Below are 72,089 nucleotides of genomic sequence, written 5' to 3' on the forward strand. Positions count from 1 at the left end.
AATGTTCTTCACTGGATACTGGTGTGTAAATCCTGCCACCTGCTGGAAAGAATGGTCAAAATGAGGACAGCGTGGTTTGGTCTAAGTCAGAGCCCAAGAGAAATCTAGGTATAGATGGTTTAAGAAAAGACAGAATTGGGATATGATAAATCATACAGGATTCTAAATAACTACACAAAATCAGACCAAAAGAGAATACTCTTAGGAGATAAACAATTAGGCAGAATGTCTACATGCCTCTTCATATTTATATAAAATTATATGTATATATTCATATATATCTAAATGAACTCAATGATACAGAAAAAGTGATCTGTCTTTCTTCTTTTAATTTTTGATGATTCTGTTTTATTCATCTAAGGTGAATTGAAGTGTATATGCTCAGGAGTGTTGAGGGAAAACTGAATTGAATAGAATTAGAGGTAATAATTGTGAACAGCGGCAGCAGTGGTGCTCACTGGACATGCATGGAAGTGAACTACACAAGTTTATATATTTCATAGGTGGAGACATGAGGGCGGGACTGGGAGAGAGTGAGGGAACAAAAGACTTAGTACAAAATTATCTCATTATCCATTATCACTGTACTCATCTGATTCATATAATTATAATCCCTCTGTAATTCACCTTAACAATAAAATAAATATTTTTAAAAGATAAGTAGTACTTATAAATTTTGTGAAAAATGGAGAAAAACATAATGGAAAGACACAATTTGCCATTGTGAGGAGGAAATCAGTTCCCAATGTATTAAAGATTTGACATAAGCAACTTTTCAAAGAAATCTGAGAAATCAGGAAATAGATGAACTCATAAAAATAAATTGCCATTAATTTAAAAAGAAGCCAACGTTGGGAATGATGCCCACTGTGAGTGGTCATCAACTTAAGGAGGAATTCTTCACCTATTTTCATACACTTGAAAAATACATATACAGAAACATATATAGAGTCTATTAAGATGTTATTAAGAATGTTGATTACAAGGTTTTAAAAAAATTCAAGCATAAAGTGAAAAATATGCTAAATATTATCATTACATCTAGATAAATCCATTGTAGGTTGGATATATTATTAGTCAAAAATGCATATAATACAAGCTGGGCGCCAGTGGCTTGTATTACAATGGCCTGAATTGCCTGTAATGTTAGCTACTCAAGAGGCTCAGATCTGAGAATCATGGTTCAAAGCCAGCCCAGGCATGAAAGTCTTTGAGACTCTTATCTCCAATAAACCAATTAGAAAACCGAAGTGGCACTGTGGATAAAGTGGTAGAGGGCTAGCCTTGAGCTGAACAGCTGAGGGAGAGCACCCAGACCGAGATCATGCCCCACAATTGACAAAAAAAAATACATCTATTACAAATACCCTGCAGAACAATTTTAGGTTCCCACACTCCCTTACATGTCTCTGAACACTTCCATTATTCAGCTGATGGGAAAATACATCTAACAAAAGTCTATCTTTATAATAATTGTGTGTTTATGATATACTGTTATGTAGTGTTTGCATTCACTTCTGATTAGGGTATATATATATATATATATATATATATATATATACATGCATGTACATATATATTTATACATGGCTACTGGAAATTGTTGCTTGGTACCTCTGATTAGTATCAAGGAAGAGTATTAGTACTAGGTATCAATCACCCATGGAAAGATAAGCATTGAAAATATGAATCTAGATTGCTACTGAGCACACACTGCTTGTTGTATGGTCTTTACTGTCTATTTCCCCTTCCCTACATTTTTTCCTCCCTTCACATTGCTTCCTAATCATCCTAAATTGTGCAGACCCTAAAACCCCTTGGGAACTCTGACTGTGTACAGAAAGTATGACTGAGTTGTGTGTATGGAGAAAGCCTGATGCTAGTAGAAAACTGCTGGCCTGTGTGTTGGCTTATCATGTTTATATCAGATTCTAAGTGATTATCATTATACAATTATCATATACAAAAACAGAATGAGTGTTTGCTATGTTGTGAGTTTAAACTTTACTATTTCTGATACAGGTATGGGGCAATGTTGAGGACAATTCAGTTTTTTCCCTCCTTTAACTATCTGTCTCTCTCTCTTGCTCGCTCGCTCGCTCACTAGCTATATTTCTCTGTCTCTATTTCTCCATCTATCATTGTATACCTCTTAATACAAAAAAGTATCAGACACAACTCAGAACTCAGTTGATAATATAGGTATATAATGAAAGCTCATTCTTTGGATGTAACACACTCCGAATTTTTGCTCATATATCACCAGATCTGGATGAAATGTGAGAACAAAGATCCTCTCTGCTATTTTCTTTTTTTTTTTTTTTTATTGTGAACATATTGTAGAGAGGGGTTACAATTACGTGGGCAAGATAATGAATACATTTCTTATCAAGCATTGTAGCACCCTCTTTTGTTTGCCCTTTACATCCCTTCCAAGTCTCCTTCTGCTCCCCACACCCCACCCCACCAAAGTTGTAAAGTTTGTTTTCCACATGACAACTTGTACTTCACATTGCTGTAATGGGTCCACCTGTACCCTGATTTAAACGACTTGTTTTCCCCTTCCCCTCCACAAATTATACCAACATCAAATACAGTGAAAGCAGGGGTTATAATGTGGGGGAGGGACATACAAAGCAACAAAGAAATAATCTTATGAATGTGTTAGAAACAAATGCATGAAAGAAGAAAAACATTTAAATACATATCTTAGGGTTCATTTTCCGAACATCACTTTATCTGACCTTTTCTGCTTGACTCATACATATACTAGATATTGCAAATAAGGGAAACCATGGGACCTATGTTTCTTTGGGCTTGGCTTACTTCACTTAATATAATTTTTTCCAAGTCTTTCCATTTCCTAACAAATGGGGCAATGTCACTCTTTCTGAGGGAGGCATAGAATTCCACTGTGTTTATATACCACATTTTCTTGATCCATTCATCTATTAAATGGCATCTGGGTTGGTATTTTCAAGCCTAGTTTTCATTTAGGATTTTTTCTTTCTTTCATTTTTAAATTTTATTTTACTGTAAAGATGCTGTATATGAGTAAGGTAAATAGTACATTTTTTTTTGAAGATTCTTATTCCTTCCTTTGTTTTATTTCCTATTATTACTTCCCTCTCTTACCTCCCCTACTTCTCTCTCCCCCTGTCTTTCATTTTAAACAATGCCAAGAGACTTTTGCTATTTGTGAGGGTCTAGAAAATTGAATGGTTTGTATCCTATGAATTCAAAATTTGTCCCTCTAGTAAGGTTTGCTGCTTGTATACTTGGCCTTGTTCTTCCATTGTTTCCTTGCCATTTGTGAGTTGTCAGCCTTTCAAGGCTCTTTCCTGAAACAAAATCTGATGTTCTCTTTGAAACACTTGACCAAAAAATATCACAGTTATTGTGCTTTGGGTACTACTTTGTAAGACTCTGAGAAGCTGAGAAAAGTAGGTGTATTTGGAAATTTCTGTTGTAGTTTACATGAGAATGGGAAGTGCTCATTCTATTTTGGAGCTCCCTAGGGAAACTGACTTCTTGTTGTGGTCCTGAATATTGTAGGTGACTGTTTTTCCAGAAGCACTATGAGATTATCAATGATGGCTTTTGCTTTTTGAGTACATGAATTTTTTTGTCTTTGTTGAGGTAAATGATTTCGGTTTTGTCTGCTTAAATTAAACATCTGTTTTGTTAAGCTTGTTCTTGGTTGGAGTTGTTTTCTTTTTTTGGGGGGGGGAGGTCTGGTTATGGGGCCTGAACTCTGGGCTTGGGCGCTGTCCCTCAGCGCTTCAACTCAAGGCTAGCGCTCTACCACTTCAGCCACAGCGCCACTTCCTGCTTTTTTCTTTTTTGCTTATGTGGTGCTGAGGAATCGAATCCAGGACCTCAGGCATGCAAAGCAAGTGCTCTACCACTGAGCTACCTTCCCAGCTCCTCGAGTTTTTTTTCTTTAACGAATCTTTTTCTTTTTTTGCTGCTAAGATAATTTGTCATTAACAATAATTAAGTGAATTGTTTTAGCCAATCCCAGATGAAAAACAGAAATAAAAGTAAGTAGCTGAGATTATATTTTGAGATTAAGAAAACAAACAAAAAAGTAAAAATTTTAAAAACAAGTTATTGCTCTATAAAAATTTGTTTTAGGCCTTATTAGGCTTGCAAACATCTCTATACACTCTGCTTATCCTCTCCATTCACCATAAATGCGTATGCTTTTTCCTTGTTGTTTAGGTTTTATGGTGTTTATTTGTTTGTTCCCATGTGTACTAGTAAGGAAATGACCCAGGCCAAAGCTTTGGTATAGGTATCTACATGTGTGCATTTGCATATCTTGTGTTTCAATGGGTCAGGCTAAAAAGAATCCAGCCAGAATCTTGTTGCAGGGAGAATGAAATTTCTATACTATTTTTACCTAGATTATCAGGCAATGCTGGTTTCACGGTATTCAATATATTTGTGCTCACTTCTATCAGACGTTTTGTATCTCACTGTCATCTTGAAGGAAGAGAGGAGACCTCTGCCTATACACCAACATGAACACCATATCAGGAATGAGTGCCCTCAGAATTTCCTCAGTGCTCATGAGAGGAGAGTTGCATGCATACCTCATCCCCTCATCTTATGGAGAATAACCTGAAGGTATTTTCCACATTTCCATGGGACGTTAAGGTTCAGTCATCTTCAGCAACAGGAAGTGTTTAGCTTGTTGTATGGTCTTTTCTGTCCATTTCCCCTTCCCTACATTTCTTTCTCCCTTCACATTCTTCCTAATCATCCTAAATTGTGCAGACCCTAGAACCCCTTGGGAACTCTGTGTACAGAAAGTGTGACTGAGTTGTGTGCATGGAGAGAGCCTTCCTGATGCTAGTAGAAAACTGCTGGCCTGTGTGTTGGCTTATGCTGTTTATATGGGAACCTAAGTGCTTATCATTATACAGCTATCCTATACAAAAACAGATTGAGTGTTTGGTATGTAGTGATTTTAAACTTTACATTTCTTATACAGGTATGGGCAATGTTGAGGCCAATTCAGTTTTTTCCCTATCTATTTATCTATCTATGTATCTATGTATCTATCTATCTATCTGTCTATCTAAATCTATATCTTTCCATATCATTGTATAGTATACCTCTTAATTCAAAAATGCATCAGACAAAATTCAGAACTCAGTTGATAATATAGGGATATTATGGAAGCTCATTGTTTGGATGTGAAACACTCAGGATTTTTGATCATGTATCACCATATCTGCATAAAATATGAGAACAAAGATCCTCTCTGCTATTTTCAAGCTTAGTTTTCTGTTAGGATTTTTCCTTTCTTTCTTTAAAATTTTATTTTACTGTAAAGATGCTGTATATGAGTAAGCTAATGAGTATATTTTTTTGAAGATTGTTACCCCTTCCTTTGTTTTTTTTCTCTTACTATCACTTCCCTCTCTCACCTCCCCTACTTCTCTCTCCCACTGTCTTTCTTTTTCTATTGTGAAAATGCCATACAGAGGAGTTATATTTACATGGGCAATGTAATGAGTACATTTCTTATCAAGCATTGTTGCCTCCTCCTTTGTTTCCCCTTCTCATCCTTACCCATTCTCCCCTGTGCCACCCCTCTTGCAGGCCAACATTGTAAAGTTCTTTGTTGACATAACGACTTGTACATCTCATTGTTGCAATGGGTCCACCTGTATCCCTATTTGAATGATTTGTTTTTTCCCTTCCCCTCCACAAATTATACCAACATCAAATACCGTGAAAGCTAAACCATGTGGAAGGGAAATAAAAAGCAACAAAGAAATCATCTTATAAATATGTTAGAAACAATCACAAGAAAGAAAAAAATATTTGAATATTTATCCTGGGGTTCATTTCACCTAACATCAACTTATCTGACCATTTCTGCCTGTCTCCATCATATACAAGTTAATGCAAATAAGGGAAACATTGGGACCTATGTTTCTTTGTGCCTGGCTTACTTCACTTAATATAATTTTTTCTAAGTCTTTCCATTCCTTGTAAACATGGCCAACAGCCTTTGCTATTTTCAAGGGACTAGAAAATGGAATGGTTTTTATCCTATGAATTCAAAATTTGTCCTTCTAGTAAGGCTTGCTGCTTGTATCCTTGGCCTTGTTCTTCCATTGTTTCCTTGCCATTTGTGCCTTGTCAGCCTTTTAAGGCTCTTTCCTGAAACAAAAACTGATGTTGTCTTTGAACCACATGATCAAGAAATATCACACTTATTGTGATTTGGGTACTAGTTTCTAAGACTCTGAGAAGCTGAGAAAAGTAGGTGTTTTGGAAATTTCTGTTGTAGTTTGCATGAGAATGGGAAGTGCTCATTCTATTTTGGAGCTCCCTAGGCAAACCTACTTTTTTGTTGTGGTCCTGAATATTGTAGTTGACCTTTTTCCCAGAAGCACTGTGAGATTATCAATGATGGCTTTTGCTTTTTGAGTTCATGATTTTTGTTTGTGTTTGGTGAGGTAATGTTTTGGTTTTGTCTGCTTAAAATAATCTTCTGTTTTGTTAAGCTTGTACTTAGTTCGTAGGATTATTTTAAGAATCTTTTTCTTCTTTGCTGCTAAGATAATTTGTCACTAACAATAATTTAGTGAATTGTTTTAGCTACCTCTAGATGAAAATCAGAAATAAAAGTAAGTAGCTGAGAATATATTTTGAGATTAAGAAAGCAAACAAAAAGTAAAAATTAAAAAAACAAGTTATTGCTCTATACAAATTTGTTTAGGTCTTATTAGGCTTGCAAATTTTCAAGTTTAACTATATTAACAAGTGACCTTTGCTTCTTTAAGGCTTTCATAAATATTTCAGTTTATATGAATGTGTATATTTTTAGTAAACTTCCATTACCACACTGCTTTATCCTCTTCCATATCTCACGTGCAGCGGCCTTCCATTGACAAAGAAATAACTTTAGTTCTTCCCCATATTTGTCAGGTGGTTTAAATTTTATAGGTAATTTAAAAGCATCTGTTTAAATTGAAGTTATAAATAAGATAATTTATTAATAATACTTTAATGGAAAATCTTTACCAATAAATGGAAATACTAAGGTAGTTGTATGGTATTATCTCAAGTACTCTTGGTTTTATAAAATCTATGAAAAGACAGTTATGTTTCTAGAGTCCATTCTGTTACCTTTCTCTTTCTCTTTCCTTTTTCCCTCTTCCTTCCTTGTTCCTTTCCTTCCTTTTTATTGTTAAAATACTGTACAGAGGGGTTACAATTACATGGGCAGGATAATGAGTACATTTCTTATCAAGCATTGTAGCCTTCTCCGTTGTTTCCCCTTCCCATCCCTTCCATTCTCCCCCCCAGCGCACCACCCAATCCTCCTCCTCTTTCTTTCCTTTCTTACTGTTTTCTTTCTTTCTTTTTTGATTTGATATTACTAGGACTTACAGGCAATCCTTGATCATGTGATTTTCTCTGAAAATATTCTACCTGCAATATTAGAGGGACTCATGAAATAGTAAAAAGAAGCTGAAGGTTTCTGAGAGAAGGTGGTGAACATGAATACAGAAAGTATGATAAAAAGAGGACATGGCCTCTTTCTAGTCTATATTAATTCTGATAGAGAGAATCTAGATTCCAGAATGATATGAACATAGGCAAATCTGAATAACATAATGTAGGAATACTGTCTCACATTTCTAAGGTCTCTGAGCAAGTACAGTGTCCTTTTAATATAAATTCAAAATTCAAATTAATATATGAATATCAGCCTACATATGGAAGTGAGATACACTTTTGTCTATTCAGAGATTTTTGTTTTTGAAATGAGCTTCCAGCTACTAGTGTAAATAATTAATTAAATTAATACAATATGTTTTGACCTCTTGATGTTGTAAACAGATGTTCTATCATTTGAGTCAGATCTTCCACCCTATGTGTTTATGTTATTTTTCAGTTATTGGGACTCACACAATTTCCCAGCCCAGTATCAGGCTACACAACTCCTCTTATGCTTCTCCCATAAATTAGAATCCAGGCATGTGCCATAATGTCTTTTATTCCAGAAATATATCTTGTAAACTTTCTGGGATGTCCTGAAATATTGGTCCTCCTAATTTTGTTCTCAACATAGCTGAGATTGTGATTGCAGATAAGATCAATCACACTGAGAGTATTTCTTTAAATTCAGAAATCTTTTCTTTGCAAGGTCCTTGATCATCTAGTAAAAAGCATAAAGTATTAAATTCCTAAGTGGTTCTTAGATAGGAAGGAAAACACGAAATGATCCATCTGATTTTGTTGTACACACGCATGCACACACACACACACACACACACACACACCAGTTGTTGAATTTTCTTTCTTATTGTTTGACTGCTGTATACAAACAAATATAGAGAGTGTTGGTTGAAGTGCTCAGTGGAAGAGAAACTCCTGAGACAGTGAACCTCAGTGAGCAGCTGTCTGAAGAATATTTTGTTTGAACTAGAGCACTGTGAGAGGAAACTTGTTATTCTCCTGACCATAGCAATTTTCAGGATCTTCAGCCTCCACTTGATTTATGGTGAAGTTGAAATCTTTCTCAGACCCACAGTCACTCAACCAGTTTGGTACCCCACTTTCCCTGTTGGATCCTCTAAAGCTCAGAAGTTTTGGAGGCTGTCCTGGTTTCTGTTGGTAACAATATCTGAAACTCTCCAAAATTCATTGTCAGCATTCTCACTGGCTCTACAGGTGATGATGGCTATTTCTTGAGGAGACAGGGCCAGAGATGCAGGAGTTTGAGTCAGTACAATTTCTCCAGTGGAGTCTGGAATGGTAATCCTATGTCAAGAATAGCCACAGATTTACTAAGACCATCCCAATGTAGGCATATTGCATTAGTGAAAGCTATAACTTGTCAGGGCAGACACTTTAATAACAGAAAATTGAGAAACAAAGATTTGAATCTATCAGTTTGAGAACTCTTCATATCAGAGAGCAGCAATGGGGGTGATGAGTGTGAGTAACCCTTTTTGCCAACCTCACCTGGAGCCCAGAACAGAACAGCCACACCAAGGAAGCCTGTGATCCCATGTCCAACATTGAGATTTGACAGTGCTTTTCAGGTCTCAGAAACTGCCTCTAAAGAAGCTTTGAGCAACCTGCACTCTTATGTAATGACACAATGTGCAAATTAATTCAAAAGGGCTTGCCTTGATGTTTAAAGGAGACATAGATTTTCTTTCACTCAGTGGGAGTTGTGGCTAGACAAGACAAAAATAATCTAGAATATTTTCTAGTGTAGCTCAAATATTTCCAGGAACTTGTGAATTTCTCTGTTGAAATTATATTTCTACTTGAGATGCCTTGTGGGAGACCATGCCATGGTTGCCCTTCCGCAAAAATGTCATTCAGAAATGCTTTGTAATGCCCAAATTGAAGTTGTCAAAACATCTCAAACAGCAGTACATTCCAAAAGGAAGTCAGTAGAGTTTATAGAGGAGTGAAATCACTCAGCTGGAGGTGGGGGTGGGGGCGTTGTCTTCCTGAATTCATCTGCTGGGCAGCATGTCTGCAAATGCCATCCAGAGCTGGAAAGGTTGGAGGTGTGAGTGTGCTACAGTAGTCAATGAACAAGGGATCCTTTCTGGGTTGCCAGGTTATTCACATAGTTAGACCAGCCTGGGTTACACAGTAAGACTGGTAAGTCCCAATCTGCCTGAACTTACTTTACCTTCCTATAGGTAAAGAAGACTTTCCTGTCTGTTTAGTTTTGAAACAAGATCTATTTTGTCCCTTGTTTTCCAATGATAGTGGAATCATTGCTGTGGTTCCTAATTAGAGTAAGAAAAAATCAGATCTGTTCTTTTACTCAGATCTTTGTCTTTACCAATGGAAGCAGTAGCTGAGGAACCCCAAGTTCTCCTATAGAATGAGAAGATGATACAAACACATTGGATAGTGTTATGTAATCAAGGAGATTTATTTTAGACCAGCGAGTTAATGAAAAGTTATATCTAGAAATATCATTTGGAGGTTAAAGGATACAACAAATTCACCAAGAATCAACTATTTATTATACTTGTGGGCAATAGTATTTGTCTGTTTAATGGGAAATATGTAGCTTACTTAATAAATTCATGGGAAATATTTCATTCAACTACAAAAGTTATGGAGTATTTCATTGTCAGGTGTTGATGACTCTAGAGTGAATGCATTTCTAGCTATTCATGAGGCTGCAATCTGAGGAGTTAGGTTTGAAGCCAGACTCAGAAGGAAAGTGAGATTCTTATCTCCAGTAAACTGCCAAAAGCCAAAGTTGAGCTGTCAATCCCCAGGAAGTATCCTAGCTTTAGCATAAAACATAGGGACAGAACATAGGCACTTAATTATAGCCATTCTAACGGGGGTGAGGTGGAATCTCAGTGATGTCTTGATTTGCATTTCTTTTATGGCAAGAGAAGTTGAGCATTCCTTCATGATTCTAAAAGCCATTCTTATTTCATCTTCAGAGAAGTCTCTTTTTAAATCTTTAGTTCTTTTATTAATTGGGCAGTTGTTTCTTGAGGATTTGTAGTTGGGGGATTAAATTTTTTGAGTTCCAGGTATATTTTAGATATGAGACCTTTGTCCATGGTATGGCTACGGAAGATCTTCTCCCAATCTGTGGGGTTTATATTGATCTTGCTAGCAGTGTCTTTTGCCATGAAGAAGATCTGCAACTTCATGCAATCCCATTTGTCCAACCCCTTTTTGATTTCTTATTTTTCTGGGTCTCTATTCAGAAAATTTCAGACTGTGCCAAGGAGACCGAGTGTTTCTCCTATTCCTTCCTGTAATGTTTTCAGAGTGTCTTCTTTGACTCCGAGGTCTTTAATCCAATTGGAGTTGATTCGGGTACAGGGTGATATATAAGGATCTAGCTTTAGTTTTCTACAAGTGATTAACCAAATTTGCCATCACCATTTACTGAAGAGGATGTCTTTCTTCCATAGTATTTTTTTAGATCTCTTATTGAAGATAAGATGGTTATAGGACTGTAGGTTCAATTCTGGGTTTTCAATCCTATTTCCTTGGTCCTGAGGTCTCTTCTTGTACCAGTAACCAAGCTGGTTTGGTTACTATGGCTTTTTTGGGGGGAGGTCCGGTCATGGGTCTCAAGGCTAGTGCTCTACCACTTGAGCCACAGCACCACTTCCAGCTTTTTTCTCTTTGCTTATGTGGTGCTGAGGAATCAAACCCAAGGCCTCATGCACGCAAGGCAAGCGCTGTACCACTGAGCCACCTTCCCAGTTCTACTATGGCTTTGTAGTAGAGTTTGAAATTTGATATTGATATTCCTCCAACACTGTTCTTTCTGTTAAGGATCATTTTTGGTATTCCGGGTCATGGCTATAATCAAGAACTCTAATGACAACATATGCTGTAGGGGATAGGCCCAGAAGGAAACCCTACTGCATTGTTGTTAGGAGTGTAAGCTTGTTCAACCACTTTGGACAGTAGTATGGAGGTTCCTCAAAAGACTCCTCATAGAGCTCCCCAATGACCCAGCAATCCCATGTTTGGGTATTTACCCAAATGATCACAAACAAAACCATACTAAAGCTACGAGCACAAGTATGTTTAAGCAGCATTATTTACCATAGCTAAAATATGGAACCAACCCAGATGCCCCTCAGTAGATGAATGGATCCAGAAAATGTGGTATATATACACAATGGAATTCTATGCCTTCATCAGAAAGAATGATATTGCCCCATTTGTTAAGAAATGGAAAGATTTGGAAAATATTACATGAAATGAAGTAAGTCCGGCCCAAAGAAACATAGGTCCCATGGTTTCCCTTATTTGCAATAACTAGTATATGTTTGAGACAAGCAGAAAAGGTCAGATAAGTTGATGTTAGGTAAAATGAACCTGAAGATATGTATTCAAATGATTTTGCTTTCATGCAATTGTTTCTAACATATTTATAAGATGATTTCTTTGTTGCTTTGTATGTTCCTCCCCCACGGTATAACCCCTGCTTCACTGTATTTGATGTTGGTATAATTTGTTTAAGGGAAGGGAAAAAACAACTCAATTAAATAGAGATACAGGTGGACCCATTGCAACAATGAGATATACAAATCATTATGTCAAAAAATGAACTTTGGTGAGGGGTAATAGAGAGGAGTGTGGAAAGGGGGGACACAGGAAGGGATAGGAAGGGGAAATAAAGGAGGAGGCAACAATGCTTGATAAGAAATGTACTCATTATCTTGCCCATGTAATTGTAACCCTGCTGTACAGTATTTTCACAATAAAAAAATGCACAACGAAAACAAATAAGATCAGGGATGCCACGGGAAAAATTAGAACAAATATCCAAACATCCAAACAATTATAAATATTATTTGAAGAATCTATACTCACTAAGGAAAGAAAACCTAGCAGAATTGGATGAATATTTAGACAAATACAAATTGCCCAAAGTGAACCAAGAAGAAATAAATCAATTAAACATGCCAACATCTTACAATGAGATAGAGGAAGCAATTGAAAATCTTCCAACAAGGAAAAGCCCAGAACCAAATGGATTTACTATGAAATTCTATAAGACCTTTAAAGAGGAACTAATACCCATACAACTCAGACTCTTCCAAGAAATAGAAACAGAGGGAGCTATCCCAATCTCATCCACAAACCAGGAAAAATCCCAAAATAAAAAGAGAACTACAGACCAATTTCCCTGATGAACACAGATGAGTAAGACCTCATGGACTTTCCTACCTGGGCTGGTTTCAAATGTCAATCCTTGCACCTCAGCTTACTGAGTAACTAGGATTACAAGTGTGAGGCACAGGTGCACAGCCATTTAATTTCTTTAAGTAAAAAGATAATACAAAACATATTGAATATATTGAAATCTATTTTACAGTAGTTTGATGATGATTATTATGATATAGTTGAAGCATATTTTGCAGATATATGTTTACTCTGAGTTCTTAATAATGACTCATAAATATGCCACTATTGAAACATTAGGTATCTTCTATCCCCAGTATTTTTCCTGTTCTGAGACCTCTCATATTTTGCCACATTTGGGCCTTTGACATTACTTCTCAAAGTTCATCAGCATGAAGTGATGTGTTGATCCCAGACATGATTACTTCAACAAAAATCACTGCTACCCAACCATAAATGCCTCTGTCTTTATCCTTTCCCAGTGAGTGGAAACATCATCCCTTAACAGATAACTAATATATCCAGTTGCTTCTCTATGAGAAAAAGAGAGAGACATAGAAAAAGAGAGACAAATATAGACACACACACACACACACACACACACACACACACACACACACATACACAGAGTGAGAGAGGGAGAGTAAGAAAGAGAGTCTTGATCTCTTCTCAAGCCAGTAAAATGACCCATTGCCACAATGAGATATACAAGACATTATGTTGAAAAATGAACTTTTCATCTTTGGCCAAAGGGGAGGGGAGGAGGGCGGAAGGAGGGAAGATGGGAAAGGGAAACAAAGGAGGAGGCAACAATGCTTGATAAGAAATGTACTCATTATCTTACCCATGTAATTGTAATTCCCCTGTACAGTATTTTCACAATTAAAGAAAAAAAAAGAAAAATGAACTTTACAGCTGTGGCCGAGATTGGGGGGAGGAGTAGGGAAAGGGGGAAGATGGGAAGGGATGGGACGGGGAAACAAAGGAAGAGGCAACAATGCTTGATAATAAATATATGCATTACTATACTCATGTAATTGTAATACCTCTGTATGGTATTTTCACAAAAAAACTTAATAATAATTAAAAAGGAAAATGAGTTCTGTTAATTTTAAGACCAATGACTTTCATCCATTGGAATATGGAATCCAAATGAAACACGATTAAGGACAGGTTGCATAGTCTCGGGGTACTCTGTTCTGGTCTCCTCCCTGTGGAGGATGCAAGTACTCTATTCAAGAAAGATTCAGAGCTCTGGGGAATCCATGTGACCTGTGTATTTAGATCCAGTGAATGTGTCTCTAATTACTGTCCAGGTTTGCCTGTGGGTGTTTGTAGAACTTGACTCAGGACACAATTCTTTTCTAATACCTTAACGGTCTTGTACATTCCCAAGAGCTTTCTAGAGAGAGACTCTTTGTAATCCTAGTGATATTTGTAAGCATCTATTGACTGTACAGTTCATAAAAAATATTAGGACTGCAGTAGAAACCCCTCTTTTCAGTTTAGCTGGATCTCAACTTATATCTATTTACAATTGGTGGAGCTCAGAGTGGTGCCTGGTTTATGATCATGGAAGAAAGGGAAATCTTGAACACTTCCTAACCCAAGTTCATCCTGGATGTTAAGTTTCAGTGAATATTTGTGAAAAGATCCAAACTCATTCTTCTATATTACAAGAATACAAAGTCTGAAGTTGAAAGTGCATTGCCAGCCCAATTAAGGTACAAGAATGCTTCCTATCTGAAAAATAAAAATGGATGATGAATGGCTTATGTGTAGGAGTCAAGAAGCTTCAACAAAATAAAGATATTCTCCACTTTGTCATTCAATGTATTATACATTGTGCATCCTGTTATTGTAAAAATCTTTATAGATTTAAATGGATTTTTTTGTCTGCTTCTCTTTTTGAATTTGCATTGAAAGCATATAGATTAAAAGAATAGACTATATTTCATAAGCTTTACATTTATATGTAAAGAATTTATAAAAATTCTAAAACATTTTATAGGTGAATGAGGGCTGTGGAATGAGATTTTTCGTCACAAAACTTTGAACCTTTGATTCTGCTATATTGAGCCATGGGAGAAGGCACCAAATTTGTCCTCTCTGCTTCTGAAGTACTCTGAACCCATTTTCAACACTGCTGCTGTGGTGCTGGTCCAGGTTCCTTCTCCCTCCTGGTCTTTGGCTCTGTGAAGATGCCAATAGAGGACCATTGTGTCAAACCTCATCTTAATCTTCTTTTCTGCGGCCATTATTAATTACAAAGAAATTGGACTGAGAATTGTGTTACGATGTGAGGCCTCTTAATTCCTACCTTTACGTTCATAATTCTGAACACACACTTCAGAGCCAGCATGAGCTTCTTGAAATACTAACTTTCAAAAAGTGTGCTCACTTTTCTGATATTATCTCATTTTACCTTGTCTTTGAGATATTCTTGCTCTTGTATTTTTATATTTGTCCTGAGGAACAGTAGTATACACCTTTTTTAACAAATCAAAATTAAGTTGAAGAGGACAGACTTGCCAAAAGAATTGGAGGTTTCTATTATCCATGTAGTTGATTCCCAAGTCAGGTGGACACCAGCTGGTATATTGACATCAACCAAAACTAGGAGAGCTCTTAAGCTTCTGATCCAGGCTGGCTTGAATGAGGCAGGGGTTAGGACATTTATAACAGTTGAAGGACCATCTATAGAAATGTTTTGTTCTGTAAGCTGGATATTTGTGAACTTAGAAATTGAAATATCACTTAACACAGATGTGCTTCGAGAGGAAAGGAAGACATTGACTTGCTGAAGATCAGGGGCCAATATAAAATGTGTTGTATACTCATTAAGATGGCAATTCAGAAAACCTCAAAATGACCATTTTTATTTGAGCAGCTGTTTTAGTTTCTATGAAGAAACTGATTGAAAATAAGCTATTTTATATTTTAGTGAAGTGGAATGTCCAAAATAATTTATCGGCACTCCTCATATGTAACGATTGGTTTCAACTATTAAATCACAGACTCAGTGACATGGGTATTTTGCTAGGGCTAAGAAGAACAAAATGCTAGATTGCAGAAAATTCTACCTTTAGAATCTGGCTGCCTCTGAGAAGCACTATCAACAGGTAGAAGAACTAGGCAAAGCAGCTTGGGTTGCCCAGCCTCTCACTTCTATTTTCCTGGGAGCTTATTATCATCGCTTATATCACTGGGGGAGGGTAACTGATATGCTGTTGACAGTAATAAGTAGTAAAATCTTCAGGCTGAAGGCTGCTGATGGTGAGAGAATAATCTGTCCCAGATCCACTGCCACTAAACCTGGATGGGACCCCAGAGGCCAGCCTTGACGTGTAATAGATCAGGAGCTTTGGGGAATTCCCTGGTTCCAGCTGATACCAGTTTAATTCCCTGCTTATACCCTGATGACTCTGCAGGAGATGGTGATTGTGTCTCCTGGAAATGCAAAAAGGAAGGATGGAGACTGGGTCCTCTGGATGTCACATCTGGCACCTGGAATTGGAAACATTAAAGCAAATATCCACATTATTACTCATGTTATTACAGGACTTCCCTGAAGCCACGGGCATCACTGACCAGGGTGAGAGAAGTATTATCCTTCCTTACCTAGGAGACAGAGCAGCAGGAGATCCAGGAGATGAATAGCAGTCCTCCTGTCCATGCTGTGTGCTGACTGGGACTGGCTGCTGCACAGGTGTGAGCAGCTTATTATGAAGTCATTGTGGCAGTAGGATGTGATCTGGGCAAATGCAAATCAGCAGGGCTGGACAAAGATGGATATAGCTGCAAGGCTGGTTCATCTCAGGAAATCATCATAGGTCCATGGTGCCCATGTGTCTTAGTTTTAGACTAGAGAATATGATTCATTCAAACAGGACAAGTCACAATCAGTCTGCTGTCCTATGCGTAGATCTACTGGTTCCTGCAGGGGTGAGGACGTGCTTTTCTCAATTCTCTGTAGTGACTTTGAAAGGGATAAGATAATGGCAAAATGAATGTTTTATAGTCCGTATATGGACGAAAAAAATTATGGGAGAATAGAATTTCTGGACATTTTAAACTGGTTTAATATCTTTATGCATTGGAACATCTCACTGCCATAGCAAGAGATATAAGCTGTTTTTATGTCAGTCTATTCCAAAACACACATATAAACATAAAATAAAATGTGGATTGTAACTGGGCCTCGGTGGCTCATACCTGTAATCCTAGCTACTCAAGAGGCTGGGATCTGAGGATTGTGGTTCATAGCTAGTCTGGACAGGAAAATACACGAGAATCCTATCTCCAAATATCCACCAGAAAAATGGAAGTGACACTGTGGCTCAAGTAGTAATGCACTAGTCTTGAGCTAAGGAGCTCAGGGATAGCGCCTAGGCTCAGAGTTTGAGCCCCTCAAGCATCCCTCCCACCCCCAGAAATGTGGAATCTCCTTTAGATGAGGTATAAGGCTGAAGCAAATTTTCCCTTATTAGACTTTACTATGTAAATTATAAAAACTCTTAAAGCAAGGAAAGCAATTATAACAATGGCCTAAGTAAGCCATGTCCTGTGGTTTGATGGCTAAGGGGCTGAAACAAAAGATTGTTGCTACCAGAAAAGACCAAAATTACCTCAGTATTTGTGATATGTCACTATTTCCAGCTAGACATTTTAATCTTGGACTTAAGACCACAGGTTATCAATGTACATGCTATGTTTAATAATCTTACGATGACATACAATAATACAAAAAAAATGTGATTAATTTATCCAAAATCTGCTTCCTCATGTGGAACACTAATAATTAAGAAGCATGTAGTCTCACATGGAAGGTGGTCAGAACCAAATCAGTGAGTAAGAGAAAGGACGTTGAGACAATATCTTTATATATCATGATGTTTCTTTCTCATTGGTCTTCCAGCATTATGATATCTTCTCTGGGTATTCATTATGTTCTTACCCTTGCAAATAAATAGGATGATACCCAGACTCTTCCTTTCTGTCTGGGAATATTAACAATCTCAAAGCTAGATCAGGTCAGAGAAGCTGTCTGTAAAAATTATTGAGGAGAGCAAGGCATACTTAGAGCTCATCCTCCGAACCAGAAAAATTGCATTGGGCCAGAGGCATGTTAGAGCTTTTTCTACCTGTGAAGAGAATGAATTTCTACTGTCTCCAACTTCCACAGGCTGACTCTGGTGTTCCAGAGGTCTGCAGGTGAAGGGCCTGGATAAATCACTGGCTACATATATCAAGAGCCTATTGTTACAAGGTTGCCAGCCCTACCCATAATGATCTACACTGGATATTGGTGTGTAAATGCTGCCACCTGCTGGAAGGTATTGTCAAAATGAGGACAGCATGGTTTGGTCTAAGTCAGAGCCCCAGAGAAATCTACGTGTAGATGGTTTATGAAAAGACAGCATTGGGAAATGATAAATCATACAGGAATCTAAATATCTAAAGAAAATCAGACCAAAAGAGAATAATCTTAGGAGATAAACAATTAGGCAGAATGTCTACATGCCTCTTCATATTTATATAAAATTATATGTATATATTCATATATATCTAAATGAACTCAATGGTACAGAACAAAAGATCTGTCTTTCTTCTCTTAATTTTTGATGATTCTGTTTTATTCATGTATGGTAAATTCAAGTGTACATACTCAGGAGGGTTGAGGGAATACTGAATTGTATAAAATTCGAGGTAAAAATTGTGGATACGCGCAGCAGTGGTGCTCACTGGACATGGATGGAAGTGAACTACACAACTTTAAATATTTCATAGGTGGAGACATGAGGGCGGGACTGGGAGAGAGTGAGGGAACAGAAAAGATAGTACAAAATTATCTCATCATCCATAATCACTGTACTCATCTGATTCATATAATTATAATCCCTCTGTAATTCACCTTAATAATCACAATAAAATAAATAGTTTTAAAAGATGAGCAGTGCTTATAAACCTTGTGAGAAATGGAGAAAAACATAATGGAAAGACAAAATTTGCCATTGTGAGGAAGAAATCAGTTCCCAATGTATTAAAGATTTGACATAAGCAACTTTTCAAAGAAATCTGAGAGATCAGGAAACAGATGAACTCATAAAAATAAATTGCCATGAATTTAAAAAGAATAGCCAACATTGGGAATGATGCCCACTGTGGGTGGTCTTCAACTTAAGGAGAAATTCTTCACCTATTTTCATACACATAAAAAATACATATAGAGAAACATATATAGAGTCTATTAAGATGTTATTAAGGATGTTGATTACAAGGTTTTAAAAAATTCAAGCATAGAGTGAAATGTACGCTAAACATTATCATTACATCTAGATAAATCCATTGTAGGTTGGATATATTATTAGTAAAAAATGCATATAATACAAGCTGGGCACCAGTGGCTTGTATTACAATGGCTTCAATGGCCTATAATGTTAGCTACTCAAGAGGCTCAGATCTGAGGATCATGGTTCAAAGCCAGCCCAGGCATGAAAGTCTGTGAGAATTTTATCTCCAATAAACCAATTAGAAAACCAAAGAGGCACTTTGGATAAAGTGATAGAGAGCTTGCCTTGAGCTGAACAGCTGAGGGAGAGCACCCAGGCCGAGTTCAAGCCCCACCAATGACAAAAAAAAATGCATCTATTACAAATATCCTGCAGAACCATTTTAGGTAGCCACAATCCTTTACATGCCTCTGAATAGTTCCATTATTCTGCTAATGGGAAAATAAATCTAACAAAATCCTATCTTTATAATAATTGTATATTTACGATATACTGTTATGTAGTGTTTGTTTTGTCTTCTGATTAGGGTATATATATATATATATATGTATGTACATATATATTTATACATGGCTACTGGTAATTGTTGTTGGTACCTCTGAGTGGTATCAAGGAAGAGTATTACTACTATATATCAATCACCCATGGAAAGATAAGCATTGAAAATATGAATCTAGATTGGTACTGAGCACACACTGCTTTGGAGACAGTAGAAAGAAAAAAAGAATAACAATTATTGATCCATTGGAATGCAAACCATTGTAAGTTGAAGATTACCTATGTATAAGAAGTGTGGACCTCCAAATTATTTAAAATTGCTGTAAAACTTTTTAAGTTAAAATTTAGTGTTATAGATAATGAAGAAGAAATTAGTGTCTGAAAAAATATACATCAAACAAAATCATTAGTGGCTTATTACATTTTCATCAAATAGAAAGGGATGAAAAGATTTTGGACCACCTTTTAAAAGTCACAAAGATATAAAGTGAATTGATAGAGACAACATGTAGGGGTCAAACCAAATAATTTTGAAATAAGCTACTAGATAGTAAGGTCAGCTTCCCTTGAGTTGAAATGACTAGGAAAACTGGGGAATTTTGCCCACCTTTCTTCTCCTTGTTTATTACCATTGGAGTAATAAGCAAAGATGGGGTAACTGCAGGACAGCTTGTCTTTCCCCTATATTACAGTCATAATGGAATATCAGAAGAAAATGCAATAAAATATAAAAATAAGAACGTGAGAATTTCTGTTTCATTGGGCACAGGGAAAAGACAGTCAGGGGACTAACCCTATCTGTCCAAGGATTTGAAGCCTCAGTTTCCCTGTTATGTAACAGTTTGAAAGATGAGAAACATTTTGAATAGATAGAGAAGGGATCATGTCACACAATAATGTTCATGGTGAAGTTTATTTTCAAATACTCTCTAGATAGATTGTTCTACTCCATCTTCCCTTGACACTACATATTCTTCCATAGCTATGCAGGATCACAGCCACTGATGCAAACAATGATCATGGGAGAAAGCAGGACTGAGCAGAGAGGACACAGCAGCAGCAGCAAAATCTCTGACTCAATTTCTGTGAATTTTGTGATGGAAGCTGAAGTGCTGAGAAGGAAGTTTAGAAAACTGTGGAGAGTAATACTTAGTTATGTGAGTCACAGGGAGGCTGGTGATGGTCAGTGAGAAATCTGTCCCAAATACTCTCTATGGAACCCACCAGGTACCCAGACATCCAAGAAAATGGCCACTAGATGAGCATGATCTATTTCCTTCTGGTCCTAGGCTAAGCCATTCTTCTGGTTGGAACTCTTTAAAAGACTGGCTTGACTTGATGTTCCTGGTGACCACCTTTCCTATACATATAGTCTCAGAGATTAGAGGTAGAATAATCATCAATTCCTTAAAGAAACTTTCCATCAGCAATAGAAAATGGCCACACATTGCATCATTAAAATGTGTATGGGTAAGTGCTTTTCCAAAACATCAACGTTCAGACTAATATGGAAGATTTGCTTTATTCTATATGCCCCAAATCAAGATTTAGTTCTTAAGGATATCACTCATCTAAACCTCCAGTCTAAACCCCCAGAAGCAGGATCAAAAGGAGTGTGTACAGTGGCACTTTCTTCTCCTCACTCATCTGAATCACTCCAGAAACTTCTTTTGGGAAATCCTGTAACCAGAACACTGAGCATCCAGCCATGGTCCTATAGATTTGGGATCTTAGTAAATTTCAGGCGAATGAATGAACACTTGGTAGAAACAGGATGCCTGCTACTGAAGAAAATGAGATTAATAGTGGATAAAGAGTTGGGGTCCAGTGGCTTATTTTTGTAATCCTAGATACCCAGGAAGTTGAGGTCTGAAGAGACTTACCACAAACTCAACAACAACAAAAAAAGAGTATGTAGACATCAGGCCAGTAATCTCTGGCATCCAGGAATGATCAGGCAAAGATACATACAATTGTGAACGTTGCCTCATATTGCTTTTACATTGCTCTAATTTCACACAAATATAATGATGGAATAAGAGCAAAGAGTAATCATGTGTGGTATCAGTAATACCTGTGGGAGATGTGAAGAATGTGTCAGAGGTTGCAATTTTGGGGATTATACTGTAACAGACAGGCCTGGGCTGGCTTTGAGCCATGATCCTCAGATCTCAGTCACTGGAGAGATTAAGAATTAGGATTTTGAGATAGAATAAAGAGCCAAACAATTCTAGGCAAAAAAGGAATGCTGATATAATCTCAATCCCAAGACTCAAGCTGTACCATGAGCTGTACTAAAAAGAATATTGGTATGGCACAAAAATAATCCCAACGATGAACAGAACAGACTAGCAGACCTAGAAATAAAACCATATATTTGATATGGTTTGATTTGGAGTCAAAGTACACCCTGGGAAAATGCTAGCTTCTTCAATAAATGATTTTGAGAAAACTGAGCATCCATATGCAGGAAACTAAAAATCGATCCCTGTTTGTCACCATGTACAAATATCAACTCATAGAAGATCAAAGACCTCATCATTTGACCCTAAACTTTGAAATTACTATAAGAGAGAGTAGGAGAAACACTAGAATTCATTGATATCAGCAGAAAGTTTTAGGATAGAGTTTCAAAGGCATACCAGATAGGAGAGAAACTTGATAAATGGGATTGGATCAAACTAAAAATTTTCTGCACAGCAAAGGACATTGTTACTAAACTAGAAAGATAGCCAACAGACTATGAGAATATCTTTACCAGCAATACATCGACAAAGCCTAATATCCAAACTATCCAATGAACTTAAGAAACTACTCCCTCCCAAAACTAGTAAATCAGTTAGTTAATGGGCAAAGAGCTAAGAAGAGATAACTTAGAAGATGAGGTAAGAATGGCAAAGGAACACATAAGGAAATGCTCTTCATACCTGTCCATAGAGGATATGAAAAATAAAAACAACTCCTAGATTCCATCTCACTCCAGTTAAGATTGGCAAACATCATGAATTCAAATAACAAATGTTGGCAGGGATGTGGAAGAAAAGGAATCTTATTGCACTGTTGGTGGGAGTGTAAACTACACAATCATTCTGGAACAGGCTGGAGGTTCCTCACAAAATGAAACATAGGTCTTCCTTGAAACCCAGTTATACCACTCTGCATCTGCCCTGAACATCACAAGCCAGGATACTATATAGACACTTGCACATCCATGTTCATTGCCACACTATTCAAAATACCCAAGTTGTGGAAAAAGCTGAGATGCCCTACAATAGATAAACAGTTGAAATGTGTTTCCTATTCAAAAAGGAATTGTAACCTGTTGCAACAATGAGAAGTACAAAATGTCATGTCAAAACCAGCTTTACAATGTCGGTGGGGGGGTGGGGTGGGGGGGTATGATTGGGTGGGTGGGAGGGGGGAGGCTGGGAAGGGAGGTGAAGGGTAAACAAAGGAGGAGGCTGCAATGCTTGGTAAGAAATGTATGCATTATCCTTCCCATGTAATTGTAACCCCTCTGTACAGTATGTTCTCAAATAAAATAAAATAAAATTTAAAAAAAAAAAAAAAAAAGGAATTGTACATAATCATTAGAAAAAAAATGATGTCATTTGCCTGGAAATGGATGGACCTAGGCCAAATCCTGTTGTGTGGTATGCCAAGCTCAGAGAGAGAAGTAGTGCATGTTTTGTTTCATGGGAGGAGTCTATATCTAAAATATAAGTCTCTAGGCATTTACACAAAGTGAGACTGAAGGAGGATATTCTTATAAGAGGAACAGAAAGACACAATGACTGTGTACTTATTTTTACTTGAAACATATATTTTTTTATTGTAAATATATTGTACAGAGCGATTACATTTGCATGAGCAAGGTAATGTGCCCATTTCCTATCCAGTATTATAATGAGCTCATTTCCTATCTTGCATTGTTAACGCTTATTATTTCCCCTACTATCCCTTTCCCTCCCCACCTCTCCAACTCTTCCAACCACCCCCTGAGCAAAGTTGCAAAGTTCATTTTCAACATAGTGTATTGTACATCTCATTGTTACAATGGGTCATCCTGTATCCATATTTCTGACCACACAAAATAACATTTATAAAAAGGAACTCAAAAACATGGAAATAAGACATATTTTCTTTATTACTGTGTTTATTTTCTTGTCTTGTTTGTTTGTTAGTTCATATATCTTTGGAGGGTAAGGAGAGTCACAGAAATGTAGGCACAAAAGGTGAACAAATGCAGCAATGGTACTCATGGACACTATGTTGAAAATGAACCACAAAACTTGTGGATGGTCCTTTATGGAGGAAGCTTTTGAGAAACTAGGAACTCATGGAACATTCCTCAATATATTAAAAAGCTATATATAACAAACCTACAGTCAGCATTATACTAAATGGTGAACAGTTAAAATGATATCCTCTAAAGATTATAACAAGGCAGTCTGTTCTCTCCTCTTTCTTCATAATAAAGGATTGGGAGGATTAACAATGTGAAAATGGCAATACTTCCAAGATCTATCTAAAATTCAATGCAATACCCATCAAAATCCCAACATTTTTCAATCAACAAGAAGAAGCAATGCAAAATTTCATGTGGAATAATAGAAAACCTGAATAGCTAAAGCAACTCTTAGCAGGAAGAACACTGCTGGAGGAATATCAATACTTCAAACTCTATTATAAAGCTGTACTTAAAAAAACAGCTTGGTACTGGCACATGAACAGGTTTGTAGAACAATGGAATACAATTGAAGACCCAGAAAGGAACTCCCAGACCCATGGCCACCTAATCTTTGGTAAGGTAACCAAAAACAAAGGATGGAAGAATGACAGTCTCTTCAACAAATGGTGCTGTCAGAACTGGCTCTATATGTGCAGAAACATGAAACTGAATTTAAGTCCTTATATATCACCCTGAACCAGAATTCACTCCAAATGGATCAAAGACCTTGAGATTCAAACCCCAGTACTACCAATTATACCAGCTTCATGGTATATTTGTGTGAGTTTCATGCCACTTCACCTATTGTAATGGTTGGTTACAGTCCTGTTTTTGCAATGTTTCACATGTCTTCCAATCTTCAGCTTACTTTACAAGAACTTCCTCTGACCTTTGATCATACATACTCAAATTTTTCAGCCTATGGTCTCCTCTGCACATTGTCAAAATTTGTCTTAGGAAAGAGCGAATTTCATCCTGCTCTCTTTTAACTCTTACTCCTAATCCTCCTTCCAACACGATTGTATTATTTTTGTTACTTGTGTGGCTTGAACACTTTGCCTGGGCACTGTCCCTATGCTCTTTAGCTGTTCAGCTCAAGACAAGCACTCTACCACTTCCTGTTTTCTGGTTTATTGGAGATAAGAGTCTCCTGGACTTTGCTGCCTGGAATGGCTTTAAACTGTGATCCTCAAATAAGCCTCCAGAGTAGCTTGGATTACAGACCTGAGCCACCTGCTCCCAGCTCTATGATTGTATTTTTTACTGCTGTTGTTGGAAGTGGGTCTTGAATTAAGGGTCTGAGTGTTGTCCCTCAGCTAGTACTCTACCAGTTGTGCATCAGCTCAATTTCTATTGACTTTAATACAGTAGGTTTATCTGTAAAATTCACAATCCTAACAATATTAGAAACAAGATAATATGAGTATATTAAAATACTTCTAAAAGTCAACATCTATTCACAATATTCAAAAGCTACTAGTGTCTAAGTAAGACAGAAATAATGAAAAAATACACCAAAGTGGTTTGAAATATATGTAAAAAATCGATAAGTATCATAATAAGTGGTGAAATATTTTAACATTTTCCCCATCAAATTATTTTAAATGTTGAAATATTTAATATCATATCCTCACATACAAAATTATACAGGATGGTCTCCTCCAAATTCTATAAAGCAAGAGGTAAAAGAAGACATTAAATTTGAAGTGAAGCAGCCAGGAATCTTTTTCGCTAATGAAATTTGTACGAATATATTAAAAATGATTAAAATAAATCACAGGATATGATAACTTAGTAGAGTTTATGCAAACACAGTGAATAGAAAAAATATCTCTTTTAGATGAAAGAAGACAGAGCTACTCATATGTATTTCCATTGTCATAAATTGGAGAACAACATCATTTTAAACTTTCTCTAGGTTGAAACATAGAATCAAACCATGCAAAATTAAAATTCCCTAAAACATATTTAAAGTAGAAAAGGTAAATCTAGAGTTTCTATGCCAATTTAAGACACTCAGGATAGCACTGAAAGTAATAAGCTCAGAAATTTGCCCTTATGTTTTCCAAGTTTATTTTCATTTTTTTCTTACAGCGTCATGTTTAAGTCAGTGTACATGCAGTAGGTACAAACAGAAAAATAGTCAAGTTGACAGCTCAAACAGGAAATACACATCTTCTGGCCCATGGAATTGTAAGTCCTCTGTGCAGCTCCTTAATAATAACAATAAAAATGTCAGGATCCAAGTACTGAAGGCTCATTTCTTCAATCCTAGCAACTCATGTGGTAAGATCTGAGGACTGATGTTGGAAGCCAGCCTGTATAGAAGAGTCTACGAGACAATTATATCCAGCTAAGCATATAAAAATTCAGAAGTGGAGCTGTGGATCAAGTGGTAGAATGCTAACTTTGAACACAAAAAAGCTCAAGGAAGAAGCAGGGTCTTTACTTGAGTTCCAGCCCAAGGACTAGAATGAAAATGAAAACAAACCAAGAAGAAAAGGAGTAAGGAAGTGGATCCACTAGTGTACAACCTGGTCATTTCTAACAAAAGAATGGAGTGGGGATACATCTGTGTAATTATTGTTTTGCTGTGCTGTGCAGATTCTTCTAATCATTTACTTGTGGAAGCCACCAGTATTTCCTGTGGAGGTTTTGCATGATGAATCCTACTGAACATGGACAGTTAGAAGAGACTACATTAGAATTACTGAAAACTGCAGGCATATGCTAGGGCAGAGGCAACGAATGGAGGATCACCTGTCAAGATCAATTTAAAAGCAGTTGAGAACATTAGTACTCACCCCTAGGTTTCTAGATAGGGAAAGGACCTAGATAAGAAGGCCTCCAGTTTCACAAGTAGATGATCTGGGTATGAGGGACACCAGAGAATACTTCAGTTCTGTATTTAGCTTCACTCAATAACATAAGCCAGTTTTTGGAATGGATATTGGCTCATAATTTTGTCTATTAAAAAGAAACACTACTTGCAGGGAGCCGGGACAAACGCCATTACAAGATGGCGCCCACTTCCTTTCAGCTTAGAGGTAAACGACTCCATATTAGGCAAGTGCTTGGCGGGGCTGCGAGTCCCTAGCTTTGCGCATGCGCCATCATTGTAAATCCTGAGCCAATCCCGTGGCACCTGGTGACGGTAGAAGGCGGACAGCCAATCCTGAAGCGACCCGTGTTCCAAACCCTATATAAGCGGCTGCATTTCCTTGCTCGCTCTCTTGCGCTCAAGCTCTCCCTTCAACTAAAAGGCTCTCCAATAAAGTGTGATCTGAGAAGACTCCTGGTGTGGTGGTCGTTCTTCCTCGCTGGCCGAGAAGGCGTTCGCCGCAAGTGGTGCCGAAACCCGGGACCTGCGCAAGAGGTCGAACAGGAGCCAGAACTCAACACACGGAGAGGAGACGTCGGTAAGTATCCCTAGGTATGCTGTTTTTTACTATGGACTATTGGTTGTTTGCATTGCTGCTTCCTTTGTGGTTTGTCTTTCTGGTGGTTTTCTGTGCCTGTCTGCGTTGTGGGGATGACCACAAAGAGGGGGTCTCAAGGAGACCCCTGTACCCTTCATTGAAGGAATTTTCAAACCGGTTCTCAGCCCTGCATGTGGAAGGGCAGGACCAAGAACGCAGTGATCCTGTGAGTGACTCAGAGGAAGAAATGTTAGAGGAGGAGGGAGAGCAGCTCGATCCAGCTGATAATGAAGACTTAGAAGAGGCTGCGGCTGAGTATGAGGCAGACAGATATGGGGGGTGGCGTCCCCAAACGATAAGAGTACCGCAGCAGCCAGAAAGGAGGAAAGGAGCTGGCCCTCACCCGTCGGCCCCCTCCCCCGCCGTACCCGCCGGCGGGGCGGAGTCACTTTATAAAAGGGAGCACCTGGTCGCGGCTGGCGGCCGCCTTTCCAGTTTTTGAAAATACTCTTTGGCAAATTGCTCAGCTTGGCTGTCAATGGAAGTATGAGGAACTATGTGTGACAAGCATTCAATATGATAATTTTACCCGAGCTGCAAATTTGTCTAAACAATTGTCAAGTTATCTTTTAGGTAATTGGACTGGCGAGTTTGATGAGATGCTGGAGCAGCTGTGGATTGCCATTGTGATTGTTAATTCAACGCGAATGGATCCCGGATTTGTGGAGGGGCTCCAGTCCTGGATTTCCTCCGCTGTTTCCTGGTTTAAGGAGTGGGTGGGAGTTGGAATGTTTTTAGCCTGCTGCTTGGGCGGATGCGTGGTCTGCCTATGGTTGGTCTGTCGCCTTCGAGCCCAAACCAGTAGGGACAAAGTTGTTATTTCGCAAGCATTAGCCGCCTTGGAGAGTGGATCCTCACCCCAAATTTGGCTGTTGGCCCTGAGAGGTCATTAAGCCTTATCATTTCGCATAGCCCTAGCACCCCGAGGGATCTGGGGATCCCATTGCACCGGGACGGGTATGTGACTGATAACTTGGAACAGGGTGTAAGGCAAACGCACTGCACTTGGGCAAACGCACTGCACATGGGAATCACTTCCTGGCGTAAGCCCAAGAAGAGCATGTTGGGTTGCAAGTGGGTTGATGCCCAAGATCCCACCTCTGCAAAAAAGGCATCGGACGGGCCTGGTCGTCACTGGGGGAAGCGCGCCCCTCAGGTGAAGACCAGTGCAAGGTCCTCTCATTAATGTTTTAGACAGAGGCCCAACCTCTACTCTTACCTGTTACCAAAACAAAAAGGGGGAACTGCAGGGAGCCGGGACAAACGCCATTACAAGATGGCGCCCACTTCCTTTCAGCTTAGAGGTAAACGACTCCATATTAGGCAAGTGCTTGGCGGGGCTGCGAGTCCCTAGCTTTGCGCATGCGCCATCATTGTAAATCCTGAGCCAATCCCGTGGCACCTGGTGACGGTAGAAGGCGGACAGCCGAAGCGACCCGTGTTCCAAACCCTATATAAGCGGCTGCATTTCCTTGCTCGCTCTCTTGCGCTCAAGCTCTCCCTTCAACTAAAAGGCTCTCCAATAAAGTGTGATCTGAGAAGACTCCTGGTGTGGTGGTCGTTCTTCCTCGCTGGCCGAGAAGGCGTTCGCCGCAACTACTTGCTTGAATTAACTAACATGTCTCAATTTTGCAAAAGAACCCCAAATAACACTCTCAAAGTTTCCTCCCTTGTTATGGTTTGTGTGCTCTATATGATCAGGAGAGGCATTGACAAGTGTGTACTGCTGCAGACAGAGAGGTAGAGTACAGGGAATTCTGCCAAGATGATTCTACTAAAATCTTCAAGTGACCTTCAGAATCTGGATGTATCAGGGAAGCTGTGTCATCAGCTGGAGGCACCACAAAGGGCAGTTGGGACAGCTTAGCCTCTCATCTCTACTTCCCTGGGAACTTAATGTTATGGCTTGTATCACCGTGAGTAGCTACTATGCTGTTGACAGTAATAAGTGGGGAAATCTTCAGGTTGCAGGTTGCTTATGGTGAGAGTAAACTCTGTCCCAGATCCACTGTCCTTGAATCAGGAAGGTACCAGGATGGTAATTACTTTGCAACATACATGAGGAGTTTAGGAGCTTTCCCTGATTTCTGCTGAAACCAGTCAAAAGAAATGCTAATACCCTCACTGGCCCTGTAAGCCTTGGAAATTCTGTCTCCCAGACATGTAGACAGAAAGGATAGAGACTGGTCATTTGGATGTCACATCTGGCTCCTGGCAGTGGAAACAGAAAACAAATACCCTCCTTGATAATCATGTTACAAGAGGCCTTTCTTGCAGTACCAGAGAGCCCCTACTGTACTAGGCTGAGTAAATCCCCAGCATTGTTCTTCCTTACCTGGAAGCAAGAGCAACAGGAGCCCCTGAAGCTGAGCAGGGACCTTCTTTTCCATGCTGGGTGCTGACTGGGAGTGACTCCTGAACAGAGTGTGAGCAGACTATGAAGTACTCAGGGCAGTGGACTGTGCTCTGGGCACATGCAAATCAGCTGGGGCTGGGCAGAGCTGGGCACATCTGCAGGATTGGCTCAACTCAGTGAATCACCACAGGCCTAGCATCCACAGGTTTCCTAGACTAGAAAAGAGGAACATGAATTTGCCTGAAGAGTATGTGGAGATGATTTGATGGTAGAAGACACTTTTATGACTATTTTCAAAATGTATAATTCACAGAAGCAACAGAGGTAATAGAGTATTTGATAAATATATTGAAACATCCTGTTTCTTAGATCTTTTATTCACTCTCAATCATCCTTTCAGGAAAAAAAAATAACTCTTTTTTCATTATGAAGTACTTATGCATTGAAACTTATCTTACTTTCTCTCTTTTACTTTTTTCTTTTCCTTTCCTTTCCTTTCCTCTCCTCTCCTTTCCTTTCCTTTTTATTTTTTTGGTTGTGGGGCTTGGACTCTCGGCCTGGACACTGTCCCTCAGCTCTTCAGCTCAAGGCAAACACTCTACCACTGGAGTCACTGTGCCACTTCCAGTTTCTGGTGATTTATTAGAGATAAGAGTCTCAAGGACTTTCCAGCCCAGGTTGACTTTGAACCACAATCCTCAGATCTCAGCCTCATGAGTAGCTAGAATTGCAAGTTTGAGTCATAGAAGGAAAAGAAATCTTAACCCAATAATTTATTTTCCTTTATTTGTATTGTAATATTGTTTTGCATCTGATTTGCTTTATCAAGAAATTATTTGAGTTGTTGCCATGTAAGATCATGAACAACTTGTGATGTTTCATACAATTTCCAGCTTCTGATAGTTTTCTGCAAAAAGAATTAATGGATTTTGTTACTTTTTTTAAACGTTCATAATCCCAGATTGCTAGAAACAACTTACAATCAAATTTAAGTGATTCTTAAAACTATAACTTAGGTGGATTATTTCTGACAGTTGAGGAAAATTGACCATTGTTGACAGTCAGTTATCTCAATACATCATTATGATCATTATGATTGTGTGTGGAAGCTCAAATCCCTGTTCCTTCCCTTCTTTCCTAAAGAGTTCATCATAGGTCATCCTTTGATTAGATTTGGTGAACTGGGTGACTTGTATAATTCTTCACCTAAGCAGGCTGACATCTGATCAGAAGTGAGGCCTGGAGAATTCCCCTGGAGAGGCAGTTGGGTCAGGTGAGCACAGCAACCGCTCACCCTGGCTTTTTCCACAGGGTGGAGAATCACAGGATCATGTGCTCAAAACCCTAGGACAGCCTCACTGAACCAGAGAATGCCACACTCCTCCTTCCAACTTCTCTGATGACCTAGGAGTTAACAACCTAATGATTAGACTCATTTTCTGTATTAAAACAATTCCTTCCTAGACATACTTGTCTGGCTTCAGTTTTACTGTGTGAAGCAGAAAAGATGACTTTATATGAGAAGAGACATGACCATGTGTATGCATCTGGGAGAGAGGAGGAAAGAAAGGACTAAGATTCAGAGGAGCCTTCACATTACACTGAAAACCTTTAAAAGTGTTCACAGAAGTGCTACATCTGAGAAACTCTATCAGCAGATGAAGGCACCAGGAGCAGCAGCTGGGCAGCCCAGCCTTTCACTTCTGCTTCCCTGGGAGGTTTATGTTATGGCTTATATCACTGTGGGAGGTAAACTATTCTGCTGTTGACAGTAATAAGTGGCAAAATCCTCAGACTGCAAGCTGCTGATTGTGAGAGTGAACTCTGTCCCAGATTGACTCCCACTGAACCTTGATGGAATTCCAGAGGCTAAATTCTTTGCATTATAGATCAGAAGCTTTGGAGCATTCCCTGGTTTCTGCTGATACCAGTGTAAATAATCGCTAATGCCCTGACTGGCCCGGCAAGTGATGGAGACTTTGTCTCCTGGAGATGTAGACAGGAAGGATGGAGACTGGGTCATCTGGACGTCACATCTGAAACCTGCCATTGGAAACATAGACACAAATATCCACACTGTTAGTCATGTGATAGGAGGCCTTCCCTGAAGACCCAGGCAGCACTGAACACACAGGATGGGAGGATTGCTGTCCTTCCTTACCTGGGAGCCAGAGCAGCAGGAGCCCCAGGAGCTGAGCAGGGGTCCTCATGTCCATGCTGTCTGCTGATTGAGACTGTCTGCTGCACAGGGTGTGAGCAGCCTATTATGAAGTCATTGGGGCAGTAGGGTGTATCTGAGCATATGCAAATCAGCAATAGTGGGTAAAACTGGGAATAGCTATAGGATCAGCTCAACTCAGGAAATCCTCATATTTCCATTGTGCCTACATATCTTAATTTAGTCCAGATGTGTTTCACACATACAGCAGAAGCTGTGATGAGTCTACTGTCCTTTGAATAGATCTCTTGGTACATTCAGGGATGATGACCATTTCTCTTGAGTTTATCAATCTTTGTGTCATGGCACTTGAAAGGGAGAAGAGTAAAGAAATATTTTTGTGCTTCATAATTAGAATATGCAGAGAAGTGAAGATATAGAAAGAATAGAATTTGTTGATATTTTAACTCATTTAATATGTCAATGCATTTAACATCTCATTGACATACCAAGAGATATATAATGTGTTAAATTTTCAACCAATTCATACTTCAGACTCTCCTAAATCACACATATACACAAAGTAAAATGTGATTCTTCCCAAGAACAGGTATAAAGGCTGAGTCCAAATCTTCCTTATTGACTTTACTGCATAAAGGAAAATTTTTTCTTTATAGGAAAATTTTCAAAGCAAAGGAAAAAAACTATATCAAGCATTTTAGTAAGAATATCCTGTGGTTAGATGGCTAGAGGGCTGAAACAAAAGTATGTTGCTACTAGAAAAGTTCAACATTTCTTCTGTTTTTGTGATTTGCCATGTCACCAGATACAAGTTTTACCTGGACTTACAGTTCCATATTATCCAAGAACTACAGCACATTCATATATCCATTGCCCTCTGATCACTCCACATCAAATTCAGGGCAAATCACTTACTGTCAAATTCCCTAGTCCTCATGTATCTCTTTCTTGTTACATGTGTCTAATTTTCTGAAACTATCTGGAGAATGGAGAGGCTCATCCATACTTCTTACACCCAGCTGGTCAGGAATGGGCAACTTTAAGGGTGAAGAAAAGATAGATGTTTTAAAGATTTAAAGCATTGTGACACATTTTAAATATCACTTTGTTTCTCAATTGATCCAGGTGTGACAGTGGGAGGCACAGATATCTCGGTGAAATTCTTGAAGTTGTTGGGATAGAAGATAGGCCTTCTGGATGATAATGAAGGCAAATTTGTAATGATTTCAATGAGACTGCTAAATTTGACAATTTTGGAAATGAGGGCTATTACTTTAATTCTAATGACTTTCACTTATTGCAAATTGGAAACAAGTTGAAGACAGGACCAAAACTAATGTCACACTGCCTCAGTGGTACTGTGCTTTTATTCTGGGCCTGGGAAGAGAAAAGCGCCAGATCTGAGAAGGGTTGAGATCTATTTGACCTATGTGACCATTAAATGTATTTTCAACTGCTATTCAGCCTTAATTGCCTTACTTGGTGTTTGTAGGAACTTGTTTTTGAACGTGATGTTTCTCTGAATAACATCTTAATGGCCAAATAAATTGTTAAGGCCTTTCTAGAGAAATCCTTGAAATCTCAATGGGGTTTGCAAATATTCCTGGGCTGTATAATTCATAAACAAATGATAGTTACAGTTCTATCTGGATTTCAACTTAAATCGATTTATAATCTCTGGGCTTCAGTGTAGTGTCTGGCTAGTTGTCAAGGAAGAAGGGGACAACTTATACCCCTTCCCAAACTAAAGTAATCCTTGAATTTAAGATTCAGAGAATATTTGTAAAAACTAAAGCCAAACTCATTCTTCCATATTATGATGAACACAAAGTCAGAGGTTGAAAGTGCATTGCCAGACTAACTAAAGTAAAAACATGCTACCCTGCCTGAAAAACAAAAGCAGATGAGGAATGACTCATGTGACAGAGTAATTATGTAGCAGACAGCAAGTTTTGAGTTTCAATCTCCATAGCACGAAAAATAAAAATTCTGCATGTTGTCAATCCATTTGGCAAACAGGCAATATCCTATCACTGCCACAGTCTGCACATAATTCCAATCTCCAGTTTTCAGTTGGTGTTTATTTGTTTGTTCCCATGTATATTAGTAAAGAGATGACCCAGGTCCCAGCTTTGCTTTAGGTATCTATAGGTGGGAGTTTGTATATCTTGTGTTTTGATGGGATCTGGCTATAAAGAATCCAGCCAGAATCTTGTTGCAGGGAGAATGTAAAGTTCTATACTCTTTTTACCTAGATTATCAGGCAATTTTGGTATCTCGGTATTCAATATATTTGTGCTCACTTCCATCAGACGTTTTGTGTCTCACCGTCATCTTGAAGCAAGAGAGGAGACCTCTGCCTATACACCAAATGAACACCATATCAGGAATGAGCCCCCTCAGAATTTCCTCAGTGCTGATGAGAGGAAAGTTGCATGCGTACCTCATCCCCTCATCTTATGGAGAATAACCTGAAGGTATTTTCCACATTTCCATGGGACATTGAAGTTCAGTCATCTTCAGCAACAGGAAGTGTTTAGCTTGTTGTATGGTCTTTACTGTCCATTTCCCCTTCCCTACGTTTCTTCCTCCCTTCACATTGCTTCCTAAACATCCTAAATTGTGCAGACCCTAGAACCCCTTGGGAACTCTGACTGTGTACACAAAGTATGACTGCGTTGTGTGCATGTAGAAAGCCTGATGTTAGTAGAAAACTGCTGGCTTATGTGTTGGCTTATCCTGTTTATATGGGAACCTAGGTGCTTATCATTATACAGCTATCCTATACAAAAACAGATTGAGAGTTTGGTAAGTAGTGATTTTAACTTTACTATTTCTGATACAGGTATGGGCAGATGTTGAGGTCAATTCAGTCTTTTTCCCCTCCTCTCTCTCTCTCTCTCTCTCTCTCTCTCTCTCTCTCTCTCTCTCTCTCTCTCTCTCTCTCTCTCTCTCTATCTCTATCTCTCTCTCTCTCTCTCTATCTCTATCCATCTATCATTGTATACTTCTTAATACAAAAAAGCATCAGACACAATTCAGAACTCAGTTGATACAATAGGGATATTATGGAAGCTCATTGTTTGGATCTGACACACTCAGGATTTTTGCTCATGTATCACCAGATCTGCATGAAATGTAAGAACAAAGATCCTATCTGCTATTTTCAAGCCTAGTTTTCTGCTAGGATTTTTCCTTTATTTCTTTTTTTAAAATTTTATTTTACTGTAAAGATGCTGTATATGAGTAAGATAATGAGTACATATTTTTGAAGATTGTTATCCATTCCTTTGTTTTTTTTCTCTTACTATCACTTCCCTCTCTCACCTCCACTACTTCTCCCTCTACTGTCTTTCTTTTTTTATTGTGAAAATACCATACAGAGGGGTTACCTTTACATGGGCAAGTAATGAGTACATTTCTTATCAGGCATTGTTGCCTCCTCCTTGTTTCCCTTCCCATCTCATCGCATCTTCCACCCACACTCTGCCTTGCAGGCCAAAGTTGTAAAGTTCGTTTGCCCACATAATGACTTGTACATCTCATTGTTGCAATGGGTCCACCTGTATCCCAATGTAAATGATTTGTTTTTTCCCTTCCCCTCCACAAATTATACCAACATCAATACTCTGAATGCAGGGGCTAAACCATGAGGGAGGGACATACAAAGCAAAGAAATCATCTTATAAATATGTTAGAATCAATCACAAGAAAGAAAAAAATCATTTGAAAACTTATCCTGGTTTTCATTTCACATAACATCAACTTATCTGACCTTTCCTGCTTGTCTCTGTCTTATACAAGTTAATATAAATAAGGACAACCTTGGGACTTACGTTTCTTTGTGCCTGGCTTACTTCATTTAATATATTTTTTTCTAAGACTTTCTATTCTTTTTAAACAGGGCCAACAGCTTTTGTTATGGTTTGTATCCCATGATTCAAAATTTGTCCCTCTAGTAAGGTTTGCTGCTTATATATTTGGTCTTGTTCTTCCATTGTTTCCTTGCCATTTATGACTTGTCAGCTCTTTCCTGAAACAAAACAGATGTTCTCCTTAAACACATGAACAAAAAATATCACACTTTCTCTGTTTTGGGTACTAGTTTCTAAGACTCTGAGAAGCTGAGAAAAGTAGGTGTATTTGGAAATTTCTGTTGTAGTTTGCATGAGAATGGGAAGTGCTCATTCTATTTTGGAGCTCCTTAGGGAAATTGACTTTCTTGTTGTGGTCCTGAATATTGTATGTGACTGTTTTCCCAGAAGCACTGTGAGATTATTATTATTATTATTATTATGATAGCTTTTGTTTTTGAGTTCATGATTTTTGTTTGTTTTTGGTGAGGTAACTTTCTGGCTTTGTCTGCTTAAATTAATAATCTGTTTTGTTAAGCTTCTACTTGGTTGGAATTTGTTTTTGCCGGGTGCTTGTGGCTCACACCTGTAATCCTAGCTACTCAGGAGGCTGAGATCTGAGGATCCCAGTTCAAAGCCAGCCCGGGCAGGAGAGACCATGAGACTCCTATCTCCAATAAATCACCAGAAAACCGGAAGTGGCGCTGTACCTCAAGTGGTAGAGCGCTCCCCTTGAGCTGAAGAGCTGAGGGACAGCACCCAGGCCCAGAGTTCAAGCCCCTCGACCAACAAAAAAAAAAAAAAAAAAGAGGAATTTGATTTTTAAAAATGTTTTCCTTCTTGGTTACTAAGATAATTTGTAATTAACAATAATTAATGAATTGTTTTAGCTAATGCTACATAAAAACAGAAATAAAAGTAAGTAGCTGAAAATATATTTTGAGATTAAGAAAACAAAAAATAAAAATTAAAAAAACAAATTATTGCTCTATACAAATTTGTTTTGGCCTTGCTAGGCTTGCAAATTTTTAAGTTTAACTAAATAAACAAGTGACCTTTGTTTGTTTTAGGCTTTCTTAAATATTTTATATTTTTAGTAATCTTCCATTACCACACTGCTTTTTCCTGTACCATATCTCAAGTGCAGAGGCCTTACATTGACAAAGAAATAACTAGTTCTTTCCTACCTATATTTGTCAGGTGGTTTAAACTTTATAGGTAATTTAAAAGCATCTGTTCAAATTGAAGTTATAAAAAAGATAATTTATTAATAATACATTTAATGGAAAATATTTACCAATAAATGGAAATACAAAGGTAGTTGTACGGTATTATCTCAAGTACTCTTGGTTTTATAAAATCTATGCAAAGAATGTTATGTTACTAGAGTCCACTCTGTTACTTTTCTCTTTCCTTTTTCTCTCTTCATTCCTTGCTCCATTCCTTCCTTTTTTTTATTATGAAAATACTGTACAGAGGGGATACAATTGCATAGGCAAGATAATGAGTATATTTCTTATCAAGCATTGTAGTCTCCTTCTTTGTTTCCCCTTCCCAACCCTTCCCATCCTCCCCCCAACTCCCACCTAATCCTCCTCCCCTTTCCTTCCTTTCTTTCTGTTTTGTTTCTTTCTTTTTTGACATGATATTACTAGGACTTCCAGGCTATCCATGATCATGTGATTTTCTTTGCAAATATTCTACCTGCAATATTAGAGTGACTCATGAAATAGAAAAAGAAGCTGAGAGTTGCTGAGAGAAGGTGGTGAACATGAATACAGAATATATAATAGAAAGAAGACATGGCCTCTTTCTAGACTATATTAATTTGGATAGAGGGAATCTAAATTCCAGAATGATATGATCATAGCCATGCCTGAATAACATGATGTAGGAATACTGTCTCACATTTCCTTGGTCTCTGAGCAAGGACAGTGGGCTTTTAATGTAAACTCAAAATTCAAAATAATATAGGAATATCAGCCTAATATGGAAGAGAGAGAGACTTTTGTCTATTCAGAGATTTTTGTTATTGAAAGGAGCTTCCAGCTACTAGTGTAAATAATTAATTGAATTAATAGCAATATGTTTTGAACTCTTGACGTTGTAAACAGATGTTCTATCATTTGAGTTACATCTTCCATCCTTTGTTTATGTTATTTTTTCAGTTATTGGGTCTCACACAATTTCCCTGCCCATTCTCAGGCTACATAACTCCTCTTATGCTTCTCCCATATATTAGAATCCAGGCATGTGCCATCATGTCTTTTATTACAGAAATATATTTTGTGACATTACTGGGATGTCCTGAAACACTGGTCCTCCTAATAGATGAGATTGCGATCGCAGGTAAGATCAAGCGCACTGAGAGTAAGTTTTTCTTAAAATTCAGAAATCTTTTCTTTCCAAAGGCCTTGCTCATGTAGTAAAAAGTACAAAGTATGAAATTCCTAAGTGGTTTTTATATAGGAAGGAAAACACCAAGTGATCCATCTGATTTTGTTGTACACATGCACACACACACACACACACACACACACACACACACACACACACACACACACATACACACAAACACCAGTTGTTGCATTTCTTTCTTATAATTCTTATAGTTTGTAGAAACAAATCTAGAGAGTGTTGGTTGAAGTGCTCAGTGGAAGAGAAATACCTGAGACAGTGAACCTCCGTGAGCAGCTGTCTGAAGAATATTTTGTTTGAAGTAGAGCACTGTGAGAGGAAACTTGTTATTCTCCTGACCATAGCAATTTGCAGCACCTTCAGTCTCCACTGGATTTTTGGTAAAGTTGAAATCTGTCTCAGACCCACAGTCACTGAACCAGTTTGGGACCCCACTTTCGCTGTTGGATCCTCTATAGCTCATAAGTTTTGGAGGCTGTCCTGTTTTCTGTTGGGACCAATATCTGAAACTCTCCAAAATTCATTATCAGCATTCTCACTGGCTCTGCAGATGTTGAATGCCATGTCTTGAGGAGAGAGGTCCAGAGATTCAGGAGTTGGAGTCAGTACAATGTCTCCAGTGGAACCTGGAATGATAATCCTATGTCAAGAATGGACACTATGTTGAAAATGAACTGTACAACTTTGGTGAGAGGAGGGAGGGTAGTAGTGGAAGTATGAGGGAAGGGATGGTAGGCGAAAAAGAAAGGAGGAAGCAAAAATGCTCAGTAGGAAATGTACTCATTACATTGCTCATGTAATTGCAACCCTCTGTACAGTATTTCTATAATGAAAAACATACACAAAAATTCTAGTGTTTTAAAACAAATCAATATAAAATTGATCAACCTCTGGAAAGATCAAGTAAAGAAGACAAGAGGAACCCCAAATCAATAAGATCAGGGATGCTGTGGGAAAAATTAGAACAAATAACCAAACAACCACACAATTATAAAAAATTATTTGAAGAATCTATACTCACTAAGGAAAGAAAACCTAGGAGAAATGGATGAATATTTAGACAAATACAAATTGCCCTAACTGAACTAAGAAGAAATAAATCAATTAAACATGCCAATGTCTTACAATGAGATACAGGAAGCAATCAGACATCTTCCAACAAGGAAAAGTCCAGGACCAGATGGATTCACTTCGAAATTCTATAAGACCTTTAAGAAGAACTGATACCCATACTACTCAGACTCTACCAAGAAATAGAAACAGAGGGAGCTATCCCAATCTCAATCCCCAAACCAGGCAAAACCTCAACAGGAAAAGAGAAATACAGAACACTTTCCCTGTTGAACACAGATGAATAAGAACCTCTTGGATTTACTGCCTGGGCTGGTTTCAAATTCAATCCTTGCATCTCAGGTTACTGAGTAACTAGGATTACAAATGTGAGGCACAGGTACCAGCCACTTAATTTCTTTAAGTAAAAATATATGAAACATAATGAGTATATTGAAAAATATTTTACAGTAGCTTGATGATGATCAGTATGATATAGTAGAACCATTTTTTGCAGATACATGCTTACACTGATTTCTTGATTATGACTCATAATTTGCCAATATTAAAACACTAGTATCTTCTATCCCCAGTACTTTTCCTTTACTGAGACCTCTCATATTTTGCTACCATTGTGCTATTTGATATTACTTCGCACTGTTCATCAGGATGAAGTGTAAGTGTTGATGCTGGACATGATTACTTCAACAAAAATCACTGCTACACAACCATACATGACTCTGACTTTATTCTTTCCAAATAGTGGAAACATCATCCATCATCCCTTAAAAGATAACTAGTATATCCAGTTGCCTCTGTAAGAGCACAAGAGAGACACTGAAAAAAAAAGACAGAGAGAGAGAGAGAGAGAGAGAGAGAGAGAGAGAGAGAGAGTCTTCATCTCTTCTCAAGCTAGTAAAACTGCCTCTAATGAAAAATTTGGATCTGGATAAAACATATATAAAAATTTTACCAATCAGATATCATATCATGCCTTTCCTTGGACACCCCAACCCAGTTTCAGAGCACCCCAGGACACCCCAACCCAGTTTTGCTTGCTCTGTGGGGCTGGGTGATTTCCTGCTGTTCTCACTAAACTCAAGGAAAGTCAGCAAATATCCCTCATCCTGAGACACCTTTCAGCCAGCGTGTTTCTCCTCAGAAACATAAGGACCTGTTGATCAAGTGTGTGAATTTTAAGTCTATTGCGTATATTGCTCATTGCTGAGGATTCCGAAAAACAGGTTCTGGGATAGCACTAAAATTTCAAAATCTTTCCATCTCCAATTCTTTCCACATACACTTATAAGACACTTTAATTATCATCGCTCCTACTGAAAATTCATGCTGACTGGGCAAACATGGTTTATCCCACCTCAGAGGGCAGCGTTTGTTCTCACACATCTGGGTGAACTGGAGATCTTACTCCATTTAAAAAATCCTGGAAAAAGAAGCATCGTTGTAGGGTGTGCTTATAAATATGCCAAATGAAGTAGAAAATATTCAGCAACAAGCACCTCAAGAATCATGGCAGTGTGAGTAGTGTCTCAGGCACATGTGCACCATGACAGCTGTGCAGCCAGCTTGTCAGGCTCAGGTTCCTATTGAGAAAGAGGTAGCATCACTCCTGTTCTCAGTGTCTTTCTTTCTTTCTTTCTTTCTTTCTTTCTTTCTTTCTTTCTTTCTTTCTTTCTTTCTTTCTTTCTTTCTTTCTTTCTTTCTTTCTTCCTTCCTTCCTTCCTTCCTTTCTTTCATTCTTTCATTATCTGCTGGCTCAGGGCCAAAAAATTTAATTTGCTCCTCCAAAGTTATTAATCTTTGTTATTTTGGGAATTCATGCTATTACCCTAAAACAGGAGGGAAGTATACTGCAACACTACCTAGCCCAGTAAGTATTTATCCAACAGAAGCCAAGATAACATCTACAGGTATTCTCTCTCTGCTGCTGACCATCACATGCATAGTTACTCCATCTGCTAAGGCCAGCCTGGACCTGACCAATATATCATAGCAACCTTTGTAAACACCTGTCAGATAGAGCGAATGGGAATTTTTGTTGAATGGGAATTCAGGTACTTTATGTGACCTCCCACATGGCTGCATGCCCAGAAATATGATGATGTAAATGTCTTTCAAGATCTGAACTCTGGGTCTTCGTTGAGTTTGAATTTGACTCGTCCTCTGGTGGTGGAATTGTGACATAACAATCTTTAGGATTGTCAGTGTTTAGTAATCGTGTCTGAACTGTGGTTATTTCCTTCAATATTCACAAAACTGGACCTATTCCATCTGGTTAAGGCCAGATTCAGAAGCAAATACAATTAGTTCCTCCTCTCAGACATTTTTTTAGCAGTTCATGAAAATAAGAATAAGGACATCATTAATTCTGAGAATTTAATGGCCACAAGGTTATTGGTTACCTAAGATGTGTGTTCCCTATGAGATGTCAAATATGTGATGTTTGGCAGAGTGGTAGGGGTTCTGAGTGACACTAAAAGTTACAATGGTAGAGTGATAGCTCTGGCTCAGATTTTACATGCCAGCCTCATGCTGTCAAACTACTCACTGACTACTTGTGCTAAGAGAGGGAATCAATCAGCTGGTCCACCTTTATATTTTAACACTACCTCTTTGCCTTGAAGGCTGTCTTCACCATCTGATTCCTATGGAATGCAACAATTGCATTGACTTGTATTTGAACTTGGACATTGCGTCCTTAGGATCAACACCATGGGACTCAGCAAGCAAAAACTACATGTTTCAAAGCCAATTTTGTGATTTCCCCTGGTGCAGTTTTTGTTTAAACCACTCACATTAACTCATTTGAGTGACTTACCAAACAGATAGAATACATAGAATAAAATCAGAATAGGAGGAGGAAGTAATATTTAATAGACTTTTAGAAAAGAGTCCTTTGGGAAGAGTAACTGCTTAGCTTCTGATTCTTGTGGTCAAACTGAAGGTGAAAATACTTTTCTGGAAAACTCCTAGAGGCAGATCATTAAAGGTTTATGTAAAGGAGAAGGGAAACAATGGAGATCAAACTCAACTTTATGTAGAATTATTGCTCTGATTTGTCATTTTAAAAATATTGGGTCTATAAAAATATTGGGTATAGTGGCTCATAGCTACAAGCCCAAATACTTTGATAGAGAGAGATAAAGTGGGTAATTTCAGAACAATTTGAGAGATTAGCACCATTAATGTGAAATCTTGTGTCACACCCATAGCAAATATACACTGAGAACATCTCAGGTGTTGTCTCTAAACCTATAGACAGGTTGCAAGATCATGAAAGAGTAAACTTATGTGTATAATCTTCCCTTGAGAGAAAAGCTCCTTAAGACATCCAGCTCATGAAAGGCTACCTGGAAAGTCATTTCACTTGGATTAGTTGTGCAAATTTTCACCCTCAGCAAGCTTTGGGTAGTTGGAGAATAATGGAACAAATGACAAGACCCAAAATAAATCTACATAGCTGTAGCCATCAGATATTTACCAGTATCAAAAGAATGTGTCTTCAGCCTCTTCAGTAAATGCTGCTGGCAAAATTGTTTAACTATTTGTAGACAACTAAACCTAAATCTTTATATATCACGCTGCAACAGAACCAACTCCAAATGGATCAAAGACCTCAGTGTCAAAGCAGACACCGGAAATTATTACAGGATGGAATAGTCGAAACCTTAGGTCTCCTTGGCACAGCCCGAAATTTTCTTAATAGAGACTCAGAAAAACAACCAATCTAAGAAAGGTTGGACAAATGGGCTTGCATGAAGTTGCAGACATAGCTAGCAAGATCAATAGAAAGCCCACAGATTTGGAGATCTTCACTAACCATACAACAGACAAGAGTCTCATATCTAAAATATACATGCAACTCTAAAAATTAAATCCCCCCAAAACAAATCTTCAAAGAAACAACTGCCCAATAAATAAGCGGGCTAAAGACTTACACAGAAACTTCTCTGAAGAGGAAAGAAGGATGGCCAATAGACACATGAAGAAATGCTCAACCTCTCTAGCCATAAAAGAAATGAAAATCAAAACAACATTGAGATACCACCTCAACGCAGTTAGAATGGCTATAATCAAGAATGCTAATAACAACAGATGCTGGAGGGGATGTGGACAGAAGGGAACCCTACTGCATTGTTGGTGGGAGTGTAAACTTGTTCAGCCACATTGGTAAGTACTATGGAGATTCCTCAAAAGATTCCACATAGAGCTCCCCTATGACCCAGTAATCCCACTTTTGGGCATTTACCCAAATAATCACAAAAAAGACCATATGAAAGCTACCAGGACAACTGTGTATTGCAGCATCATTTACCATAGCTAAGATATGGAACCAACCCACATGCCCCTCAGAAGAAGAATGGATCGAGAAAATGTGGTATATATACACAATGCAATTCTATGCCTCCATGAGGAAGAATGCCATTGCCCCATTTGTTAAGAAATGGAAAGACTTGGAAAAAAATAATTAAGTGAAGTAAGTCAGGCCCAAAGAAGCATAGGTCCCATGGTTTCCCTTATTTGCAATAACTAGTATATGTCTGAGACAAGCAGGTAAGGTCAGATAAGTTGATGTTAGGTGAAATGAACCCCAAGATAAGTATTCAAATGTGTTTTCTTTCATGTGATTGTTTCTAACATATTTATAAGATGATTTGTTTTTTGCATTGAATGTTCCTCCTCCACTGTATAACCCCTGCTTTCACTGTATTTGATGTTGGTATAATTTGTGGAGAGGAAGGGAAAAAACCAATAATTTAAATAGGGATAGATGTGGACCCATTGCAACAATATGTACAAGTTGTTATGTTGAAAAATGAACTTTACAACTTTGGTAGAGGGGGTTGTTTTGCGGGGGGCAGTGGGAGAGAAGGAGAGGACTGGGAAAGGGAAACAAAGGGGGAGGGAACAATTCTTGATAAGAAACATATGCATTATCCTGTCCATGTAATAATAACCCCTGCATATGGTATTTTCACTATTAAAATAAAAAGAATGTGTCTTCAAAAATTGTGTATGTGAAAACTGTTATATACATATTGAATATAGAGTTTATTTCCTTGATCTCACAATTTCACAATAAAATGCCAAATATATCAGATATTAGGTGAGACATGAAAGTTTAAAACAACCTTAGGGAAACAAGGAAATATACTTTAAGATAAGGTCATAGGTAATTATAAACTGGAATCCTGTTGCATATGGGCAAGAAATAACAATGGGGAATACATCAAATTAAAATGTTTCTGCATATCATTAAGGAAATATATACATATATGAATAAATATATATGCAGATATGTGTGTATTCATATACATGTATATATACTTACAATATAAATGCATATATACATAAATGTGTATATACAGATATTTATATATTCATAAACTTATGTACGTATATCTATATCTAATTTATCTATCTTCACATATACCCTGGATGGTGTCTCTGATCTTCATTTTTGCTTGAAGCTAGCACTCTGTGCCTTTGACCTCAGCTCAACTTTTTGATTTTTGGTAGTTAGTTATAGATAAGAGTCTCAAAGCTTTTCCTGCTCAGGCTGGCTTTAAACCTTGATCCTCAGATCTCAACCTCCTGATTAGCTAGCATTGCAAGTATGAGTCCCCTGTGCATAGCAGGAAATCAAATCTTAAAGCAAGTAATTTATTTTTCTATTTTTATATTTCTATTGTTTTACATCTCACTTGTTTTATTAAGGAAGTTCTTTCAATTGTTTGGTCCTTTGTAATATCTTGAACAACTTGTGATGTTTCATACAATTTTCAGCTTTTATACTTTCTTCAAGGACTTAATGTAGTTTTATATTTTATTTTTTTTGATTTCAGACTGGTAGACAAAACAGAATCAAATTTAAGTGAATTCTAATGCCATCGCTTAGGGAGAATATTTCTGAGAATTTGGGATATAGTGACGATCCTGGGCTGTGAGCTATCTCAAACCATCATAATGATCGTTACCTTTGTTGTAGAAGTGAAAATCCCTTCCTTCTCTGTTTTTTTGCAAAGTTGCAACATTAGGATTTTGTGCATTTATTGACATAAACAGGCTGACATATTCACAGAGTTGAGACGTGGAGAATATCCCAGAGTGGTTGCTGGGCCAGGTGAGAGCATCAGCAGCTCACACTGGCTTTTTCCACAGTCTGGTGAATCCCAGGGTTATGTACCCCAAACCCTAGGAGAGCTTCACAGAACTGGACATTCCTCACTCCTAGTGCCAACTTCTATATTTACCTAGGAGTGCAGATGCTAATGATTAGACTCATTTCCTGTATTAAAACAAGTCCTGCTTGGAGAATTTTAGCTGGCTTGTGTTTTACTATGTGAATCACAAAGGATGACCATATTGGAGAAGAGACATGGCCATGTCTGTGCTTCAAGGCACAGAGGAGGAGAAATGAGACAGAGATAGAGAGGAGCCTTTGCAGAAAGTTGAATGAAAAGCTTGCAATAGTTGTCAGAGCTAGGCTGCATGTGAGAAGCACTGTCAATAGGTAGAGGCACCAGAAAGTGCAGCTGGGGCAGCCTTGCCTCTCACTTCTGCTTCCCTGGGAGATTTATGTTATGGATTGTATCACTGTGGGGGGTCAGTAGCATACTGCTCACAGTAATAAGTGGCAAAATCTTCAGGTTGAAGGCTGCTGATGGTGAGAGAATAATCTGTCCCAGATCCACTGCCACTGAACCTGGATGGGACCCCAGAGGCCAACTTTGAAGTGCAAAAGATCAGAGGCTTTGGGGCTTTTTCTGGTTTCTGCTGATACCAGTTTAAATAATTGCTAATACCCTGACTGGCTTTGCAGGAGATAGTGACAGTGTCTCCTGGAGATGCAGACAGGGAGGAGGGAGACTGGGTCATCTGGATGTCACATCTGGCACCTAGTATAGGAAGCATAAAAGCAAATATCTACATTATTAGTCATGTTATTAGAGATTTCCCTGAAGCCCAGTCAGCACATGGCATAATGGATAGAGAAATGCTGTCCTTCCTTACCTGGAAGGCAGAGCAGCAGGAGCCCCAGGAGCTGAGCAGTGGTCCTCATGTCCATGCTGTGTGCTGACTGGGACTGACTGCTCAACATGGTATGAACAGCCTATATGAAGTTATTGTGACAGTGGGCTGTGACCTTGGCATATGCAAAAAGATGGAAACAGCTGCAAGACTAGCTTATCTCAGGAAATCATCACAAGTCTATGGTGCCCAAATATCTTGGTTTAGAACAGAGAATGTGATTTACCTACACATCACAAGTTATGATAAATCCTCTGTCCTATGATTATATCTATTGGTGCCTTCAGGGTGAGGACCTGGTTTACTTGAGTGTCTTAATCTCAATTCTATGTAACAACATGAAAGAGAGGATTAAGGAGAAAAATGAGTGTTTCAAGCTCAGGATATCAAAATACCTGTGAACATAAGAGAAAACAGAGTTCGTCATTTAAACTATTCTAATTTCTCTAGACATTGCATCATGTCACTGACAGGGCAGAAAATATAAGCTGCTATATTTTCCAGGAACTCATGCTTCAGTCTATTCCAAAACGCACATATAAACACAAGATAAAATATGAATACAGGCTAACACCTGTAGTCCTAGCTGCTTGGAAACCAGAGATCTGAGGATCATAGTTCAAAGCTAGCCAAGAAAGGAAAGCCTGTGAGAGTCATCTACAATAAACCATCAAAAATAAATCCCCAGAAGTGTTGCTATGGCTCATGTGATAGAGCAATAGCCTTGAGCTGAATTGCTGAAGGACATTGCCAAAACCCAGAGTTCTAGCCCTATAACCAAAAAAATAGTGGCTTCTCCTTCAGTAGATGTGAGACTGAGTCAAGTTCTTCCTTGTTTATGTTACTTTATTTCATAAGATAGAAAAATTATTAAAAGCAAGTATAGTAATTGTTCAAGTATGCCATGTCCTGAGGTTTGATGGCTCAAGGGCTGGAGCCAAAGCTTGTTGCTAACAGAAAAGACCAAAGTTATATCATTATTTGTGACTTGTCATAATGACCATGTACTTTTTTTTAACTGTGGGGTTTGAACTCAGGGCCTGGGCGTTGTTCCTGAGCTTTTCTGCTCAAGGCTTAAGTGGTCTACCACTCTGAACTAGAGCTGCACCTCTGTTTTTCAGGTAGTTAATTGGAAATAAGTGTTTCATCGACTTTCTTGTCTCAGCTGGCTTCAAATTGTGATCCTCATATCCCAGACTGGTGAGTAGAAGGATTACTGGCATAAACTACTAGTGACCAGCTTCCTTATGGATTTTTAATGCCTTATTTTCTCAAATGCCATACTGTGTTAATGTCTCATGTTCTCAAAAGGGCTGTAGTACATCCATAGTTCCAGTACGAGTTTAATATTCCAGATCAGATTCAAGGTAAATCACTTTCAAGCTCCATCCCATTAAGCACCTGTTCCTTAGTCCTCTTACTTCTCTTTCTTATCACATGTGCCAAAATTTCTGTTACTGCCTGAAGATGAGAGGGGCTCACCTCTACTTTCTATACCTGCAGATCAGAAGTAGTACCCTAAAGTAGCAAAGAAGAGAAAGAATAGCTGCTGTGAAGGTTGAGTAGCATTGTGAATCATTTTAAATAGCTCTTTGTTTCTGCATTAGTCTAGGTGTGAGAGGGAGGTACAGATATGTTTGGGAAGTAACTGAAGTGGTTGGAGTAAGCTAGGCATTCTGGTTGACACTGTGGCCACTTCTGATTTTTTAAATGGGATTGCTAGATGTGGCAACTTAGAAAATGAGGTCTGTTAATTTTAAGACCAATGACTTTCATTCATTGGATTTGGAATCAGGTTGAAACAAGACTAAGGACAAGGTGGCACAGCCCCAGGTACTGTGCTCTGATCTCCTTCCAGGGAAGATACAGGTACTCTAATCAAGAAAGGATCAGAACTCTGGGGAATCCATGTGACCTGCGAATTCAGATCCAGTGAATGTATGTCTAACTGTTGTCCTGTGTTGCAATGGGTGTTTGAAAAGCTTGTCTCAAGACCTGATTCTTTTCTAACATATTAATGACCTTATACATTGTCAAGAGCTTTCTAGAGTCTCTTTCCAATCCCAGTGATATTTGTAAACATCAATTGACCGTACAGTTCATAAAAAAATTAGGACAGCATTAGAAATTTCTCTTTTAAGTCATTTTTCTCTCTAGATATCAACTTATATCTATTTACAATCGTTCAGAGTGCTGCCTGTTATATGATCATGGAGGAAAGGGAAATTTTGAACCCTTCCTAACCCACGTTCATCCTGGATATTAAGTTTCAGTGAATACTTGTGAAAAGATCCAAACTCATTGTTCCATATTATGAGAATACAAAGCTTTATGTGGAAGTGAATTGCCAGCCAAATTAAGGTACACAAATGCTGTCTAAAAATTAAAAATGGATGGGGAATGGCTCATGTCGTAGAACACTTGTATAGGAGTCAGGAAGCTTTGACAAAATAAATATATTCTCCAGTTTGTCACTCAATATATTAAACATACACATCCTGTTATTGGAAGAATCTCTATAGTTTAAAATGGCTTTGTTGTAAGCTTTTATTTCTGAATTTGCATTGAAAGCATATTGATTAAAAGAATATTTAAATAAAATAGACCACATTTCATAAACTTTAGATTTATATAATTACACCTCGAAAAATTTTAAAACCTATTATAGGTAATTGAGGGCTGTAATGAAATTTTTCCTCACAAGAGTTTGTGCCTTTGATTCTGCAGGATTGAGCCATGAAATTCTTTGTGTGTGTGTGGGGGGGGTACTAGTTTAGTCCTCCTAGCTTCTGAAGTACTCTGAACCCAAGTTCAACACTGCTGATGTGGTGCTGGTCCTGGGTCCTTCTCTGTCTAGGACTTTGGCTCTGTGAGCATGCCAGTAGAAGGCCATTGTGTCAGAACTCATTTTTTTTCTAAGAGACGAATACTAATTACAAACAAATGGAACTGAGAATTGTGCTAAGATGTGAGGCCTCTTAATTACAACTTTTACATTCATAATTCTGAGCACACACTTGGGAGCTTGCATGAAACACTAAATCCTCACTTTTCTGATATTATCTCATTTCTTCCTTGTTTTTGAGATCATGTTGCTCTTGTATTTTTATGTTTCTTTTGAGCAAAAGTAGTAGATACCTTTTCTAACAAATGGAAATTAAGTTGAAGAGGACAGACTTCCCAATAGAACTGGAGCTTCTAATCTAGGGTAGCTTGAATGAAGCAGGGGTTAGGACATTTATAACGGTTGAAGGACAGACTATAGAAATATTTTGTCCTGTAAGCTGGATATTTGTGAAGTAAGAAATCAAAGTATCACTGAAACAGATGTTCTTGGAGAGGAAAGGAAGATACTAACTTGCAGAAGATCAGTGGCCAGCATAAAGTGTGTTGCAGATTCTTTAATATGTAAATTCAGAAAACCTCAAAAAGACCATTTTTATTTGAGCATCTGTTTTAGTTTCTATGAAGAAACTGATTGAAAATAAGCTATTTTATAATTTAGTGAAGTGGAATGTCCAAAATTATTTATGGGCACTCCTCATATGTAACGATTGGTTTCAACTATTAAATCAGAGATTCAGTGCCATGGGTATTCAGCTGGAGCTAAGAAGACCAGAATGCTAGATTGCAGAGAGACTTCTTCCATTAGAATCTGGCTGCATCTGAGAAGCACTGTCAACAGGTAGAGGAACTAGGAGAAGCAGCTGGGGCAGGCCAGTATCTCACTTCTGCTTTCCTAGGAGGTTTTTATCATGGCTTATATCACTGTGGGAGGGTAATTAATATGGTGTTGACAGTAATAAGTGGCAAAATCTTCAGGCTGAAGGCTGCTGATGGTGAGAGAATAATCTGTCCCAGATCCACTGCCACTGAACCTTGATGGAACCCCAGAGGCCAAGCTAGTTGCATAAGAAACCAGAAGCTTTGGAGCATTCCTTGGTTTCTGCTGATACCAGGCTATATAATTGCTAATACCCTGACTGGCTTTGTAGGAGATGGTAACTCTGTCTCCTGGAGATGCAGACAGGGAGGAAGGAGACTGGGTCATCTGTATGTCACATCTGGGCACCTGGCATTGGAAACATAAAAGCAAATATCCACATTATTAGTCATGTTATTAGAGGACTTCCCTGAAGCCACAGGAATCACTGACCCCACAGGGTGAGAGAGAGAAGTGTTATCCTTCCTTACCTGGGAGGCAGAGCAGCAGGAACCCCAGGAGCTGAGCAGCAGTCCTCATGTCCATGCTGAGTACTGACTGGGAGTGACTGCTGCACAGGTGTTAATAGCTTATTATGAAGTCATTGTTGCAGTAGGATGTGATCTAGGCAAATGCAAATCAGTAGGGCTGGGCAAAGATGGATATTCCTGCAAGGCTGGCTCATGTCAGGAAATCATCATAGGTCCATGGTGCCCATGCGTCTTAGTCTTAGACTAGAGAATATGATTCATTCAAACAAGACAAGTCACAATCAGTCTGCTGTCCTGTGCATAGATCTGTTGGTGCCTGCAGGGATGAGGACTTACTTTTCCTGTGTGTCCTAATCTCAATTCTCTGTAATGGCTCTAGAAAGGGATAAGATAAAGGCAAAATCAGTGTTTTATATTCCGTATATGGAGGAAGTGAATATATGGAGAGAATAGTGTTTCTGGACCTTTTAAACTGGTATAATACCTTTATGCATTGGAACATTCTCTCTGTCATAGCAAGAGATATATAACCTGTTTTTATATCTCAGGCTATTCCAACACACACATATAAACATAAAATGTGGATTCTCACTGTGGTCCAGTTGCTCACAACTGTAATCCTAGCTACTCAAGAGGCTGAGATCTGAGGATCATGGTTCATAGCTAGTCTTGGCAGGAAAGTCCATGAGAATCCTATCTCCAATTAACCACCAGAAAAATGGAAGTGGCACTGTGGTTCAAGTACTAGAGCACGAGTCTTTAGCTGAGGAGCTCAGGGATAGTGCCTAGGCCCAGAGTTCAAGTCCCTCGACCCCCCTTCCCCACCACCACAAATGTGAATTCTCCTTAAGATCAGGTATAAGGCTGATGCAAACTTTCCCTTATTTGGCTTTACTATATAAATTAGAAAAACACTTAAAGCAAGGGAGCAATTATAACAATGGCCTAAGTAAGCCATGTCCTGTGGTTTGATAGCTTGGAGGCTGAAACAAAAGCTTGTTGCTACCAGAATAGACCACAATTACCTCAGTATTTGTGATATGCCACTATCTCCAGCTAGACTTTTTAATATTGGACTTACGACCAAATGTTATCAATGTATATGCTATGTTTAACAATCTTATGATGACATACAATAATTCAAAAAAGCAAGCAGACTAATTTATCCACTATCTGCTTCCTCACGTGGAACATTAATAATTAAGATGCATGTAGTGTCACATGGAAGGTGGTCAGAACCAAATCAGTGAGTAAGAGAAAGGACTTTGAGACAATGGCTTTATATATCATGTTGTTTCTTTCTCATTGGTCTTCCAGTGTTATGATATATTCTCTGGGTCTTCATTATGTTCTCACCCTTGCAAATAAATAGTATGATACCCAGACTGTTTCTTTCTGTCTGTGAATATTAGCACTCTCAAAGCTAGATCAGGTTAGAGAAGTTGTCTGTAATAGGTAGTGAGGAGAGGAAGCCAGACTGATAGCTCATCCTCCTAACCAGAAAAATTGCTTTGGGCCAGAGGCCTGTGAGAGCTTTTTCTACCTGTGAAGAGAATAAATTTCTACTATCTTGAACTTCCACAGGTTGACTCTGGTGTTCCAGATGTCTGGCTAAATATATCAGTCTATTGATACAAGGTTGCCAGCCCTACCCCTAATGATCTTTACTGGTTACTGGTGTGTAAATCCTGCCACCTGCTGGAAGGAATGGTCAAAATGAGGACAGCTTGGTTTTGGTCTAAGAGCCCAAGAGCAATCTAAGTATAGATGGTTTATGAAAAGAAAACATTGAGATATGATAAATCATACAGGATTCTATATATCTAAACAAAATCAGGCCAATACTTTAGGATAGAAACAATTAGGCAGAATGTGTACATGCTTCTTCATATTTATATAAAATTGTATATATTTATATATATATATATATATATATACATATATATACACATATATATCTAAATGAACTCAATGATACAGAACAAAAGATCTGTCTTCCTTCTTTTAATTTTTAATGACTGTTTATTATATATGGTGAGTTCAAGTGTACATACTCAGGAGTGTTGAGGTAATACCAAATTTTATAGGATTAGAGGTAAAAATTGTGAATAGGGGCAGCAGTGGAGCTCACTGGACATGGATGGCAGTGAACTACACAACTTTATATATTTCATAGGTGAAGACATGGGGGAGGGACTGGGAGAGAGTGAGGGAACAGAAGAGATAGTACAAAATTATCTCATTATCCATTATCACTGTACTCATCTGACTCATATAATTATAATCCCTCTGTAATTCACCTTTTTAATCACAATACAGTATATATTTTAAAGGGGGAGTAGTACTTATAAACTTTAGGAAAACAATGGAGAAAAACATAATGGAAAGACACAATTTGCCAATGTGAGGAGGAAATCAGTTCCCAATGTATTAAAGAATTGACCTGAACAACTTTTCAAATAATTCTGAGAGATCAGGAAAGAGATGAACTCTTACAAAAGTGAATTGCCAAGAATTTAAAAAATAACCAACATTGGGAATGATGCCCACTGTGGATGGTCATCAACTTAAGGAGGAATTTGTCACCAATTTTCATACACATGCAAAATACATATACAGAAACATATATAGAGTCTAATAAGATATTATAGAATGTCAATTACAAGGTTTTAAAAAATATTCAAGCATAGAGTGAAAATTATGTTAAACACTATCATTACATCTAGATAAATCTATTGTAGGTCAGATATATTATTTGTCAAAAATGCATATAATACAAGTTGTGCGCGAGTGGTTTGTATTACAATGGCCTGAATGGGCTTTAATGTTAGCTACTGAAGAGACTCAGATCTGAGGATCATGGTTCAAAGCCAGCCAAGGCAGGAAAGTCTGTGCGACTCTTATCTCCAATAAACCACTGAGAAAACTAAATTGACACTGTGGCTCAAGTGGTAGAGAGCTAGCCTTGATCTGAACAGCTGAGCGAGATTGCCCAGGCTGAGTTCAAGCCCCATGACTGAAAAAAAAAAAATGCATCTAATACAAATATCCTGCAGAGCCATTTTAGGTATCCATCCTACCTTACATGCCTCTGAACCCTTCCATTATTCTGCTGTTGGGCAAATACATCTAACAAAAAGACTATTTTTATAATCATTGTACATTTATGATATACTGTGATGTAGTTTTGTTTTCTCTCGTGATTAGGATATATATATGTATATATATACTGGAAATTGTGGCTTCGTATCTCTGGTTGGTATCAAGGAAGAGTATTAGTACTATGTATCAATCAGCCATGGAAACATAAGCATTGAAAATATGAATCTAGATTGCTACTGAGCACACAATGCTTTGGAGACAGTGGAAAGAAAAAAACAATAACAGTTTTTTGGGGGGAGATCCAGTCGTGGGGCCTGAACTCTGGGCCTGGGCACTGTCCCTCAGCTCTTCAGCTTGAGGTTAGTGCTCTACCACTTGAGCCACAGCGCCACTTCCTGCTTTTTTCTTTGTGCTTATGTGGTGCTAAGAAATCAAACCCAGGGCCTCAAGCATGCAAGGCAAGCGCTCTACCACTGAGCCATCTTCCCAGCCCAAGAATAACAATTATTGATCCATTGGAATGCCAACTATCGTAAGTTGAAGATTACCTATGTATAAGATATGTGGACCTCAAAATTATTTAAAATTACCATTAACATTTTAAAATTAAAATTTAGTGGCATAGATAATGAATAAGAAATTAGTGTCAGAAAAAATTTACATCAAACAAAATTAATAGTTAGCTTATTATATTTTCTACAAGTAGAAAGGAATGGAAAGGTCTTGGACCACCTGTTAAGATTGGCAAAGATATAACCTGAATGGACACAGAAGACAAGTAGGGGTCAAAACAAATAATTTAGAAATAAGCTACTAGATACTAAAGTCAGCTTCCTTTCAGTTTCTAAATGAGTACGAACACTGGGGCATTTTGCCCACCTTCCTTCTCCTTGTCTATTACCATTGGAGTAATAAGCAAAGGTGGGGAAACTGCACGACAGCTTGTCTTTACCCTGCATTACAGTTATGATGGACTATTAGAAGAAAATGCAATAAAAATAAAAATAAAATGTTAGAATTTCTGTTTCATTGGGCACAGAAGAAAGACTGTCAGGGCTCTAAACTTATCTCCACAAGGATTTGCAGCCTCAGTTTCTGTTATGTAACAGTTCCAAAGATGAGAGACTTTCTAAATAGATAGAGAAGGGATCATGTCACATAATAATGTTCACGGTGAAGCTTATTTTCAAATATTCTCTAGATCGATTGTTCTACTCCATCTTCCCTTGCCACTACATACTCTTCCATGATTATGCAGGATCACAGTCAATGATGCAAACAATGACCATGGGAGAAAGCAGGACTGAGCAGAGAGGATATAGTTGGAGCAGTAAAATCTCTGACTCATGCTCTGTGAAGTTTGTGGTGGAGGCTGAAGTGCTGAGAGGGAAGTTTACACTGTGGAGAGTAATAGTTGGTTATATGAATCACAGGGAGGCTGGTGATGGTCAGAGTGAAATCTGTCCCAAATACTCTCTATGGAAGCCACCAGGGACTCAGATATCCAAGAAAATGGCCACCAGATGAGCAGTGTAGAAGCAGGATCTATTTTCCTTTGGCCCTAGGCTAAGCCATTCTTCTGGTTGGAGCTCTTTAAAAGACTGGCTTGACTTGATGTTCCTGGTGACCCTCTTTCCTATACATACAGTCACAGAAATTAGAGGTAGAATAATCATCAATTTCTAAAGACACTTTCCATCAGGAATAGAGAATGGGCATACATTGCATCATTGGTGGCATTAAAATATGTATGGGTAAGTGGTTTTCCAATGCATCAACATTCAAACTAATATAGATGATTTGATTTATTCTATATGTCCCAAATCAAATTTTAGTTCTTAAGGATATCACTAAACTAAACCTCCTGTCTAAACCCCCAGAAGCAGGATGAAGAGGTGTGTGTGCGGTGGCACTATCTTGATGTCCTCACTCATCTGAATCGCTCCAGAAAATTTTTCTGGAAATCCTGTAACTAGAGCTCTGAACATCCAGCCATAGTCCTGTGGATCCTGTGTAATGCTTCAGCAAGGGCGAGAGCAAAAGTGTGTTAACAATGAGCAAGAGGATTTAAACTGATAAAAGACAAAATACCATATCTTAATAGGATTGATTATAAGAGTATTGAAAGTTCAGAATCAAAACTGTAATTATCTGTATTCTCCAGTTAAGTTTATACATACAAAATAGCTTTATATTAATTATCCAACATCAGCATAGAAAAGTAAATTACTAACAGAGTATGTAATTGTGAATATATAATTTCAAAACTTTATTAATATGCATACATATGGTGTCAGAGCATGAAATATATTCATGTCCCTAGATAGAAGAAGGACAGAGTGCTCAATTCATTCCTCCAACTCAGACTCTTCTGAAGTGTAAATATATATTGGAAGTTCACCTTGAACTACTTGAAAGCACCTCAGTGTCTCCCAGCAGTCTCTTTTGCTGTGTCCTATGACTGTGAGTTGTACTTTGAACTAGGATGAAGAGGGTGTCAGAATTCTCAGCTGAGCTGGCACTCAGCCCCTTTATAATAAAGAAGGCTTGGAGGAGAAGCCATTTCATACCTTTTGAATAAGCTATTCCTCATTAAAACATCAGTATCAATTCCTTACCTCATATTTTCCTTAATAGGTTAAATCATTTATCTTATTCTCATAATTGATTTTTTCTGAAATTGACTAGTTTTTGTCTCATTTTTTGTACTAGGATCTCTTTTTGGAGCTTGTCAGTAGTTTCAAGCTAAATCAGCTTCATCTTGCATTTTTTTTGGTTCTCCATTGGAGAGAAAAACATTTGTCTATTGATAGTTCCTATTAGTGAATAATGGTATTCCAAAAGAATAGGTGTATTTTGGGGATTGAAAAGTCATTTTATTTTCCAGGCAATGGAGAACTGTGTAGATACTTCTCTATCTGCACAAGGGTACATATGTTTCTACAGATGAAATGAGAGAGACATAAGCTTACATTAATACCTTTAATTCCATTTCCAAAACACAGTTCATTTCAACTGCCTTTAAATAGAAATGAAAAACATTTTTCAGGGAATATCTTGACTCTAATTATTTCAATGAATATTGCAAGGTTGATGTATGCTTCACTGATAACCACTCCTAGTCTTCACCATCATATATGTTTCAATTGTGGACAACATCCACAAACACACACCTGCTTGTTTCTGTGGTTATCATTGTTCATCTGCACCAATGATCGGAAGCTTTTCTCCTGGCCTGGGTCTGATTCCCACACTGGGATCCCCTACTAACAGTGAATATTGTTGCTTATTCTTCTTAGTTAGAATCACTTGGCCAACAGTAACACTGCTCCCATGTGAGGATACCCTATGGACTCCAGTATGGCCAAACTTCTCATAGAGATACTTACTTTCACTCTCTTACATGCTTTGCTCCTCAATTTTGGGCCCCGTTGCCTTAAATCCAGTCAATGGGAAACATGTTTCTTTAGGCACTAAAAGATTGGGACCTGGTAGAATTTACTGATTTTGGATGATAATAAGTTTCTACGAATGAACACTTCATAGAAACAGGATGCTTGCTACTGAAGAAAATGAGATTAACAGTGGGTAAAGAGTTGGGGGCAAGTGGCCTATTTTTATAATCCTAGCTGCACAGAAAGCTGAGGTCTGAGGAGTCTTACCACAAACTAAACAACAACAACAAAAGAATATGTAGAGATCAGGCCAGTAATCTGTGACAAACAGGAATGATCAGGCAAAGATACATGCAATTGTGAACATTGCCTCATATTGCTTTTTTTTTCATTTTTATTTTTTTATTGTGAAAATACTGTACAGAGGGGTTACAATTACATGGGCAAGATAATGAGTACATTTCTTATCAAGCACCGTAGCCTCCTCCTTTGTTTACCCTTGCATCCCTTCCCATCCTCCCCCCCAATTCCCGCACCCAATCCTCCCCGCTCCCCCCACCAAAGTTGTAAAGTTCGTTTTGGACATAATGATTTGTACTTCTCATTGTTGCAATGGGTCCACCTGTATCCCTATTTAAACTACTTGTTTTTCCCCTTCCCCTCGACAAATTATACCGACATCAAATACAGTGAAAGCAGGGGTTATACTGTGAGGGAGGGACATACAAACAACAAAGAAATAATCTTATAAATGTGTTAGAAACAATCGTATGAAAAAAAAACATTTGAATACATATCTTAGGGTTCATTTCCCTAACATCACCTTATCTGACCTTTTCTGCTTGACTCAGACATATTCTAGATATTGAGAATAAGGGAAACCATGGGACCTATGTTTCTTTGGGCCTGGCTTAATTCACTTAATATAATTTTTTCCAAGCCTTTCCATTTCCTAACAAATGGGGCAATGTCATTCTTTCTGATGGAGGCATAGATTTCCATTATGTATATATACCACATTTTCTTGACCCATTCATCTACTGAGGGGCTTCTGAGTTGGTTCCATATCTTAGCTGTAGTAAATAATGCTGCAATAAACATAGTCGTGCTTGTAGCTTTAGTGTGTTTGTAAAAATTTGGGTAAATGCCCAAAAGTGGGATTGCTGGGTCACAGGGGAGCTCTATATGGAGTCTTTTGAGGAACCTCCATACTATTTTCCAAAGTGGTTATCAACTAACATAATTCATCACATCAACAGGAGCAAGGATAAGAACCACATGGTTATCTCAATAGATGCAGAAAAAGCATTCGAAAAGATCCAACACCCTGTTAAGATGAAGGTTTTGGAAAAATTAGGAATCTTTGGAACATTCCTCAATATAATAAAGGCTGTATATGACAAATCTAGAGCCAGCATTATACTTAATGGTAAAAATTAAAGCCATTTCCTCTTAACTCAGGAACAAGACAAGGATGTCCACTCTCTCCACTTCTCTTCAACCTAGTATTAGAATGCCTAGCTACAGCAATAAGAAAAGATGCAAACATAAAGGGGATCCAAATAGGGAAAGAAGAAGTAAAACTCTCCCTCTTTGCAGATGACATGATCTTGCATTTAAAAAATCCCATAGACTCCATTCCCAGATTATTCAAGCTGACTCAAAACATTGGCTAAGTAGCAGGGTATAAAATTAACCCTCAAAAATCAATGGCTTTTCTGTATGCCAACAATGAGAAAAGTGTGGCTGAAATTAGGAAAGCAACTCCATTTGTAATAGCCCCACAAAAAATAAAATATCTAGGAATTAACTTAACCAAAGAAGTGAAGGACCTCTATGATGAAAACTTTAAAAACTTGAAAAAGGATATCAAAACAGAACTTAGAAAGTGGCAAAAACTCCCATGTTCCTGGATTGGAAAGATCACATGGTGAAAATGGCAATACTTCCCAAGGCTATCTACAAATTCAATGCAATACCCATCAAAATTCCAAATTCATTCTTCAAGGAAATAGAAGAGGCAATCCAAAAATTCATATGGAACAATAAAAGACCCCGAATAACAAAAATGCTCCTCAACAGAAATATCAATACCAAATTTCAAACTCTACTATAAAGCCATAGTAATCAAAACAGCTTGGTACTGGCACAAGAACAGACCTCAGGATCAATGGAACAGAATTGAAAACCCAAATATGAACCTACAGACCCATAGCGATCTAATCTTCGATAAGGCAGCTAAAAAAATAGAATGGAAGAAAGACATCTTTTTCAGTAAATGGTGCTGACAAAATTGGTTAACAACTTGTAAAAAACTAAAGCTAGATCCTTATATATCACCCTGTACCAGAGTCAACTCCAAATGGATCAAAGACCTCAGAGTCAAAGCAGACACTCTCAAAACATTACAGGATGGAACAGGAGAAACCCTAGGTCTCCTTGGCACAGGTGGAAATTTTCTTAATAGAGACCGGGAAACACAATAAATCAAAGAAAGGTTGGACAAATGTGATTGCATGAACTTGCAGAGCTTCTGCATGGCAAAGGACATAGCTAGCAAGATCAATAGAAAGCCCACTGATTGGGAGAAGATATTCACTAGCCATACAATGGACAAGGGTCTCATATCTAAAATATACTTGGAACTCAAAAAATTAAATCCCCCAACAACAAATCCTCAAAGAAACAACTGCTCAATAAATAAGTGGGCTAAAGGCTTAAAGAGAAACTTTTCTGAAGAGGAAAGAAGGATGGCCAATAGACACATGAAGAAATGCTCAACCTCCCTAGCCATAAAAGAAATGCAAATCAAAACAACATTAAGATACCACCTCACCCCAGTTAGAATGGCTAAAATCAAGAACTCTAATAACAATAGATGCTGGAGGGGATGTGGACAGAAGGGAACCTTACTGCATTGTTGGTGGGAGTGTAAACTTGTTCATATTGCTTTAAAATTGCTTTAATTTCACACAAATATTATGATGGAATCTGAGAAAAGAGTAATCAAATGTGGTATCAGTAATACCTGTGGGAGATGTGAAGAATGTGTCAGAGGTTGCAATTTTGGAGATTATACTGAAAAGAGAGGCCCTTTCATAATGGAATGTGAGCAGGGACAAAATGCAGTGGATCTGGAAGGGATCAAAATGGCATCCTACCCACAGATCCTTGATAGGTGCTCGTCTTCAGCATCTAGAGACAATCATGTTTTCTTCATTTGAGGCTGGTTCACTCAAATAAGACTGACGATTCTTGGGGACACTGGGCCTTTACTGAATTGTTGAAATGTGCTCCTCCCTTACAGGTTCTGCTTATTTGCATATACCGAAAGCCTTGTCCATTGACTTGAGGATTTCTTCATAACCCAGTCATATCCTATACAAGAGTTATTCTCAGTTAGCACACAGCATGGACATGAGGTTCTGTGCCCAACTCCTGGGGCTCCTGTTGCTCTGGCTTTCAGGTAGAAAAGACAACATGAAATTTGTTAAGCACAGTGTGGTGAATTCAATCTGGCATTCTAGGGAAGTTCTCTCCCAACATGCTTATAAGTAAGGGTATTTATTTCCATGTTTCCTCTGTCAGGTGCCACAAGTGACATCCAGATGACCCAGTCTCTGTCCTCCCTCTGTATTCTCCAGGAGAGAGAGAGAGATTCATCATCTCTTGCCATACCAATCAAGCAGTAACAGCAGCTTATCCTGGAATCAGCAGAAACAAGGAAAGCTCATAAGGTCCTGATCTACTTTGCTGTCAGGTTAGAATCCAGTGCCTGGTCTAGGTTCAGTTACAATAGATCTGGGACAGAGTTCATTCTCACCATCAGCAGCCTGCCTATTATTGTCAACAACGTTACAATACTCCTCCTACACTGATACAAATCATAAACTAAAACTCCCAGGAAAGCAGAAGTGAGAGAACAGGAGCCGGGCTTCCCCGGCTGCTCCTAATTAGGTGCTGAGAGTATTTCCTGGAAGGAGCCAGACTCTGAAGGTCACTGCAAGGCTTTGTTACAAGGGCCTGAAAGGCTATTTTGCATCCTACCTCTCTCCTTTTTTCTCAGCTCCAAAGGCATAGGCATGATGCTGTCTGGTGGTAGCTTCAAAAATGAGGAATTTACACATGAAGTTCTAGTGTTCTGACATCAGTTAGTATTCATATAGGAAAATGGGAGTCTCTACAGATAAGCAGGATTGTTCCAATGCAGTCAATTGTAGTCTATGCTCTAGTCATTATCTTGAAATTGGATATGTGGAACATGGGGTTGTCTGAAGATTCTTCAGAACCCAGGGCTCCTTTACAAGTGTAGCCTGGTTGATTCTGAGCTGTTCAGACTTGTTCTGGAAGAGATCATGAGATACATATCCTGGATTAGTGCTGATCTTCAGCATCCAGAGAGAAGCCTGTTTTCTGCTGAAATATCTGCACTCCTCTTATACAACTGAGATCTTTGTAGTAGTCCTGGAGTGGTGACAATAGAAAGTTCTGTGTGGTCTCTAATGTTGAAAACATAAAATTTGGTAGACGGGATGTATCTCAACTAGGAATGGATTTTCTTTAAGGTGTTATTCCTTGCCAGGCACTGGTGACTCATACATATAATTCTAGCTATATATGTGGTGACAGAGATGTGGGGAATCATAGTTTGAAGCCAACTAAGACAGGGAAGTCTGTGAAACTCCGATCTCCAATTAAACCCCAAAATCTTTGAATAGAGTTTTGTCTCAAGTCTTCAATCACTAGACTTGAGTAAAAAAAGCTCAAGAATAGTGCCCAGGCTCTAGGGTCACGCCCCAAGACTGGCCTAAAAAATACTAAGTACAATAAAATTTAAAAATAAAATTTTGTTTTCACCTCTGGGATCAAAGTAGATAAACTTCAACAAGTTACATCATAAACACAATTTGAGCGATTATATTAAACAGGTAAGAATGATCAAAAGAGCAATATATTCACTAAAGGTAAGCAAATATGAAAAATTATACATTCCACAATAGATAAATCATTCAGTATTCATAACTGACCAGAAGCCATTGACATCATGTAGATTACTCTCAGCATGATCAAAATGGGAAATGAAGTTTTTACACCTGTGATTGTATACAAAATTCAAAAACTCTGCTTTTAGAGCTATTTACTTTGGCCAAACTGGCCATGCTATTGAGGAATTTGGGATTAGGAATTTAGAAATTTAGGAATCTCTCTCAATTTCTGAGCTTTTCTATACCCAAAGGAGCAGTTTTTAAAAACAGGTTTTTATTTTCTTTAGGTCCTTGTACAAAGGAGTTGCCATTCCACAATCCAGTTTATGCATACAATACCTCTTCAGTGTCATCCCTTTTAAAATTCTCACTCCTCTCACACCAAACTTTCCTTCATTTTTGTTAACATTTTTTTTTTTCCTGTCATGGAGCCTCAATTCTGGGTCCAGACGCTGTCCCTCAGCTATTCAGGTTAAGGCTAGCACACTTCCACTTGAGCCACAGCACTACTTCCGGCTTTTTCTGTTTATGTGGTGCTGAGAAATCGAACCCAGGGCCTCGTGCATCCAAGGCAAGCACTCTACCACTGAGCCACCTTCCTAGCCCATGATTGTTAATTTTTAAGTTATGTTTTGATATTTTTGCCGTTACTACAAAGCGATTCATGCATACAATGCGTCTTGAGATATGTCAGTCCCCCTTCGACCTGCCCTTTCCCTTATTTTTCTCAGTTCTGTGGCATATGTAGTGCATTCTTACCTACATTCTACTGATTCTCTCTATTTATTCTTCTACCTCTTTCCTCCTGATCTCAGACCCTCTTGCAAGTACATTTCCTAGCACTCATTTTTTGAAACCTTGAATTGATATCAGAAAAGCAGCTTAATATATTTCAAAACATTTCTAACAGTTTCATAATTTTGCTTAACAAAGATGAATTAAAATTAGTAGAATTAGTAGTGTGTATGTTTGTGTGTGTGTGTGTGTGTGTGTGTGTGTGTGTGTGTGCGTGTTTGTGCATTCTAGTGATGGTACTTGAACTAAGACCTGGACACGGTCCCTGCGTTTTTGTATTCAAAACTAGTGTAACTAGTGTACTACCACTTGAGCCACAGCTCCACAACTAGCATTTTTGTTGATTAATTGGAGATAAAAATCTCATGGACTTTCTTGCCTGGGCTGGCTTTGAGCCATGATCCTCAGATCTCAGTCACCTGAGGGATTAAGAATTAGGATTTTGAGGTAGAATAAGTAGGCAGACAATTGTAGGCATAAAAGGAATGCTGACATGATCTCAATCCCGACTCAAGCTCTACTATGAGTTACACAAAAAAATCTTTGTACTGGTACAAAAATAATTCCAAAATGAATAGAACAGACTAAGAGACCTAGAAATAAAACCAAATATTTGATATGGTTTGATTTGGAGTTCAATTATACACTGGGAAAATGACAGCTTCTTCAACAAATGATTTTGAGAAAACTGGGCATCCTTATGGAGGAAACTAAAAAATCGATCCCTATTTGTCACCATGTACAAATATCAACTTCTAGGGAATCAAAGATCTCAAATTAGACCTGAAACTTTGAAGTTACTACAACAGAGAGTAAGAGAAATACTAGAACTCATTGACATTGGCAGAAAGTTTTAGGATAGAGTTCCAAATGCATACCAGATTGGAGAGAAACTTGACAAATGGGATTGCATCAGACTAAGAAATTTCTGCACAGCAAAGGACATTGTGACTAAACTAGAAAGATAGCCAACAGTCTTTGAAGAGTCCTGTACCAGTAATACATCAGACAAAGCCTAATATCCAAACTATACAATGAACTTAAGAAACTACTCCCACCCAAAACTAATAAATCAAGTAGTTAATGGGCAAAGAGCTAAGGATAAATGACTTAACAGATGAGGTAAGAATGGCAAAGGAATACATAAGGAAATGCTCTTCATCCCTGGCCAAAGAGGAAATGAAAAATAAAACAAACTCCTAGATTCCATCTCACTCCAGTAAGATTGGCCAGCATTGTGAATTCAAATACCAAATGTTGGAAGGGATGTGGTTGAAAAGGAATCTTGTTGCCCTGTTGGTAGGAATGTAAACTGCAACAACAACTCTGGAACAATCTGGAGGTTCCTCACAAAATGAAACATAGATCTTCCTTTGAACCCAGCCATTCCACTCCTCCACATCTACCCTGAACCTCACAAGCTAGGACACCATATAGACACTTGCACATCCATGTTCACTGCCACACTATTCAAAATAGCCAAGTTGTGGAAAGAGTTGAGATGCCCTACAATAGATGAACAGTTAAGATGTGTTACCTATTCACAAAGGAATTGTACAAAATCATTAGAAAAAATAAGATTATGTCATTTGCCTGGAAATGGGTGGACCTAGGAAAAATCATGTTGTGTGGTATGCCAAGCTCAGGGAGAGAAGTAGTGCATGTTTTCTTTCGTGTGAGGAGTCTATATCTCAAATGGAGGTCTCTAGGCATGTACACAAAGTGAGAAAAAAGGAGAATATTCTTTTTTTTTAATTTAATTTAATTTTATTTGTGAACATACTGTACAGAGGGGTTACAATTACATGGGCAGGATAATGCGTACATTTCTATTCTTTAAAGAGGAACAGAAATACACAATGTCTGTGTACTTATTTTTTACTTTAAACATGTGTTTTTATTGTAAAGATATTGTACAGAGGGATTACAGTTACATGAGTAAGGTAATGAGCTCATTTCCTTTCTACCATTTTTCAATCAACAAAACGAAGCAATCAAAAAATTCATGTGGAATAATAGAAAACCCGAATAGCTAAAGCAATTTTTAGCAGGAAGAACACTGCTGGAGGAATATCAATAGTTCAAACTCTATTATAAAGCTGTATTTCAAAAAACAGCTTGGTACTGGCACATGATCAGGTTTATAGAACAATGGGATAAAATTGAAGATCCAGAAAGGAACTCACAGACCCATGTTCACCAAATCTTTGGTAAGGTAGCCAAAAACAAAAGGTGGAAGAATGATACTCTCTTCATGCTGTCAGAATTGGCTATATATGAGTAGAAACATAAAAACTGAATTTAAATCCTTATATATCACCCTGAACCAGAATCCACTCCAAATGGATCAAAGACCTTGAGGTTCAAACCCCAGTACTACCAATTTGACCAGCTTCACAGTATATTTGTGTGAGTTTCATGCCACTTCACCTATAGCAATGGTTGGTCACAGTCCTGTTTTTTTCAAAGTTTCACATGTCTTCCAAGCTTCAGCTTACTTTACAAGAACTTCCTCTGACTTTTGATCATACATACTCAAATTTTTCTGCCTATGGTCTCCTCTGCACTTTGTCAAAATTTGTCTTCAGAAAGGGAGAATTTCATCCTGCTCTCCTCTACCTCTTACTCCTAATCCTCCTTCCCATTTCTCCCTCCTCCTCCTCTCAAGGACAATATTTTGAGGAAATTAAATTGGGAAGTTCTTTTAAAATTACATGATTGTATTATTTTTGTTAGTTGTGGGGCTTGAACACTTGGCCTGGGCACAGTCCCTATGCTCTTCAGCTCTTCATCCTAAGGCAAGCACTCTACCATTTCCTGTTTTCTGGTTGCTTGGATATAAGGATCTCATGGACTTTCCTGCTGGAATGGCTTTGAACTGTGATCCTCAAATCTCAGCCTCTTGAGTAGATTGGATTACAGACCTGAGCCACCTGTGCCCAGCTCCATGATTGTATTGTTTTACTGTTGTTCTTGGAAGTGGGTCTTGAACTCATGGATTGGGTATTGTCCCTCGGCTAGTACTCTACCACTTGAGCATCAGCTCTACTTCTATTGTCTTTAATATAGTAGGTTTATCTGTAAAATTCACAACCCTAACATGATTAGAAATAAAATGAGTATATTAATTAAAATACTTCTAAAAGTCAACATCTATTCATGATATTTCAAAAGGTATTAGTGTCTATGGAAGACAGAAATAATGAAAAAGTACCAAAGTGGTTTGAAACATATGTAAAAATTTGATAATAAATATCATAATAATGGTGAAATATTTTAACATTTTCCCTATCAAATTGTTTTAAATGGTGAAATATTTACTATCATATCCTCACATACACAATTATACAGGATGTTCTCCTCCAAATTCTATAAAGCAAGAGGTAAAAGAACACATTAAATTGAGAAGTGAAGCCGCCAGGTATCTTGATTTGCTGATGAAATTTGTACAAATATATTAAAAATTATTAAAAGTAATCATAGGATGTAATGATAACTTAGTAGAATCTATGCAAACACTTTGAATAGAAAAATATCTCTTTTAGAGTAAAGAAGACACAGCTACTCAAAAGTATTTCCACAGTCATAAATTGGAGTACAGCATTATTTTAAATTTTCTCTAGTTTGAAACATAGAATAAAACGATGCAAAATTAATATTCCTTAAAAGAATATTTGAAGTAGAAAAAGTAAATCTAGAATTTCCATGGCAATTTAAGACACTCAAGATAGCCCAGAAAGTATCAAGCTCAGAAATCTATCCTTATGTTTTCCAAGTTTATTTTCACTTTTGTCTTAGAGCATCATGGTTAAGTCAGTGTACATGCAGTAGGTGCAAACAGAAAAATAGTCAAGTTGACAGCTCAAACAGGAAATACACATCTTCTGCCTCATGGAATTGTAAGCCTTTGTACAACTCCTTAATAATAACAATAAAAATGTCAGAAGCCAAGTATTAGTGGCTTATTCCTATAGTCCTAGCTAGTAATGAAGGTAATTGCTGAGGACTGATGTTGGAAGCCAGCCTGCATAGGAAAGTCTATGAGACAATTATATCCAATTAAGCACATAAAAAATCAGAAGTGGAGCTGTGGATCAAGTGGTAGAATGCTAGCTTTGAACACAAACAGCTCAAAGAAGTCTTTCCTTAAGTTCAAGCCAAAGGACCAGAACCAAAATTAAAACAAACCAAAAAGAAAAGGAGTAAGGAATTGGATCCAAGAGTGTACAACCTGGTGATTTCTAACAAAAGAATGGAGTGGGGAATAGATTGGTGTAATTATTGTTTTACTGTGCTGTGTACATTCTTCTAATCATTTCCTTGTGGAAGCCACCAGTATTTCCTGTAGAGTTTTTGCATGATGAGTCCGAATGAACATGGACAGTAAGAAGAGACTACATTACAATGTACTGAAACTTGCAGGCAGATGATAGGGTAGAGGGGAGGAATGGAGGATCACCTGTCAAGATCTACAAGCAGTTGAGAGCATTGGTACTCACCCCCAGGTTTCTAGACAGGGAAAGGACCTAGGTAAGAAGGCCTCCAGTTTCACAAGTAGATGATCTGGGTCTGAGGGACACCAGAGAATACTCCAATTCTGTGTTTAGCTTCACTCAATAACATAAGGCAGTCTTGGAATGGCTATAGGCTAATAATTTCTTCTATTATAAAAGAAACACTACTTGCTTGAATTAACTAACATGTCTCAATTTTACAAAAGAACCTCAAATAACACTCTCAAAGTTTCCTCCCTTGTTATGATTTGTCTGCTCTATTGAATCTGGAGAGGCATTGCCAAGTGTGTACTGCTGCAGACAGAGAGACAGAGTACAGGGAATTCTGCCGAGATGATTCTACCAAGATCTTCAAGTGATCTTTAGATTCTGGATGTATCAGAGAAGCTGTGTCATCAGGTGGAGGCACCAGGAAGGGCAGTTGGGACAGCCTAGCCTCTCACCTCTACTTTCCTGGAAGTTTAATGTTATGGCTTGTATCACTGTAAGTGGGTAGGTACTAGGCTGTTTACAGTAATAAGTGGACAAATGTTCAGGTTGCAGGCTGCTTATGGTGAGAGTAAACTCTGCCCCAGATCCACTGTCCTTAAATCTGGAAGGGACCAGAATAGTAATTACTTTGCACCATACATGAGGAGCTTTGGAGCTTTCCCTGATTACTGCTGAGACCATTCTAAAGAAATGCTAAGACCCTCACAGGCCCTGCCAGCCATGGAAACTCTGTTTCCCAGATATGTAGAAAGAGAGTGTAGAGACTGGGCATTTATATTTCACATCTGGCACCTGGCAGTGGAAACAGAAAACAAATACCCTCCTTGATAATCATGTTACTAGAGGCCTTCCTTGCAGTACCAGAGAGCCCCTGCTGTACTAGGCTGAGTAAATCCCAGCATTGTTCTTCCTTACCTGGGAGCAAGAGCAGGAGCCCCAGAAGCTGAGCAAGGCCTTCATGTCCATGGCTGTGTGCTGACTGGGACTGACTCCTGAAGAGAGTTTGAGCAGACTATGAAGTGCTAAGGGCAGTGGGCTGTGCTTTGGGCACATGCAAATCTGCAAGCCCTGGGCAGAGCTGGGCACATCTGCAGGATTGGCTCAACTCAGTGAATAACCTCAGGCCTCGTGTCCAAAAGTTTCCTAGACTAGAAAAGAGGAACCTGAATTTGCCTGCAGAGTATGTGGACATGATTTGATGGTAGAAGACACTTTTATGACTATTTTCAAAATGTATAATGCACAGAAGAAACAGTGGTAATAGAGTATTTCATAAATATATTGAAATCTTCTTGTTTCTACTTAGATCTTTTATTCACTCCCAATAATTTTTCCTGGAAAAAATCTCTGTGTTTTCTTTATAAAATACTTATGCATTGAAACTTTTCTTACTTTCTCTCCTTTCCTTTTCACCTTTCCTTTCCTTTCCTTTCCTTTCCTTTCCTTTCCTTTCCTTTCCTTTCTTTTCCTTTCCGTTCCTTTCCTGTCCTTTCCTGTCCTGTCATGTCCTTTCCTGTCCTTTCCTGTGATTTCTTTTTTTTTTTTTTGGTTGTGGGGCTTGTACTCTGGGTCTGGGCACTGTCCCACAGCTCTTCAGTTCAAGGCAAACACACTTGAGCCACAGTGCCACTTCTGGTTTCTGGTGTTTTATTGGAGATAAGAGCCTCATGGGCTTTCCTCCCCAGGCTGGCTTTGAACCACAATCCTCAGATCTCTGCCTCCTGAGTAGCTAGGATTGCAGTTTTGAGTCACTAGCGCATAGAAGGAAAAGAAATCTTAACCCAAGGAATGCGTTTTCCTTTTTTGGTATTGTAATATTGTTTTGCATCTGATTTGCTAGTCAAGAAATTATTTGTTGTTTGTTGCTGTGTAAGATCATGAACAACTTGTGATGTTTCATACAATTTCCAGCTTTTGATACTTTCCTGCAAAGAAATTAATGAAGTTTGTTATTTTTTTAAAAAGTTCATTTTCCCAGATTGGTGAAACAAATTACAATGACATTTAAGTGAGTTTTAATGCCATCACTTAGGAGGACTGTTTCTGACAATTGGAGAAAAGTGACCATAATTGACAGTCAGCTATCTCAATCCATCATTATGATCATTATGATTGTGTGTGGAAGCTCAAATCCCTATTCTTTCTATGGTTTCTTGCAGAGTTCATCATTAGGTCATCTTTTGATTATATTTGGTGAACTGGAGAGACTTGTATAATTCTTGATATAAGCAGGCTGACATATGATCAGAAGTGAGGCCTGGAGAATTTCTCTGGAGAGGCAGTTGGGTCAGGTAAGAGCATCAACTGCTCACCCTGGCTTTTTCCACAGGGTGCAGAATCACAGGATTATGTGCTCAAAACCCTAGGACAGCCTCACTGAACCAGAGAATGCCACACTTCTCCTTCCAACTTCTCTGATGACCTAGCAGTAAAGAACCTAATGAATCGACTCATTTCCTGTATTAAAACAATTTCATCTTAGAGATTCTTGTCTGGCTTCTGTTTTACTGTGTGAACCAGAAAAGGTGACATTATATGAGAAGAGGCATGGCCATGTTTGTGCTTCTGGGATATAGGAGGAGAAAAGGGACAAAGATTAAGAGCAGTCTTCACATTTAAATGATAACCTTTGAAAGTGTTCATAGTGATGCTACATCTGAGAGGCTCTATCAGTAGTAGATGGAGGCCGCAGAAGGAGCAGCTGAGCAGCCCAGCCTCTCACTACTGCTTCCCTGGGAGGTTTTTGTTATGGCTCTTATCACTATGGGATGTAATCTATTACTCTGTTGACAGTAATTAGCGGCAAAATCCTCAGGCTGCAGACTGCTGATGGTGAGTGTGAACTCTGTCCCAGATTGACTCCCACTGAACCTTGATGGAATTCCAGAGACTAAATTCTTTGCAAAATTGATCAGAAGCTTTGGAGCATTCCCTGGTTTCTGCTGATACCAGTGTAAATCAATGCTAATGCCCTGACTGGCGCGGAAAGTGATGGAGACTCTGTCTCCTGGAGAGGCAGAAAGGAAGGATGGAGACTGGGTCATCTGGATGTCACATCTGAAACCTGGCATTGGAAACATAAACACAAATATCCTCACTGTTAGTCATATTACAGATGGCCTTCCCTGAAGACCCAGGCAGCACTGAACACACAGGATGGGAGGAGTGCTCTCCTTCCCTACCTGGGAGTCAGAGCAGCAGGAGCCCCAGGAGCTGAGCAGGGGTCCTCATATCCATGCTGTTTGCTGACTGGGACTGACTGCTGCACAGGGTGTGAGAAGCCTATTATGTAGTCATTGGGGCAGTAGGCTGTGCTCTGAGCATATGCAAATCAGCAAAGCTGGGTAAAGCTGGGAATAGCTATAGGATCAGCCCAACTCAGGAAATCCTCATATTTCATCTGTGCCCACATATCTTAGTTTAGCCCAGAGAGTGTTTTTCACCATTACAGCAGAAGCTGTGGTGAGTCTACTGTCCTTTGAATAGATATCTTGGTGCATTCAGGGATAATGATCATTTCTCTTGAGTTTTTCAATCTTTATGTCATGACAATTGAAAGGGAGAAGAGTAAAGTAATAATTGAGTGTTTCATATTCAGAACATGCAGAGAAGTGAAAATATGGAAAGAATAGAATTTGTGGATATTTTTAACTTGTTTAATATCTCTATGCATTTAATATCTCATTGACAAAACTAGAGAAATATAAGTTGTTAAGTTTTCAAGCAATACATGGTTCAGGCTCTTCTAAAACACACATATACACAAAGTAAAATGTCATTCTTCCCAAGCAGGTATAAAGGCTGAGTCCAACTTTCCTTATTGACTTTACTGCATAAAGGAAAATTTTATTACATAGGAAAATTTTCAAAGCAAAGGAAAACAACTATATCAAGGTTTTAGTAAACATGTCCTGTGGTTAGCTGTCTGGAGGGCTGAAGCAAAAGCATGTTGCTACCAGAGAAGCCAAAAATTTGTTGTTTTTGTGTTTTGCCATGTCACCAGGTACAATTTTTACTTAGACTTACAGTTTCAAGTTTAACCATGTAAACAAGGGATCTTTGCTTGTTTTAGCCTTTCGTAAATATTTTAGTTTAAATGAACGTGTATATTTTTAGTAATCTGTTACCGCATAGCTTTTTCCTGTACCATATCTCAAGTGCAGAGGCCTTCCATTGTCAAAGAAATAACTTTAATTCTTCCCTATATTTGTCAGGTGGCTTATATTTAATGTAATCTAATAGCATTTGTTCAAAGTGAAGTTATACAAAAGAAAAATTTTAGTAATACATTTAATGGAAAAGTATTTACCAATAAATGGAAATACTAAGGTCCTTGCCAGGTCTTATCGCAAGTACTCAGTTTTATAAAATCTGTGAAAAGGCAGTTATTTTTCTAGAATCCATTATGTTATTTTCTCTTTTTCCCTCTTCCTTCCTTGCTTCTTTCCTTCCTTTCTTTCTGTTTGGTTTCTTTCTTTTTTGATATGATATTACTATGAATTCCAAGCTATCCTTGATCATGTGATTTTCTCTGTAAGTATTCTACCTGCAATATTAGAGGGACTCATGAAATAGTAAAAAGAAGCTGAGAGTTGCTGAGAGAAGGTGGTGAACATGAGAACAGAAAGTATGATAGAAAGAGGACATGGCCTCTGTACGCTGAGGATAGACTATATTAATTCTGATTGAATTGAGAATCTAGATTCCAGAATGATATGAACAGAGGCATACCCGAATAACATGATGTAGGAATACTGTCTCACATTTCTTAGGTCTCTGAGCAAGTACAGTGGCCTTTTAATGTAAACTCAAAATTCAAATTAATATAGGAATATCAGCCTATATATGGAAGAGTGATAGATTTTTGTCTATTCAGAGACTTTTATTTTTGAAATGTGTTTTCATCTACTAGTGTAGTTAAGTAATTAAATTAATATCAATATATTTTGAACTCTTGACCTTGTAAACAGATGTTCTATCATTTGAGTCACATCTTCCACCCTATATGTTTAAGTTATTTTTCAGTC

The 72,089-nt window shown here is 38.2% G+C and overlaps 1 long non-coding RNA gene and 2 gene segments (V, D, J or C); 1 reads left to right on the forward strand and 2 right to left on the reverse strand.

The window, feature by feature from the left end:
• Positions 1-16,015, forward strand: part of LOC122116742 — an 18,128-nt gene extending 2,113 nt beyond the window's left edge. The window contains exon 2 of the long non-coding RNA XR_006149015.1: positions 15,945-16,015. This is a non-coding gene — a long non-coding RNA (uncharacterized LOC122116742). The remainder of the gene's footprint in view (positions 1-15,944) is intronic.
• Positions 16,016-31,231: 15,216 nt separating this feature from the next.
• Positions 31,232-31,776, reverse strand: LOC122116703. The segment is given in 2 exon segments: positions 31,232-31,578; positions 31,697-31,776. Coding segments are annotated over 2 exon segments (366 nt in total).
• Positions 31,777-35,919: 4,143 nt separating this feature from the next.
• Positions 35,920-50,363, reverse strand: LOC122116715. The segment is given in 4 exon segments: positions 35,920-35,931; positions 36,234-36,239; positions 45,674-45,953; positions 50,281-50,363. Coding segments are annotated over 3 exon segments (339 nt in total).
• Between the last annotated feature and the right edge of the window lie 21,726 nt (positions 50,364-72,089).

This window comes from Dipodomys spectabilis, unplaced genomic scaffold (assembly GCF_019054845.1).
Source record: "Dipodomys spectabilis isolate Male_0828 unplaced genomic scaffold, ASM1905484v1 ptg000137l, whole genome shotgun sequence".
NCBI lineage: Eukaryota > Metazoa > Chordata > Mammalia > Rodentia > Heteromyidae > Dipodomys > Dipodomys spectabilis.